This window comes from Gasterosteus aculeatus, chromosome 1 (assembly GCF_964276395.1).
Source record: "Gasterosteus aculeatus chromosome 1, fGasAcu3.hap1.1, whole genome shotgun sequence".
NCBI classification, from domain to species: domain Eukaryota; kingdom Metazoa; phylum Chordata; class Actinopteri; order Perciformes; family Gasterosteidae; genus Gasterosteus; species Gasterosteus aculeatus.
The window spans coordinates 29,898,835-29,956,445 of NC_135688.1; the positions used below are offsets into that span (position 1 = coordinate 29,898,835).

At 45.3% G+C, this 57,611-nt stretch overlaps 4 protein-coding genes and 1 long non-coding RNA gene across 12 annotated transcripts; 2 read left to right on the forward strand and 3 right to left on the reverse strand.

Moving 5' to 3' along the window:
• The first annotated feature begins 2,067 nt into the window (after nt 1-2,067).
• On the forward strand, nt 2,068-16,621 carry LOC120821977 (fibronectin type III domain-containing protein 4-like). The gene is made up of 9 exons (XM_040181162.2): nt 2,068-2,658; nt 6,839-6,954; nt 9,247-9,348; nt 9,895-9,997; nt 10,477-10,566; nt 10,845-10,996; nt 12,029-14,025; nt 15,335-15,404; nt 16,497-16,621. The coding sequence occupies exons 1-7, from the start codon at nt 2,571-2,573 to the stop codon at nt 12,068-12,070; spliced, it is 693 nt and encodes a 230-aa protein (XP_040037096.2). The 5' UTR covers nt 2,068-2,570; the 3' UTR covers nt 12,071-14,025; nt 15,335-15,404; nt 16,497-16,621.
• Nucleotides 13,307-19,588, reverse strand: LOC144407193 (uncharacterized). Of its 3 annotated transcripts, none has more exons than XR_013467640.1 (4): nt 19,464-19,588; nt 18,932-19,004; nt 18,487-18,557; nt 13,307-14,049 (listed from the first exon to the last, which is right to left on the reverse strand). It is a non-coding gene; the product is annotated as an uncharacterized LOC144407193 (long non-coding RNA). The 3 variants fall into 3 exon arrangements; XR_013467641.1 differs by lacking the exon at nt 13,307-14,049 and adding an exon at nt 15,297-15,365; XR_013467642.1 differs by lacking the exon at nt 13,307-14,049 and adding an exon at nt 17,874-18,009.
• A 628-nt stretch (nt 19,589-20,216) lies between these two features.
• LOC120824944 (uncharacterized) lies at nt 20,217-28,708 on the reverse strand. The gene is given in 20 exon segments (XM_078102403.1): nt 20,217-20,716; nt 21,096-21,220; nt 21,515-21,677; nt 21,754-21,999; nt 22,102-22,256; nt 22,424-22,611; nt 22,776-22,907; nt 23,321-23,520; nt 23,674-23,736; nt 23,836-23,926; nt 24,027-24,171; nt 24,507-24,736; nt 24,739-24,749; nt 24,941-25,070; nt 25,211-25,316; nt 25,860-25,934; nt 26,098-26,313; nt 27,478-27,599; nt 27,747-27,813; nt 28,247-28,708. Coding segments are annotated over 18 exon segments (2,403 nt in total). The 5' UTR covers nt 27,781-27,813; nt 28,247-28,708; the 3' UTR covers nt 20,217-20,716; nt 21,096-21,124.
• An 8,937-nt stretch (nt 28,709-37,645) lies between these two features.
• Nucleotides 37,646-50,840, reverse strand: gpd2 (glycerol-3-phosphate dehydrogenase 2 (mitochondrial)). 5 transcript variants are annotated; one of them, XR_013467638.1, is made up of 18 exons: nt 50,547-50,681; nt 48,890-48,996; nt 47,739-47,753; nt 46,259-46,430; nt 46,034-46,158; nt 45,845-45,942; nt 45,570-45,733; nt 44,500-44,664; nt 44,277-44,421; nt 43,531-43,724; nt 43,127-43,261; nt 42,868-43,043; nt 41,843-41,974; nt 41,600-41,758; nt 41,261-41,373; nt 41,101-41,179; nt 40,905-41,019; nt 37,646-39,345 (listed from the first exon to the last, which is right to left on the reverse strand). XR_013467638.1 is itself a non-coding variant. In XM_040181091.2 (18 exons), exons 2-18 carry the CDS (start codon nt 48,989-48,991, stop codon nt 39,220-39,222), a joined length of 2,193 nt encoding a protein of 730 aa, XP_040037025.1. In that variant the 5' UTR covers nt 48,992-48,996; nt 50,547-50,681; the 3' UTR covers nt 37,646-39,219. The 5 variants fall into 5 exon arrangements, 3 of the variants coding, with proteins under 3 accessions (XP_040037025.1, XP_077958528.1, XP_040037033.1); XM_040181091.2 differs by having other exon boundaries at nt 40,905-41,003; nt 47,739-47,747; XM_078102402.1 differs by having other exon boundaries at nt 40,905-41,003.
• A 410-nt stretch (nt 50,841-51,250) lies between these two features.
• On the forward strand, nt 51,251-55,230 carry LOC120821992 (nuclear receptor subfamily 4 group A member 2). Of its 2 annotated transcripts, XM_040181207.2 has the most exons (8): nt 51,253-51,415; nt 51,519-51,568; nt 51,801-52,614; nt 53,340-53,469; nt 53,546-53,703; nt 53,802-54,001; nt 54,191-54,369; nt 54,466-55,230. In XM_040181207.2, exons 3-8 carry the CDS (start codon nt 51,805-51,807, stop codon nt 54,714-54,716), a joined length of 1,728 nt encoding a protein of 575 aa, XP_040037141.2. In that variant the 5' UTR covers nt 51,253-51,415; nt 51,519-51,568; nt 51,801-51,804; the 3' UTR covers nt 54,717-55,230. The 2 variants fall into 2 exon arrangements, with proteins under 2 accessions (XP_040037148.2, XP_040037141.2); XM_040181214.2 differs by lacking the exon at nt 51,519-51,568 and having other exon boundaries at nt 51,251-51,415.
• The last annotated feature ends 2,381 nt before the right edge of the window (nt 55,231-57,611 follow it).

Here is a 57,611-nt window from a genome sequence, read left to right on the forward strand (position 1 = left end):
CGCCTCCGTTCCTGTAGGCGGTTGTCGGTGCGGATGGCGAGGGCGATGAGGGAATCGAGGTCCAGAGGCAGGTCCAATGGGACCAAGAGGTCCTGGATCTGGTCGGAGAGCCCTCTCAGAAAAACATCGTAGAGGGACGTGGTGTTCCACCCACTCTCCATCGCCAGGGTGCGAAAACGTATGGCGTATTCACAAACGGACTGTCCACCTTGCTTTATCTGACTGAGCTCACGAGCCCTTTCTCGGTCTGTTGCCACAGGGTCAAAAACAAGTCTGAGAGCGTCGGCAAACTTCTTTGGTGATGAGCAAACTGCCGAACTCCTAGCCCACTCAGCGGTGGCCCATGCCTTGGCCCGTCCCGTGAGATGGGACATCATGAAGGCAACCTTGGACCGTTCTGTGGGAAAGTGCATCGGAGAGTGCTCGAAGTGCATTTCACATTCAATGCTGAAGGACCTACTTTGTCCGATGGTTCCGGAGTATCGTTCCGGAGGTGCCAGCCTCGTGCACGCATCTGCTGGTGTGGCTACGGGAGGGGGCTCAGACGGCGTGGGGGGTTGTTCGGGAGAAGCCGCGGGGTTCCTGGAGAGCAAGGTGAGAATTTGTTCTACCTGACTGTTTAGGAGTCCCACCTGCGTGGTCATGGCAGTCTTAAACCCCTCCTGGCTTTGAGCAAGTCCCCGAACCCCTCGATCGAGGTCAGCAACAAGGTCTTCATGCTGCGCCAGTCTTGATGCTTGAGCGCGCAGCGCCTCCGTCAGCTGGTCCTTCTCTGCCGAGTCCATTCTGGCCAGTGTGTACTGTCAGGCAGGAAGGAGGAGGACTCGGACGCAGAGGGTTCAGCTGATATTGCTTTTTTAATTAATAACAAGAAAAAACTGAAAATCTCTCTTAACGAGGAAACAAAGGTCGCGATCAAAGTTCAAAAGGAAAAAACTCAAAATCTCTCTTAATGAGGAAAAAGGTTGAGATCAAAATTCAAAAGGCAAAAACTCAAAATCTCTCTTAAACGAGGAAATGTAACAGGGATCAAAAGGACGTGACAAACGTTATCGGACTTGACTTGACTCGTGACGTGAGGGCTGGTGTGCAGGGCAAAACAACGAGACACACTGGCACAGGACAAGGGGCGACGCAGACTATAAGTACCCATGAGGGAGTTGTGGGAACAGGTGGACACAATCAGGAATCAGGGGAGACAATCAGACTGGTGACACATGAGGAAGGGCAAGGGACCTGAAACGAGAGGGAGTTAGTTTCCAAAATAAAACAGGAAGTCAAAAAACAACTGGAGACAGGACAAAAACGCAACTTGACATACAGGTGTGACAATTTCAGCGCTTTCACTGCCCTTCATCTCAAATCGATACGGAACGTTGGAAATGTCAAACTGTGACTTTGCAGAAAAATAACTAAAACAAATTGGAGGCAAAGAGGCAAAGAAGCTTCAACCCTCCAAGATGAAGGATGCTTGAGGACTGTCGCTGGGTAACTGTCGCCCCACAGCCTTTGAACGAGGTATTTCATGTCTGGGATAGGTGCCAGTTTTGTGGAGAGTAAACTCTCTGTAGGCCGGGAGCAAGTTCTTAGTTGAGACAGTCAATTTCTAAATCAAATAGATGATGACTAAAAGTAAGAATATAACCTGCAGAAAATCTCTGAATAACCCTTCTGGAAATATTACTTGGTCTCTTTTACTTATGTCTTATTCTTCTAACACTTCAATGAGACGATAATGAACAGATTTACAGTGACATCAATAAAGAATATAAATTGTGAATTTCATGTCTCCTCCGGTTGTTGTTTCCCGGCAGAATGCCACAACCCCGAGGTGGTCACAAGATACATTTACAAGTACCAGTGGTTCTGAGGTCAAGCTCCTTTAAGATAAACGATTATAACCAACAGCAGCGAAGCATGTTGGTCCCTGACGGCAGGTAATTACAGGTGATGAAATCCTCACTTCCACCTCTTCCTCCTCCTCCGCTTCCTCCCCCCTCGGTGTAGTGACTGAATGTGGAACGTCAGTGTCTGGCGTGCCTGCAGTGTGCGTGTGTGTGTGCGTGTGTGTGTGTGTGTGTGTGTGTATGTGCGCGCGCGCGCGCAGGAGGCACCGCCGGCAGACATTTTCTGCTCCTCCAGGCGTCCAATAATCCATCAGATTAAACCTCCGCTGAATGAGAAGCACCACCTTTCATTTTGCTGCTGCTTCTCTCACCAACACATTCCTTCTAATGCCTCCAAACCCCGAAATGAGATAACATGACGGCCGATCTGCCGGAGCGCTGTCCGCGGTGCTGACCGCCCCGCGACCCTCCACCTGCCGCGGAGAACGCAAAAAAAAACAAGCCCGCCAGATGCACGCGGAGACGGGCACGAACTACCTGTTAGCCGCCGCGGGCTGCGGGGCTCCGCCGCCTCTTTTCATTCATCGCATCTGACTTTGTGCAACTTGTGAACAGAAGCCGAGACGCAAGAGGAGAAGCTGAGGATGAAGACGCAGGAGGGTTGAAGGAGGAGAAGAGGAGCGTGCAGAAGAGCCGGACGGCTGCGGGAGGACAGAGGAGGTTATGACCGCGTTCCTCCACCTGGACCTTCACCTGGGGCTGCTGCTGCAGCTGCTGACCTGCTGGCAAACGCCAGGGATGGTCCGAGCCAGTGAGTCTCTGTTCACTCCTTTGCATGCTTTCTTCTTCTCGTCTTCAGCGTCAGGGTGGCATCAAAGCGAAGTCCAGATGCAAACATCTGGTTGAATTTGTGATAGGGGATTTTGGGAGGTTTTAAATGTAAGAAATAAAACGTTTTGAAAAGGGAAGATAAGTTACAAAAGTGTATATTTCCAATCAATAGAAGAATCCAGCACTCTTTTTTTCAGGTGTTTCAGAAGAATTACATCATGTTCCTTTGTATTAGTAACTGATGTATTTAGACAGTTGTTATTAAACTCACATCCTTGATTGATTGTCCTTTGGGTGATTGGTTCTCTGGCACCTTTTAATTCTTCCCTTCCCGTTATCGTCATATAAAGTTTTATGAAAAGCAGCTTCTCTTTGGCTGATGACCAAGAAGTGGCTTATCGTTTACGAGGCGCCGTATGGATTCAGCCAATGAAGTGTGAAGTGTCTTTCAGATTTCCACAAACATCTCATGTTAACTCGTCACTCTGTTGCTTTTCTTTATGAAAAATGTCCTTTTCCTTCTTTGGTAGAAATGGTACCATAGTTGTCTGTGCTGTGATCTTTGCGGTGTTTTGTTGTGCATCAGCTTTCTACGTGAACAATATTCATCCAGAGAGTCAAGAATCATTGTCGAGTCTGCAAAACGTTGTCTCCTCTTACTGTTCGCATTGAAGTTGAGATGTAGCAACTTTAGTTGATCGTCACAGAGAAGAACTACTCCCACAGTGGGACATGGGGTTGCTTTGTAAATCCTTCAAGGGGACATTATTCTGCATCAGCAGCATAATCCAGCGGAGAGGAAAACCTGGGAATGAGACAAGAAGTCACTTCTCAGAACCAATGTTGTCCAATGTTTTCCAGAGAGGAAGCAGCATGAAATGCCCCCAATGCACCACAGGAGGTCTTCTCTGAGAGAGAGCATGGCAAAGAGCTTCTTTCTTGGCATGGGGGGGTCGCCTCCTGCTGCTCGTATTGCAGATCCAATGAACCCTGATCTCCCTGACGTGCAGCTTTGCCATGTGTCTCATGTTCATGCCGTATCTAAATCAGCATGCACATGTAGTTTCTGCATCGCAGGCATCCATCATCATATAGAAGTGGAGGGGGGGGGGGGGGGGGGGGCAGCCATTAGCCAGATTGGACTGCCTGCTTCCATCAGCGAGCTGCATCCCGGCTGTGATTTACAGTCAGAGACGTCGCACCGTGTCACAACATCCAACGTTCCGGGGGGGTGGTGGTTGTTGTTGTTGTTGTGGTTTTAGTCGCCGTGGGTGACGCCGCCGGTGTTGTGTTGCTAGGAGCTGCATAGAAACGAGAGCTGGATGTGAGGATGACATGTCTCATAGAATAAGTATATTATATTATATAATATTTTTTGGGAACAAGGGAGTCTTCGGCTGGACTTCTTACCAAAACCAGTGTGTGGACGACAGATGATGCCTATTAAGACATCACTGATGCCTCAGCTGTCAATTAAGGTTATGGTGGTCCAATTCAGGAGTCCTGAAAAAGCTTTGAAAACGTTTTATGGTTTTGTGGAAAATAAAGACCTAAATGTTTCAATGGAAATATTGTAGAGGTTTGTTCAAAATTAGCGGATACAAATACCTCCTTATTATCCATTATAACAAAAGTTTAACATGTGGATTAGATCTGTAATGTGGGGTTTCGTTTGGAATATTTCATATCGCATCACTTGATTTAAGGGAAGAATCACAAATTAAACTTAAAATAACACAATCGTAAGAATGTGGCTAAATGCATCCTGAAATAGTATACAAAATAATTATTGAGCATTCAAAAATCTCCTCCTGTTTCCCTCCTTCTCTTGCTACTGCCTCCATCATTGATCCCCATCCTCCCGCTCCGTCTATCCGTCTCACTTTGCCCTTCACTATCCTGTCTCGGAAAAACCGAAAGCTTGAAAATGCCCTCGCAATCTCTGGATGTGTGCCGAGATAATTGCTCCCTCTCCCTCCATTGTTCTGTCATATTCCTGTCGTCTTTCATCCTGCTCTTCCTCCCATCATTTCCATCTCCTCCTCTGCCTTCCCGACTGCGTCCTCTCCTCCTCTCTCCTTTCCTCTCTCCTCTCCTCCTCTCCTGGTAGGTCACATTCCCTGTGTGTGCACTTTGCAGGCAGATGAAAGCGCTTGTTGATTTAGCGGCCGTAACTTGATGGGAGTTGGAGGAGGGGTGAGGGGGTCTCAGATGTCACTGGCACATACGGGGGAACGTGCCGATGAATGTTTGTGTAGGTGGAGGGTGTTTTATTTGTATTTATATTTACATTGAGCTCCGAGCATCATGTTTCAAAGCCGTTTCAAGGGATCAAGGAACCTCTTTCTGCAGCCGGCATTCAGCACACGCCTTCAATGAGCGTGTACGGAGGAATTTATCGGCAACAAACGGAGCCCAATCCTCCCACTTTATTTCCCTCCACCTACACTTGCTGAGTGCAACAGGTTCATGTGCCTTCCTCTGGGTTTCTGGGAATTGTGGGAAATCACAGACAATTTAGGAAAACATTCCTGCTCTCTTTCACAGGGTATTGATCATTTTGCACAGCGGTATCAGGAAGCATGATAGATGGCTTTGAGCGGTGTGGCCTGCAGGGAGCGGCGGTGGGGGGGGCTCGCATAATGAGCCGCGGTTAGCTTGTTAGCCTGAAATGAGCTTGACATTCACGGTCATCCTCCGCCGAGCCGGATCGGATGCTTTATTCTGCATGTGGGGAGAGCCGGCGTCAGTGCTGCTTCCTCCTGCACCCTCGTCTTCGGTATTCTCGTTGTCGTTTCTGGTTTTGACGGTTTCGACGGATTCAGGAGTTCATCCACCCCATGAGCCTGAAACCATGGCAACAACAAGCGTGTCCCAGCCGTGTGCATCACCCCTTACGTGCCGTGAAAAACAGCTGCTGCATCCCATGTTTATTCCAACATGGAAAGGTGAAGAGAGTTCAGATTTCAGACGTCACTCATAATGTGAAACCGCAGAGTTTTAACATTCTTTTTTTTAGCCTTGACGCCCTAATGGGCAGCTGCGCCTTCTTTCTTCTGATGGTGTGTGTGTGTGTGTGTTGCTTGTAGAACACACACACACACACACACACACTCGCTTCCGGTTGACACTGAATTGCTTTCTGCAGCCAGAGAAATGGATCAGTAGCATGAAGTTGTGTGAGTTGATCTGATCAATAGCCGCTGACACAAAAAAGCATTATTAATGTTATTATTATTGTTATTGATTCCATTTTATATGGTCGCATTCCTCCTTTCTGTCTTTCCCTTTATCTTCAAGTTCTTTGTCTTGCCTTATTTCTTCTTTTGAATATTTTACGTTTTCTGTGTTTCTTTGTCTCTTTATTTCTTTTTAGTTTCATTTCTGTCTTTATTGCTTCCTTTATTTGTTTACTTTATGGTTATAGATGGAAGACAGATGTGTCTTCCATCCATAACCGTTAATAACCCTTTTTTCCCCTCTTTTTTTCCCTCATAACTACTAAATATTTCCGCGTGACAAACTGGTACAAAAAAAGGTTATAGCATGTTATTGGCTAATATTTACACGACGTCTCTCTCCCTTCCTCTCCGCAAAGGTCACAACGTCTACTGATGATTTAAATCTCCCAGCGAGCAGTTTGTGTTACCCGTCCGTCCTCCAGAGGACCAGTTACATGAACCTGTGTGTGTGGGCGGGCTTTTGCCCATGATCACACATCTCAGGACACTTTAATCTTCAGGGAGCGAGGAGATGGGGCAGCCGTCCCCACAAGCGTCCCACTCAAGGACACGGATGGAGACACGATGGACTTTCAGTGTAGTTTGTTTGCGAGAGAGGAGACAGGGGGACATCTGAACATTCACCCACCCACGTCTTTTCTAGATTGTTAGTTTGACATTTTGCGAAAATCAGAATTTAATTTGCCATCTTTTGCAGCTGCAACATCTGTTTGGAGCCTTCAACCGGAAGCGATGGGGCCGTTACAGCTGCAGATCTTTGTCCTTATGGGTCTGACGTTGGCACGGGGAGTTTTCTTCTCCGCAGCAGGACACCAACTCTCTGCAAACTCCACGTGTAAGCTCTAAAAGCTGCCGAAGACCCTCCTTAAAAACTCATGTCGTGTGCGTGTGTGTGCGTGTGTGCGTGTGTGTTCACAGCTGTGCCAGCAGCCCCGGTCAACGTGTCGGTGACTCAGCTGAGGGCGCACTCGGCCACGGTGACCTGGAACGTCCCTCAGGGAGACACCGTGATCGGCTACTCCATCTCACAGCAGGTACGGTGGCCTTTTAGCATCACTTTAGCAGAAGAGGGTGGGGGCGGGGGGGCATTTTACCACACGGGGTAATGAGCTCACCAATAGACTTAGACAAAGTAATTAGTAATGAATAATTCAATCTGTCTCCCGTCCGATTGTCCCTTCGCTCTCTCCTCGTTGGCGGCCGATTACATTTGCAGGGAAACAAACGGAGGCCGTGTCTTTTGTGAACGGATCCCTCAGACAACGCGTATCGCTCTCACGGGGAGAAGACTGCTTTCTCTCAGTTGAATTATGCGTCGCTTTTTATCCTGAGCAACGTGTCTCCTTAAAACACGGCGTAATGCATGAGGCCAGAACCTTTGAGCCGCCTCCTGTAAAAGAGTCAATAACGTCATAACCTTTGAACTTGTTAATGTCCAGGTCGACTGCAGGTTGACGTCGGGTTTCTTTTTTGTAGTGATGACAAACCAAATAAAGACCTGAAACCTTCTAACTATCCAAGCAAGGAAGAGTTGGAACAAATATTCAGCGGAATTGGTGATTTAGAAATATTAAACTGTCTTTAACTACTGTTTTTTTCCTTATTTTGGTGGTCTGGTAACCTTTGATCGGTCAGTGTTTTCACCTGGTTTTGAATCACCGCCCAGCCTGTAATTAAACACCTCGAGCTTACTTTCATTCTCTTCCACGGCTGAAGTACATCTGGCTGGGAAACGTTTCTCATACATCGCCACATTTTCGTCTGACTCACTCGGCTCGGTTCGTTCTCGTCCGTTTGTGCCGCCCACACGTTGGCAGAAAGAGAACCCGACGTTGGCTCGGCTCTGAGTGGGAGTCGTCTCCATTAGTGGAGATGGTTTGGCTGGGACTCGCCTCGCGGGAGGAGCGTCCTTGGTGGCGGCGACGCCAAGGACGCTCTTCTTCTTTTAAGTCGTCTGGCCTCTGACTCAGAATCCATCAACCTCGTGGCATTTGCTAAGAAAACAGGATAAAACATCTCCGCCTACAACCTCGGGAAGCTCTCGTGTAAATTCCTTACTCAAATAACACCGAGGGGGGGGTGAAGGCGCAGGTTTCCATGCAGGATGTTAGTCATCAGAAGGGACTCAGGGGGTGATGGTGAAAGGTGGCTGTCAATCATGCGTATCTTCCGGATTCTGCTTTTAAGCACTGATCTGGTGTCAGTCTCCTGACATTGTTTCACACGTTCTCTCGGTAACCAGCGGAGACGTCTGTTGGTGACGGAGAAGCAGCACGAGGGAAGCTGCTCCACTTATCTGAACTTGATTAAATAACTCCACGCCTGAAGATTCATTTGTCGTCATCTGTTTAATAAATCTTTTATATGCCGCTACAAAGACTTTTTCTTTGTATTTACTTTGTAAAGTTGTCATGGGGTGATAGCCAGAACGAAGGTTGAACTCAAAAGCAGGATTCCGAGGATAAAAAAAGATTTTATTTTGGCAGCAGAGGGATTTAAATAGTTAGTTCGGGATCCGTGGCCGGGGAAGACGCTGGAGAGGCAGACAGGCACAGGGGTTACTTTGAGGGCGAGAGGGGAAGCCGGGGAATCCGTCAGGTTCCGGGGAGGCAGGCTGGGACGAGACTGAAACACGAAAAAAGGTCTGTGCAACAAAAAAACTCTTCCTTTTGAAAATCTATCTCGGGTGAGAGCTGGCCAAGTTACCACTAGGAGGGCAAAACGATCTGGCGAAGACTGGTGCTCCTGCTGCTCCTTAAGAGCCAAGTCAGATCATGACAAAAATATTTAAAGAGCAGACGTTGTCTTGCACAGGAACACTTGAGTTATGTTGAAGGAGCATGATGGGTTGGTGGAAGTGCAAAAAAATCTGCATTTATCAATTGTCTACTAATGGAGCAGAGGTCAAATTGAATTACTGGCAGGCATTAAGGGGGATGCGTCATAAAGAGCAGCAGCGAGGACCCTGCAGTCTCTGAATCCTCCCCTCACATCTCTATCCTATAAAAGATGTTTTGCAGGTTAAGTAAGTTTATCCATGCACTACAAAAAGCACAAGAAACTCCAGGCCTCCTTCTGTGTCTTCATGATTGCCGGTGTCACCTTGCCTTCAGACATAATCATCCCCAGTGGGACAGCAACTACATGAATACGGGTGAAGCGACGCGGCTCGTCACAGGCGGTGGATGTCATTTGGATTCATGCCGTCTGTCTGGAAATAATGATAATGTTTTTTATTACGTGTGCTTTGTGTGTGTGTGTGTGTGTGTGTGTGTGTGTGTGTGTGTGTGTGTGTGTGTGTGTGTGTGTGTGTGTGTCGTCTCCAGAGGCAGGACGGCTTGATGCAGCGCTCCATCAGGGAGGTGAACACGTCCAGCCACAGGTGTGTGCTGTGGGACCTGGACGAGGACACACACTACAGCGTCCAGGTACACACACACACACACACACACACACACACACACACATCTCTTCAGAAAGACTCAGTTAGATGTCCTGAAGAAGAGTCAGTGAGCAACTCACTGGTGAAAGGACGATAAAACAAGTTCATGATGAATTGTTCTTCCAATGGACGGTTGGCCGTCTTTTTTATAAATTTAAATTTATAAAATAAATGATATATTTTAATGTTAAGTCAAGGGTTTTATTATGTTATCAGATGAAAAAAAAAATAGTATAGCTTGTTAAATATAGTGGTAGTACAGTTTGGTATAGCATGTTGAAAAACAGATTTTAAAATTGATGGCATAAAAAAGTCATGGTATATAAAAAAAGTAAAAGAAATGTCATAGCATGTTGAAAAAAGCCCCCAAAATTCGTAATATTGTCTGTCTAAAAAGGTTTTTGAAAAAGGTTTTAAAACGCAGCATTGCTCGTCCTCCAACGACACCCAACTAACCGCCCTCCGACTACGCTTCCTTAAATGTATGAGCAGTGCTGAAGGAACCGTCTCTTTCTTTGGGGGGGGGGGTTAGGTCCAGTCCGTCGGGCCGCATGGTGACAGCCCGCCGAGCCGCGCCGTCCACTTCAGGACTCTGGAGAGGAGTGATCATTATCCAGCCGGAGTCCTGGACCACCGTAAATAAACACACACACACCTACAGACAGATGTTTCACTTCTTATTTCATTTTCAAAGAAAGTTTTCTCTTAAGTGGAAAATGAAGTTAAATCACTTAAAAACTTCACCCTCATCAATCTCTACAAGACTAAAAAGACTACTAAAGTATTTCAATCCTCCTCTTGACACCAGGTGAGAAGCTGAAGCTCATTGGCCCTCTCGCTGTAGCTACGGTCAGTTAGCTTAGCATGAAGACTGGAAACCGGGCAAGCATTTTCTCACATGAACTGCTTGTCGTGTTTTTTATTTGCACCACTTCCTTCACACGTGATTGGTTCTTTCGTATTTAATGACGTCTGTATACGAACATTTTCATCCTTTTTATTTATAAAAATGTGCGCGTTCTGTGCCTCACATTTATATCCAAGCACTTTCTTTTGTTTGCTCATTGAAAAAGATGAAAGGAAAATGAATGAAGTCGTCTTTATTTGCGCTCAGATGAGCCGGCGATGGAAGGTTTGGACATGACTCCTCACCTACAGACCGGAGAGCTCCTCATCATCACCACCGTGCTGCTGCTGTGGGCAGGTCAGCCCAGATGTGTGTGTGTGTGTTGTCATCATGTGTGGAGGAAGTATCATCATTACTTTGAAGCCACGTGAAAGCTGGATTTCACTGATGTGACCGGTCGAAGTGGAGCTCAACTATTCTCATAATGGGTTAATGTGCTGATCGTCATCTCAATCAATGAATTGTCCCCAAGTGTTCTGAAGTGCTGCTGTTATAGATTCTTTTCACCTTGTCCTGCCCTTCACATCTTCACCCCCCCCCCTGCCCCCCCCCTTCCCCTCCACCCCCCCCCCCAGCCGTCATCGCCCTCTTCTGTCGACAGTATGACATCATCAAAGACAACGACTCCAGCAGCTGCAAGGAGAAAGCCAAGAGGCCGCTGGTCCGAGCCGCCCCCCCCCACTACACCGCCTCAGCCGGCAGCTCGCCGCTCTGCCACGACGGAGATGTACGCAGCAGCAGGGCGACTGGTTCATTATCCTCCCGAGCCTTCATCTTGTTGCGGCCCCGCTGTTCAGTACACAAGCCTTCGAAGGCTGCCCGGAGCAGTCTTTATTTATTTATTTGCCCCCCCGAAAAGCCTCCGTAGTTCCATCAAAGATCTCCTAGCAACCAGCGCTGCTGCCATGATGGCTAAATATAACACTGGGAACCGAGAGCGCTGGTTTGGGTCGCTGCTCTGGATCCAATCAGTGGCACCAAGTTGAAGCCTAAAGTTACAAATTGCACATTTTAAAAGAATTATTGTCCATTGTCATGTTATATTTTACTTGTATATATGCAGATGACACAGATTAAACAATGTAATTGTTTTAATGTACCTGAACTGTATACGTTGCAAAACTTAGTGAGGTTTAATAACCAAATATAATCCATTACTTAAACGATGAATCACTTACTGCTGACTAATTGTCCCTTCATCCTCATCTTTTAATCACTGCAGCTCTAATGAGCTGCAGGAGACAAGAGATAATTAACCGTTTAATGTCTGTATTTTTCCCCTTAAGTGGCTCGAAGATGGGAAGAAAATTAGTTTTTATGATTCCCTTTATGATTTCTATATATCTCAATGTCATTTTATTTTTATTTTTTATTCATTGTAAAGTTAGGGTTAAGTTTGAGCTTAAACTAGGCATTGATTAATTACATCAAATGCTTTGTACAAAGTCCGATTTTGAGCAAGAATACCTTTAAAAAGGAAAAGACATGTGCAAAACAACAGAACTAGATTTGCCAAATTTAATTTAATGTCTGTGTGCCCTGATAACAAGAAATGCCACATCATCCTGCCCAAACTAAGAATCCTTTCTTATTTTCCAGTCTGAATACAAATCAAGGGAGTGCGATTTTAATCGATCAGCTGATAAATCTTTAATAAATGAATAAGGCCCACGCATTTCCCTCCTGAGGTTTATGAGTCATGTTCATACATGTGGCCCTCTCTGTTCGTGACGCATGTGCTCATCTCTCTCTCCTTTAGCTGCACAGAGCCTCCTCCTCCGTCAGCATCATTAGAGTCTGAGTTCGGCAGCATCTCGCCGTGCCGGACGGACGGATTCGGTGAAGTGCCGCTTTAGACCCGAAGAACTTCAGTGCAGCGGATGGAGCATCTGCAGACTCGACCGAGAGTCGAAGCTATTGTAAAATATGGGGAAGCCAAGAAGCGTCCATGCAAATGGGACTGTGGAGTAAGTGGATGAGTACTGCCCTCTAGCGGCGGACGAGGAAACATTCAGGCCATTGAAACTTTCAGGCAAAGGACGCAGGAGTTTGACAAGATGCAAAAAGTCGGATTCATGTAGTTTCTTCTCTCGGATTTTGAAGACTGTGAATATTTGCATGTCGTCATCAAATTAATGGAAAAGTCAGGTTTGACTTTGTTTTTTTTACGTAGAGATGCAAGTGTGTGTCTAAAATCAACTCAACTGTGTTTTTCATTTCCTAATGCGGTAGATGTACAGCACGAACATAGAACATGTATTATTTGTAAATAGAATATGTACATAGTTCAAATTTAAATGATTGTGCAGTTAAGTTTGATGACAACTAATATTTCATATGAATTTACACTTTATTTTCAGAATCCAGATTTTACAGTTAAATCAAATTTTTGCATTCAGTTAAATTAATCACATTCTATCATGACTAAATGACGGAATAAGAAATGTAGAAGAGTTGACATATTCCAGGATGTAAAATCAAGCTTCTTGATATATATTTTTTCTCAGTATATACGTATATACTTAAATATTTAGTTGGTTAACTTTTCTTGTGGTGGAATTGTTGAATGGCGTAAAATACAGGTCCAGATTATGATAAACAAAGCTGCTGTGGTCGACATTGATTTGGCTTCAGCGACGTTGCTGCAACATCTCAGGCCACAAAAATTCAAGGTGTAAAATAATATAAACTGGAATTATCCAAATAAAACCGTGAAGAGCATTCTGAGTATTTAAAAAAACTCATCTCTCCTACAACCGGCTGCCTGATAAATCAACCCTAGACTGCAAAAATCCCCATTTACTGGACGTGACGACAAGTCAGTGAACTCTCACCGGTCCTACAAAGATCTCCTCTGCCTCCGTTCTTCTGAATGGGAGTGAATGTTGGCCTTAGGATGAAGCCCTTAGTTCCCATGCAGTATACGGTGGTATTTATGGGTGATGTCACTGATAGCGCTTTCTTGAATGTACAACAACACAACCAGTGGATTAGAAATTGCAAAGAAATCTTCAATATATAATCTCCAATGACATAATTAGATACTTTATATTTTTATTTGGTTGCTCCAGAATACATGATAGTAACTTGAAGCTAAACAAAGAGGTCATGTTTGTGGATGTAGTGTGGTATTTTAATTTGTGACTCTATATTGTCCAGTTTCAACACAAATGAAAATAAATTAGGTTTTAGTAGATTATTCCATCCAGGATTAATGGGTAAATATAGTCCGTTTCTAGCCATCGACGAGTCAGTAACAGTTAACAGTTAAAATGGCGTTATGAATGCCTTCAATGACGTCACACTTAATGGTTATTCCCTATGATAATGAAATTATTGTCAGTAGTTTAAAGAAGATAATGAGGGACATTGTTCATACTCATACTCATAAACATGCATACTTATATATAATTAAATAATAAGACGTGATCGACACACAATAAATATTCTCACAGGATATTATTCCCAATTACATCATATCATGTGACATGTTATACCTTTTGCTGTTTAATAATGTGATGGAGGATAGAATAAATCTCCCATCAAACTAATACATACAAATTGACCATCGGTACATTTTACGTGAAGGTGTTTCCCCATTGGGCCCCTGGTGCTGTGATGACGTCACTATTTAGCGCAGGTTGACGAGCGGCGCTGATGACGCGTCCAAGATGGCCGACAAGCACCGCAGCTGCTGCTCCGCAAAGACGATGGAGGAGCCGATGCGAGAAACGAGACTGACGGCGAACGCTGCTGGTGAGTTATGGTGTCAACCGGGGGCTGAACAGTGAAAACAACAACAACACAAAATAAATAAATATAAACGCTTGTCGCGGCGTCCATCGCTAAGTGGGGTAAGATTAGCTTACGGCTAACTCGTGCTAACGTCGGTTGCCTTTTCTTTCGCTGTTTGAATAAACAAACTATCTAGTGGTGAAATGAACCTGATTCATAAGAGACACGATTTGTGTTTGGAACACAGCGTTCTATTTGTCTTTGGTTCTAGTTATTCGATTGTTAGTGTCAATCAGTTGTTGTTAAACGTGACGACCAACAGGAGGATGGATATGTTGGCGGACTATCTTGCCATGTGATGTTGTACTTTGTATTCACATTGGTGCTAAGTTCATGTTTTATCATCAAATTTTGAACTGATTGTTAGTTATATCTTTCCATTTATTTCAAACAATACACGTTTTACCTCATTTGGAGTTGGCGTTTCTATCCATCCTTAAAGAGATGCATTTCCTATTGGCAGGTCACGTGATCTATCGCCACCTTCCTTTCATATTGTAGGAACATGGCGATATGCAGAGAGGCATGGCAACGCTAAAACAATATTGGGACATATGTATCGACCGCGCATTCTGTATAACTTAAACAAATAAAACGTTGGTTATCAAAACTTTGGCCAAATGATCCGTTTTAGGCTTCATGAGCAAATACAGAATCCCTTTGTGTTCATTTCATTAAGACACACATCACTTTGTTTAAGACGCTGCGCTACTCGCAAGTTGTTTTGCTAGATTGTCAATAAAGTTAGAAATAAACATGTACGGCAAACCCATGGTCGTGAACAGGCACGTGGACAGATAGACCCCTAGTCATGCTCAACCACCTGCCCTTTTGCCCTGGATGAGAAAAGTGCCCCTTCTGCTGGAGCCCAACTTTTTCTTCATTCATCAATATTTAACAACATTGATTTATCTCATTTACAAAATTTGCAGCACAACGCCAAGAAAAGAAAGACACCAAAAGCAGAAGGACAGGAAATATATCCTACTGTGCTTATTTATTTGATTATTTATACTTTTAATTTCACATTTAATTTCAATCATTTTGGCTATGGATGCCCTTTTGTTTTGGTTTGAGCACTTGCCTCCCAAAATGTCTGTGCACCTGCCTGGTCATGAAGATAATTTTAACGTTGCGTGGAATTTGCATGTCGCTAAATACCCAACTGCGATCGGCTTGTGCCGTTCTGAAAAAGGAACCTGCCACCGACCACTTTTCGCACTCTGCACAACTGAAAGTCTTGTCTAAATGTCTCCTGTTTTCTGTGCAGACTGCTGAATGTTTAGAGACACTTGAAGGTCCTGGAGGAGACGAGAACGGGAGCAAGGAGCAAACATTTGGTGAGTGTCAACTAAATTATTACTAGTAGCTATTAAAGTGGTAGCAGGAACGTTTTAATTATCTTGTCAGCTTTATTTGCTGTGGTCCTAAAAAAAGATCTAAAAAGGTTGTGCGATAGGTCCTCAAATATTAAAAAAAGAACAGTAATTTATATCGCGTGATAACAATGATAGTATTAGTAAGAACTTTAAAGTTATAAAATCATTGGTCATCATTGGTACAAAATATAATACATCTTAAATAAGTCTAGGAAACTATCATAGTATAAAAAGCGTGTACAAACATCCTAAAAGACAGCATAGTATGTCGTAAAAAGTCATAGTAAAAAATATTATATTATGCCATAACATCGTAGTATATTTACTGCTGTATATACTGCTGTTAAAAATCTGATATTATGTCATAAAAATTCAAAAGAATATTATAGTATATTATGTCATAGGAATGTAGCTAATTGTTATAGTCTATGGTAACAAAATCATAACATGTCATAATAAATCATACAATGTTTCATAAAAAGTATTTAAAATATCATATATTGTATCTGTATAAGTCTTAAAGTCAAGTTATGGTGTGTCATAAATAAGTATACAAATATATGATTGTGTAGTAAACCATACAAACATCATAGTACATTATGTAATAACACATTTGGTTTAGAAACATCTCAATGTAGAGTGTCATTAAATGTATATATCGTATGATGTCATTAAAAAGTAATCAAATATGATAGCGTGTTGTTTAGAGTATATATATATAGAATATATAGAAATTAGAATACAGTATGCTATAAAAAGGTTAAGTACGTCATAATATGACGTACTTGTATGTTATACAAAAATAAGTGCATAGTGTGCTAACTAGTTATATAGTATGTCTCAAGTCTGAAGTAAAGAAAATAGTATAGTATGCCAAATGTTCTAATATGTCATTAATAGTCCTAAAAGCTCCATGTAAAGTTTAATAGATTGTTTATTTAAAATGCTTTTGATCAGTCATAATATAATTTGATATGTAGTTTGTGTTCAGTCATCAGAACTTTGACAACTAGTTGTATTTTCTAATGTGCTTCTCTTTTCTCTCCACACGAGGGCGCAGTTTCCAGCCCTGAGGACGACGGGTTTCTTCCTCTGCGGTTACTCTGACAGTGGCGGTGGTTTGACTTTTTTTTTATGTGCTGTGCAGCTGAATTTGAATAAAGAAAAATTTTATATAACCTCCTGCGTGTGTCTCATTGAAAGCCCGGGAGGAGACAGACGTCTCTACTCTACCGAGGCGACGCACACTGATGTCCTCACTGCAGTGGGGATTGAACCCGGGTCTGACGCCACCCAAACCGGGGACAGCGTAACCACGCCACCATGTCATTCACCCTCACACATGTTCCTTTGTTGAATTTGACTTCTTTGAGAGGCTGAACAGCCTAAAAAATCACCGCCTCCCAAAAGACTAGAACCCATAACCTCACGTCTACCAAGCAGTCATCTTCTCCTGGAGCTATCTGCTGTGCCGCTGGGCACCGCTTCATTGCGTACTTGTCTTCTTCACTTTGGGTGTTGGATCTTATAAGTCACCACAGCACATAAGGAATGAACCCACAACCTCCTGAAGAAGGAGACGTTGTTCTGCGCGTTTCAAGTTAAACAATAAACAAAGAGTGCACTTTGTGAATCATCTTGAGTTCTGGTGTCTCTAATGGAATCAAAGCGGACCTTCCTGAGCCACATTTGCGATTTGATCCTTTCTCCTTAGGGTGCCGTGTGTCAGACTTCAGAAGATACTTATAGTGTGTTCATGTCAGAGGTTTTATGTGTTAGAGCTACATGAAGGCGGTATGAACAAATAGCTCAGTCAGTTAGCAGCCTGCTCACAAGTCCTGAGATGGTAGATTGTGAGGTAGATTGACAATATGTTCTAAAACACTGTTAGCTGGAACAAATTTGGTAGCTCAGAGTGATCAATTACTAGTTTGGAGTCCAGAAGTTATGGGTTCAGGGCCCAGAGAAAGACAAGTATAGAATGAAACCAGAAGCGTCAGATCAGTTAGCTCCCAGAGATAAGAGAAAACGTATGATGCAGGAGGTTGTGGGTTCATTCCTTATGTGCTGTGGTGACTTTTAAGATCCAACACCCAAAGTGAAGAAGACAAGTACGCAATGAAGCGGTGCCCAGCGGCACAGCAGATAGCTCCAGGAGAAGATGACTGCTTGGTAGACGTGAGGTTATGGGTTCTAGTCTTTTGGGAGGCGGTGATTTTTGAGGCTGTTCAGCCTCTCAAAGAAGTCAAATTCAACAAAGGAACACGTGTGAGGGTGAATGACATGGTGGCGTGGTTACGCTGTCCCCGGTTTGGGTGGCGTCAGACCCGGGTTCAATCCCCACTGCAGTGAGGACATCAGTGTGCGTCGCCTCGGTAGAGTAGAGACGTCTGTCTCCTCCCGGGCTTTCAATGAGACACACGCAGGAGGTTATATAAAATTATTCTTTATTCGAATTCAGCGGCACATAAAAAAAGTCGAACCACTGCCACTGTCAGAGTAACCGCAGAGGAAGAAACCCGTTGTCCTCACGGCTGGAAACTGCGCCCTCAAGAGAAGCACAACACTAGAAAATGCATCAAATTCACACTCTTGAATGAATACTACATTAAGTACAAGTTGTTGTTTTTTTTACTTGAGACATACTCTTCAATTAATTTAATTAGCACAAAATGCAATTTGTTTTTCCATGACGTATTCAAAAATGTGTTCATTTTAATAACTTTTGTGACATACTATATTATTTCTAATCCTGATTACTGATATATATATATATATATATATATATATATATATATATATATATATATATATATGTATATATATCATCGTCATCAATCTTTTTTTAATGAAATACCATATTGTAACGTTTCTAAAAAAAGTTTTATTAGATAATTTAATATGATTTCTTTATGTCACACTATACTTAATAACTTTTTTTGCTACACTATCACAAAAATACAAGAACTCCAACTTACACATTCATTAAAATGTTTCTGCTACCACTTTAACAGCTACTAGTAAGAATTTAGTTGACACTCACGAAATGTTTTGCTCCGTGCTCCCGTTCTCGTCTCATCCAGGACCTTCAAGCGTCTCTGATCATTCAGCAGTCTGCACAAAAAACAGGAAACTTTTAGACACAAGCTTCAAGAGGCTCGGATTCCTATTTCAAAAGAGACTTACATCAGCTTTCATGGAAGACCGATCAAAACCTTGTACTACCCAACGCACAGGTAGGGATATTGGATCTTACACCAACAATCCGATCATGTCATTACGATGTGTCGATATACACGATGACAACGAGTTAAAAGTGACCACGTTCAATTACATTTTAGGTCCTTTACGTCAAGTTTTCACGAGGCCCCATACTGTAATTATATGTATGGTGTAACTCCTCTGGTGTAACTTTGAACCATTCTAGTGTAAATAAAAATCAGAAAACAATCATCGTCGATACTTTCGATTCACTTAGGTTTCCGTACTCTTGTTAATTTTGTCCTCCATCCTCCGCTTGTCTTGAGCCTTGTCATTCTCCAGCTGCTCCTCCAACATTTTCTGGAGGAATCAGAAAGAAAAAATAAACACTTTAAAGTCGCAGCATCATTCAAATGCAAAAACACCGTATTTTCTCTGAGAATAAAGAAGACGAATTATTTAAATGCGCTGTAATGTTGCGTGGTGGAGAGACTTTCTGCAGGTGCAGAGTTCACCGACTTGTGTTGCATCCCCATGATTCCGTTTAGATCTTTTAACCATAGAAATCCAACCAGTTTATAATTCGATGAAATAACAGGAAATTAGCACCACATGTGAATATAAAGTACAACATCACTAATTTGACCACTACATGGTTTGTTTATTCAATCAGCGAAAGAACCGAGCGCACAGACGTTAGCACAAGTTAGCCGTAAGCTAATGTTAGCTCACTTAGCAATGGACGCCGCGACAAGTGTTTATATGTGTTCGTTTGTGGTGGTTTTGTTGTTATTTTCACCAGTCCACATCATAACTCACCAGTCAGTCTCACTTTGGTCATCTAACTCTGTTCTCTATTCGTCTTTACGGAGCAGCTTCAGGAACAGTCGGGCAGCGGAAGTTACAGCTCAGGTGCTTGTCGGCCATCTTGGACGCGTCATCAGTGACGCCCGTCAACCTGAGCTAAATAGTGACGTCATTACAGCGCCATGGCCCATCTCGGAAGTATCTTTATGTGTAGTGTAACCATATCACTTCCATCTGGTCAATGGATATTTAATAGTTTGATGGAAGATTTATTCAATCCTCCATCACATTATTAAAGAGCATCAATTATAACATGTCACATGATATGATTTTATTGGGAAAAAAATGCTTTGATTTGAATATTCATTGCTATTCCTTCACAAACTCCAAGGGACTTTTTGGATTCACTTTAATAAAAGTGGGTTCATTCATAGTGAAACTTTTGATCAGGGAACATCAGTCCAAACTAAACGAATTACAACAATTCCATAATTAAATGTTGTATGATGCACATTATATCGCCCGAAGTTGGCGGGGATGGACTCCAGCGCCCCCCCACCCCCACCCTGTGTGCAGGATAAGCGGTTTGATGATGGATGGATGGATGGATGGATAATGCACATTATGGCTGACTGGTTTCAGCTACACAGTTCTAACCATCTGGATGTTACCAATGCTTCCAATGTAATATTTACATTGATAACTTTGGATTTAGAGGCAACAAAGTTTAAGAACAAACGATTAAATAATCATTGACACATGTTGGTTTTCCCACTCCCTTTATTATATTTTTTGTGTTTCCTTTTGCTCATAGTAGTAATATAATAGTACAACAGCGTGTCTTCGTGTAAGGACAGTCACAGTTTGCACGGACACTGAAAAATTCAGAGTAACTTCACATTCACATCAGTATTTTGCTTCCACTTGTTCTGCAAATTGTTGCTGCTTCCATCAGGTATCATTCAGACTTTGCACGTTTAAAGTAGTGATTCAATATACATTTAAAGTACCAGACCCTTAAAACCCGCTTTGATTAGTTTTTCATTCTATTTTCTATCATTTATTTCCCTAGAGATTATGATACATTTCTAAATCTCAGAATAATTAGCAAGAATCATTGGATATATAAAGAAGTAATAAATGCTTCACCCCAGGTGACCAAATGAAGACCTGCCAGCATTGTTTCACAGCAGCAACATCTCCAAACATCTGTTGAAGAGTCGTGAGGTTCGAGGCTGGTTGTTGGAGCTTCAATGAGGAATCAGCTGAGAAGACAAGCGGACGTCACTGATGAGTCATGACTTCTACTTTGTCTCTGATGAAGGGCAACTATGAAATACCTAAGAGTCAGATGACATTCCTGCTCCTGAGAGGATGAACCCTCTGACCTTTCCTCTGGAGCTTCCCCCACAACTTACTTACATCATTTATTCGCTTGTGGAGGACTTTAGTTGATGATGAAATAACATTTAACTTGTAGTTAAAGAGTCACAGTAGAAACATGTCAATAACCCGCAGACACCTGCACGTTGTTACGATTTATAATATAATAATATAATATAATACTACTGTAGTTCTGATGCTCAGGCTCGAGGCATTCCTGTAGTAATTTATGAATTCAATCCAAATGAACGTCATACATACCAGGTCAAAGGTCAGAAGGGGAGCGGTCTTTAATTACTCCAGGCCATAGTGATGAGGGCTGGGTTTCCCTCTGCAGTCTTGGACCTGGAGGATCTGCGCCTCCTCTTACTGCTTCCAGGGCAGGTCTGTGGGACAGGCAGCATGTTCAGGGTTAGACTGCAGCCTGTGTGGGCTCCACGGAGGTCCACACTACAGAAGCCCTTTGTCTGCTCATGTTGTTAAAGTAGACATTTGTTCAGGAGGGAGAGACTGTGAGCAGGTTCAATTATGCCAAACGTGATGTGAAGAACTCAGCTCAGCCGACTATAACAGAGCTGCTGACATATTAATGCATGAGTGATAACTCTCCTTCACCAGGAGAGGAACCACACAGGAGCATCACTAGTTGGTGAAGCAGGCTCTTCTCTGCTCCTGCTTACCGGAGCACAGCTTTTGCCCTCTTTGGGGCACAGCTCCACTTTGCAGTGCAGGTAGATTGCAGATGTTTCTCCAGAGAACTCGAACGCGTTGAAAGAGAAGACGTTGGAGGTTCCCAGTCCGTTTCCCTCCACCATCACCGTCTGGTCGGCCTTGTTGGGGCATCTGCTCAGAAACAGGTAATCAGGTGAGTTCACCTGCTGCGGATCCTTGAAGCCGCAGACAAAGAATTCTTTCTCACCCGGCGATGACGAGGTCGTATCGCGGGCTGCTGTCGGTGGACGGCTGGGTGGTGGCCCAGCAGGAGTCGGTCACTATGGCGACCAGGTCGCCGTCCAGCCCCTCCGTCTTCAGCTGCAGCCACACCTTCTGGTTCAGCTGGATCTCGGTGCTCGACTCCACGCGGTTCTGGAGTCCGCCGTCGGTGTAGGCGGCCATCGTCAGAGTGTAGTTCCAAGCTCCGGATACGATCTGCAGTACCACAGAGCTGCAGAGCGTACGCACACACACACACACAAACTTCAGCTTCCTCAAACAACAACAGGCTGCAGGCTGACGAGCAGGTGGAGCTCAGCCCTCCTCCACTCACCTGTCTTTGATCCTGAAGGACAGGCTCTGGACGTCTGGCTTTGCGTAGAAGCAGGAGAAGTCGATCTGGACTTGGTCTTGGCGGGTGATGACGCCGTTCTGAGAGCCGTTCCCCGTCGTGATGGTGTTCTTGTAGAGGATTTGGCTGTTGTTCATCTATGTTGAGACGGGAACACGAGGCACCGTCACCTCAGAGGGAGTAACTTGTTCACCTGTTTGTGTGCTGGTTGTGTAAACACAGTCTGCCACACATTCATGGCAACAACACACTTGGTGAAGGAGACCAACTAGAGGAGGGCAACCAACTAGAGGAGGGCACCCACCGAAACCTCCGCCCCACAGGTGTCGCTGCTGTCGAAGCTGAACTCCACCATGTGGGTGCGTTGGTCCACGTGACCTTTGCAGTCGGGGTCAATGAGGTGGAGGGCGGAGGAGTCGATGCCTCGGTCCTGCAGCAGACATCCGGCCAGAGTCACAGTGGCAGAGTTCTGCGTGCAGACTGTCGGCTCGCCTGAAAGCCCAACAGCACAATCCCGTAAAGTACCAACACCTCAGTGGGGAGGGGTCAGCAGTGGAGGAGTTGGACTAATAAGAGCTAGTTTTATCTATCACAGAGGTAGAGACACGTCCACTTTAAATCCTCCACTTGCTGCAGCGTGTGATGTTTGACTGTACCTAAAGCGTTGGTCGGGTTGAACTTGGAGGCAAACAAGGCCCGACAGAAGCAGCTGGCTTCACCGAGGCGCTCTCCACAGAACTCGTGCTCACTGCAGTACTGGTCCAGACAGGAGGGCTGAGGGACAGCAGCTACACAGACACATGGACACATGAGCTCAGATCAGACCAAACAGCAGCAAATAACATCCTCCAAGATGTAGTCTCCACAAATACTCCACTGCTCCTGGAACAGTTCTACATTTTCAGGTACCTTCGTAAAGCTGCTTTCATGTACTCGCCTCACTTTTATTCTGCAGTATTTATTTAGAAAGACTGTTACTTCTCAGACAGAGATGATACACAAGTTAACAATACTACTGATCAAATAGATCTAAATGTAAAGAATACTTTGCATATACATTAGTTGTACTTGAGGTATCTTTGAGTACTCATCTACAGAAGTACCATTTTATTATTATTGTTATTAAAAGGAAGAAGCCTCAAACGTGTAACTGAAGGAGCTAAACCTCCACCAAGCAGCAGAAAGTGGAGGAGCATCTTACGGCATTGGACCGTTGACCTCCAGTCGCCCAGTGGGATGTCTCTCAGGCTGCAGGACTCGGCGTAGGCCTCCAGAAACTGGCAGTCGAGACCGTCCACCGCCGGGTAGTTGCACAAAGAGTTGTTGCAGGCGGCCACGTAGGAGTCCGTGTCCACGTGTTGGTGACAAGCATCGAAGGGGGGCTGATTCAGGAGCTCACAGCTGATCCAGCCATGCAGAGAGGAGGAACCAGAGGACAGTCCCATGAAACCCTCCCTGGTCACATGACAGCGTGGTGGCACATAGAAAGGTACCATGCAGAGGACTCCATGCTGTCTGAAGGGGGGTCTGCTGGTTAGAAGGGTCACTTCTTACCGGTCAGCTGAGCGGCTGCAGGTGATGGAACTGTCGGTGGTGTCGGTGTGCAGAGTGTCGCAGCTAGGGGGGGGACAAGCAGCCCGTCACACGAGATCCAGACACCACATCAGCCAATAAGAAGGACCATCAGTCAGCGCATCAAGTTAAGACTGTACGTACCCAGCCGAGGAGATCCGTTCAGCATCCAAGGTGGTGGTCCAGCTTTCATCAGTGGGGTTACCACACAAACCCTCTAAGGAGACCTTTGGTCCTGTTTGATATCAGGAGACAATTGGAGGCAAACCAATGACCTTTGACTCTAACAAGCACAGATTTATTCTGACACTGGGTCCAGATTGAGGGTCCTGTACCTGACACGTGTGCCGTGTTGCCATCAAACACGACCGTCATCTTGGAGGAGGGCAGCTTGGCGGTCACTCCAGTCTGGTCCTTGGAGAGCTCCACGCCGTGGACCAGCTGAGCCGTGGTGTTGAGATCCAGGATCTGGTCACCGACCTACATCCCAGCAGAGAGGAAGCATGAAGGAACCACAGGCTTAAAGGTCCCATCTAATATTCTCTCTGCATATGAGAGGGGCTGAAGTCAGGACCACGTGACAGCTTTCATAACCAGTTACTTCAGATGGAGATTATGGGATCCAATTAAACATGATGAGTTACTATGGATCCAGTGAGAAGAAGTCAGTGTCTGACCCCTGAAAGCTGTGGAATCTAATGAGGGAACTTTAACCTGGTTCCATAGAAGTAAATATGATCAGAAATAGATTCTGAGATAATACACTGATCACCCCCCATGAACACACGGTGTTCAGATGGATCGTAGCAGCTCACCCGGACTCTTCCACCTTGTTCCAGGTGAATGTCTCCAGCTGTCTGACCTATTGTCAAGTAGTCCAAGAAGGACACATCTGTACGGCGTCGCTCACGGAACCCGCCGATGAGTTGCACACCAGGTCCTTCTTGAGGCTTCATCAGAGCGTATTCACAGCGATCCTCCACCGAGTGGACCTCGCCGTGGAAGTCGATGAGGGTGGAGCCAGTCACAGTGCACACAGAGGGGGGGGGGGTTTACACCTGATGGAGATGCAGAGACACAGGTTGAACCGTCAAAGACAAAGACAGAGAGACAATTTAACCAGGACGTCTTCATCTCCTCCACAAAGTCTGAGAGGCTTCAGGTGTCTTTCAGTCCACGTGGAGCACTTCATTTAAATCAGTCAAACCTTCATTCACACTTCATACAAATATAAAAAGAACATATTTACGTGTTGTTGCCGAGGCAAACGTCTCCGGGTTCACATGAACTGACAGAACTGAGAACTGCAGACGTACTACAGAGTAAAGTGGAACAGTTCTCTGGGTCCGATATCTTCTCACCGTATCGTAAAGGGACACCTGGGAGGGGACAGGAGGTTTGAGATGGAGTTTGATACGAGCTTTAAGAGACAGAAATAACTGACATGTTAAGAGATCACATTTATCAGAGGAGCTCTGAAGAGCCCCCCTCCCTTTATATGGAGACCTGATTGGCTCACCTGAGTGCCTGCAGGAGCTCACATCCGTAAAATATCCGTTAAACAATTCATCGGCACCAATGGTCCGAGAATCCACAGTCAGGGTCCCGACCTTCGCAGTCAGCAACTAGAAGGACGTTAGACACACGTCAAGGTTAAATTGCGTGACTGAGGGACCAGTCTAGAACATGGACCTCAGCATCACATGACCAGAAGTCAACCTTTGACCTCCACAAGAACTACTAAAGATCATTATTCTAATAAGCTGTGCTCATAGTGACCCAGTTTGTCCCTCTAATGAAATACTAATACATTCAAAAAAATAGAAAATACGTTTTAACAATTCACAAGTAGCTAGAAGACGTTTCAGTTAAACACAAGCGAATACCTTAATACGTTTCAGTAAAACCGATCAGAACATTCACAAGTTTGTACAAACTGAGTAGATTTCTGACAGCCTTCGTTTGAAGAGGAAAAGAATCAAATGTTTGAACTCCAGATGGTTAGAAGAGTCTTTGAGGACTCTTCCGTCTCAACGGAACTAAAACATGAAGGAACCGCCGGATCGACTCTTCTGGCTGAAGATCAGCTTCAGCTTCCCCTGCTAGGGACCATTGGTTTGAGGTCAGATGTTGTCGTGGTAACAAAGGTACAGCTGGTATATACTTACAGCATCTGAGTCAGTTTTAGAATCAGTCTCAAACAACACAGCTGTTTGTGGTCCAAAGCTGATGAAAATAACCCTCTAAACAAAGAGGAGAAACAGAGAATATGAGCAAACGTCTCCAAAACGTTTCAGAACTTAACCTTAATTTCTCTTTTTAACCTCCACGTTCTCTCATCAAACGATGTATGAAAATGTTCAAGCTTAGAAAATACTATCAGAGTAAAACATGGAGATGACTCACCTCTATGGTGGAATCTTCTACGAAAACAAGTGCCAAAGAGCATTTTGATGACCCCTTTATGTTGCGCAGATTTACAGAAGATGCATCTGTTGCAGCTGATGACAGCGTCACAAAAACCTCTTCTGATCCAAACGCTTGATTCAGCGTCAGACAGTCTTGAGGTGGATCGTTGGCGCCGTCCATGAAACAAATTACCAAAAAATCCTTCACCCTCACCTGAAGACACAGAGACAGGTTCATCTGTTAAAGCATCATATAGAGAAACATGATGAACCGTTAGAAGAAGAAACAAATGAAGTCCTCAGTGAACCGGTTGTTTATCTGGAGGTTTCTGGGTGACACTTGTTGACACAAGCAAAGAGAAATGTGAGGAGATGAAGACCAGTAGATCAACGGTTAATAAGCTCTGAATGATGAATGATGCTCATTGTGTTTTTCTATGATAATTTCACACAAGAGTCTTTTACTCTTTAGAGCCTGATAATAATACTCTGTTTAATAATCACTTCTTTATTTGATATTAATCACACAACAGACTGTTTTATTACAAATAAACATCTGATTCTTTAAACAACTGCACATCCTCATCAGGGTCACAAGTGTGATGACGAGCGGTGTCATGTGACCTGTGTCATGTGACAAGTGGTCAACAACGAAAAAAAACAATAACTAAAGGGAGCCAGCTGTAATATTCACAATGATGAAGCTCAAATGAGACACATGACTAAAAACAGAGGAACAGCTGGATGAGGGAATGAGATGCAGGTGAGATCCTGTTCTCACCTTTCAGCTCCTTGTACAGTATTGTCAGATACTTTGTAGTAATACTTGTAAAGGACATCTGAGATGGTGGATCGTTTTATTATATTGTTACTTTTTGGTGTTTTATTTTGGATATTTTGTGACTGCAAGTGGCGTATTTCCGGTTGCGCTTTTATTTTGACGGTTGGAATACCGGAAGTAAGCGGTTAGGAGCGGGAGCAGAACAAAAATATGTTAAAAAGACGGAAAAGGACGGGAAACAATTATTAAAGAACGGAAAGGGTTACCTTTTATTAGTTTAGCACCCGGTGACATGGGCACAAGGTTAGTATCTGTTCAAGTTTGTAAAATATTGTTGACGGGTTTTTTTGTTCTGTGTAAGATGCTAATCAGTGTTTATATTTATTTTCCTCTTAGTTCTTACGGCGTTCATTAAAAAATCATCAGTTTAAGACTCCAGATCATGATTCAGGGGATGCTACAGTACTCCACTACAGGCAAATGTGTTTTACTATTTCTATGTTATAGTCCAGAATGTAATGAGATGTAATAACCGAATGTTGTAGGTAAAGGAATGTCTGTTAGATAACAGCAGTAAGAGGCTTTAGTTTTACTCACGTCCACCCATGAGAATGAGCGTCCATAGAAGGTGATGGGACACAAGCTGATGTTCACCACTCCATCAGAAAGATCAAATGTTACTGATTGAGACATGGAGACGTCCACCTGGCTGGCAGCAACTACAGCGGGAATGTGAAAGAACATCACATGTGAATTAATACGCTTCTCTCCTCACTCACTTCAGTCTGCAAAGATCAGTTTACTCTGAAATGGACTTCAAGTCGTTAAGATAAAGGTTGTAAAGTCCACTTCCAACGGCTGCTCACCTGCCAGCAGGAGGAGCAGAGCACCTGTCTTCATGGTGGAGAAGAGGCAGGAACAGGTGGAGAGACTCTTCATGTAGAGACAGGAGAAACACTCTTTAGTCCCTCCATGCACACAGTGTGAGGGACAGTGTGGAGGATCCTGCTTCTCAAAAGGCTCCTTGTTGTCTCTAAAGCCACCACATGGAGCCTGAGTGGACTCCTTAGAGGGAAGCTCCTTCACCGAGTTAGTACGAGTACAAAAGGCTCCATGTGAGCTGTTAGATGAGGCCCAGGACGGGATGAGGAAACACAAAGTATTACTGGTGCTGAAGGGTTCCTTCTATTTGGAGAGGAACACTCAAAGCTTCTGAGATCATACTGACTGGAGTTTACTCCACACGGGTGGAGCTAAACCACGGAACATTTGGTGCAGAATCAAGGAATTAAAAGATCCTAAATAATAACAGCGATGAGCATTTGGTCGATATGAAGTCGGGCAAAGAGGATGCAGCTGCTCTTACCTTGTGGAGGTCGGGTGGAGCAGCAGGGAGACGGAGCTCTGAAGATGGAGATCAGTGAAGTCTCTCAGGAAGATGTGCCTGCTGCGTCTCCGTCTCCGTCCTTTATACTGCTGCTTCTCTTCACGCCCAGAAGACTGATGTAACTTTGACATGGTCAGAGCAGAGACGTGGGGTTACGGAGGTAAACCTGGATTCTATAGAACTGGTTCCTCAGCATTCTGTCCTGGTGGCCTTGAACCTGAGAGCATCAGGTGATTTATAACAAACGACCTGTCACAATGTTCCAGAAAACCCACATGAAGGGCACGCAAGGAGAAAAGCACATAGGTAAATGTGTGGTGATCAGGGTGTGTCGGTGTGATTGGTCTTCTTTTGGCATGATCAGTCTTCCCACATCGATAAATCTTCCTCCACCAGATTCTTTCACACTGAGCAGCTTCGTTTCCTTCCTTTCATTTCATTCTGTTTTAGTAGTTAAGAAAAAGAAAAGATCATGTGTGACATGCTGACGATGAGTTACACAAAAAAGATGAACAAAAGAAAGAGCAGACAAAAAAGACAGTAGGGCTTTCAATGAGACATTTTATTAAGTTCATAATAGCACATTGCAATTTATTTTTTTCTGATAATATGATGCATTTAAAACCCTTTTTATAACACCATGTATTCTAAATTATATATATATGTATACTCGAAATTATTTTGACTTTTACGAAAATATTTTTAATATAATTATTTTTTGATTATTTTTTAACAACCTCAGCCGATGGAAAATTTATATTCTTTTAATAAATGCCATGTGTAAATGTGTGGTGATCAGTGTGTGTCGGTGTGATTGGTCTTTTGCCATCATCAGTCTTCCCACATCAATAAATCTTCCTCCACCAGATTCTTTCACACTGAGCAGCTTTGTTTCCTTCCTTTCATTTCATTCTGTTTTAGTAGTTGGTCTGATTCATTTTTTTGAAAGAACTCAATTATTTTATGCTATTTGTAAATGAAATGATGTGTTCCTGTACACCAGAATGAGTACTAATGTCAAGGATGGCGTGGTGGAGGAGGCAGGACTCAAATGCAGACTTCACGAAAAACAAAAGACTTTAATAGTCAAAATCGCACAGGAACCAGGGGGAAAAACAGCAGGCATGAAACTATGAACATCCACGACGATAGACAATGACGCGACAAGTGACACACGGCTTAAATACACAAGGGAGGTGCAGGTGATTGGACACAGGTGGAAACTATTAGACGATCACAGGGGATGACGGGACAAGGCAGGAAGTGAAGTTACCCGGGGACACGAGTGGCAGAAAACTGCAAAATACAACAGGAAGTGAACCACACCGTGACAGTACCCCCCCCCTTAAGGGCCGAATTCCAGACGGCTCACACTAGAGCGGACAAGGGGTGGGAGGGAGGGAAACCCGAGACGTTGGTCGGACCACCCGGGAAACTCTGGCGGGCGGCCCGGCGGGCGGCCAGACGACCGGGGAGCCTCTGGCGGGCGGCCAGACGGCCTGGGAGCCTCCGGGGGTGGGCCTGGCGGACAGGCACACGGCCTGGGAGCCTCCGGGGGTCGGCCTGGCGGACGATCATTTGGCCGGCTCCGGAGCGGCGACTGCAGGGCACGGAACGTCTCTGGAATGGCTGGCTCTGAGACACGGGAAACCTCCGGGGTCGGCGGCGGCGGCTCGGGGACACGGGAAACCTCCGGGGTCGTCGTCGGCAGCTCGGGGACACGGAACACGTCCGCAGTAGTCGGCGGCGGCTCCAGCTCGGGGACACGGAACACCTCCGCAGTCGCCGTCGGCTCGGGGACACGGAACACCTCCGCAGTCGGCGGCTCAGCCCCCCCCATAACCCACCCCATAGCCCCCCCCTCAAGGGCCGGATCCCAGACGGCCCTCAAATCACCAACGGGACGGTGGGAGAGGACCATGGGATGGGAGGGAGGGAGTCTGAGTCTCGGAGCGGGGACTGGCCGAGTCGGGGCTGAGAGTCTCGGAGCGGGGAACGGGAGATCGCTGCGGCGGCCCAGCGGGAACGGGAGAGCGCTGCGGCGGCCCAGCGGGAACGGGAGAGCGCTCCGGCGGCCCAGCGGGAAGTCGGTGATTCCTCTGGCCAGGGCTCCTCTTGGGATTTATAAGATCCCGGAGCTCGAGGCAGGCGAGCTGATAGCCCCTGGGACCGAAGATGAAATCGGTCTTACGCCGCCAGAAGGGACTCCAAGTACTCAGGTCCGTAATCTGGCAGCGGGTCTGCTGAGCCCTTCTTTGGTCGCGTCATTCTGTCAAGGATGGCGTGGTGGAGGAGGCAGGACTCAAATGCAGACTTCGCGGAAAACAAAAGACTTTAATAGTCAAAATCGCAAAATCGCACAGGAACCAGGGGGAAAAACAGACGATAGACAATAACGCAACAAGTGACACAAGAGACACACGGCTTAAATACACAAGGGAGGTGCAGGCGATTGGACACAGGTGGAAACTATTAAGACGATCACAGGGGATGACGGGACAAGGCAGGAAGTGAAGTTACCCGGGGACACGAGTGGCAGAAAACTGCAAAATACAACAGGAAGTGAACCACACCGTGGCAACTAATTAGAAAGATCAATTCAATTCAATTCAATTAATAGTTTCATATTTTATTTTTTAAAGATTGGGTTGCGTAACAATATGTTTTAAATTATGTAAGTCAAATTTACTTATGTAAAGTATCTGAGATTATATTTAAAAGCAGTGGGAGGATTTATAAAGACCCTCACCACAGCCTGGCCTCCTCCACCTGCTCCACCTCTAGTGACTGTGGGGCGGCCTTCTGGAGAAGACACACACTATATTCATCTGAACTAGTCTGTTCAGCTCCACGGCCACATGACGTCACACCTAGTGGGGGGAGGAGGGGTTCTGTCAGACGATCCCATGCTAAATCCCCTGTGTAGACTAAGTAACTATTTCATATTATTATTATCTATCTATTATTTATTCTGTGCTTCAGATCACATTCCTGTAAAGTGGTTGAAGTTCAAAACCCGTGTCGGGTGCCGCTGTGCCTCGTTTTCATGGAGGTTCCTCGCGTGCAGCCAAGCAATGAGCCACGTCTGCAGTGCTAAGGACAATCCTGCTAAATGGGAGACGGATCTGGAGCATTTGTCGGAGAACACCACCCTACCATGTCAGAGCTGCAGCGTCTGATGAGCAGACATCTGTCAAATCAATATCTCAAAGTTCAAAGTGTGTTCCCCACTGCAGGAATGACTTCTCGCCTGAAAGGTCCTGATTATGAGCACGGCACAAATGAGAGGAGGGAGGAAAGAAACGGTGTTGGGAGGGTGGGGTTGGAATGCGTCCACAGGACGGGAAGAGGGTTGGGGAGCTAGGCGTGGCTAGGTGTGGTCCTGCTCTTGAAATTACACCAATTAGCTCATACTCCTCTTAGACTGAACCTTTCCACCATCACCTGTGTGACACAAGGGCCACGAGAAACATGCAGCTAGTTCCTCCTGGCACGCCCGACGGCATCGCTCAGAGCGGCCTCAGCGACCCGACGGGGTCACAGCCTCTAAAGCCAGATGAGGACCATCTGAATAAATATTATATAAGCAGAACGAGACCTGAACTCATACAGATGGAGAAAAGGTCATGTGTGACATGCTGACGATGAGTTACACAAAAAAGATGAACAAAAGAAAGAGAGCAGACAAAAAAGACAGGGCTTTCAATGAGACAATGCATTTTATTAAGTTCATAATAGCACATTGCAATTGATTTTTTTCTGATAATATGATGTATTTAAAACCCTTTTTATAACACCATGTACTCTAAATGTTTTTGAATTTTACGGAAATATTTTTAATATAATTATTATAATTAATTTTTTATTATTTTTTAACAACCTCAGCCGATGGAAAATTTATATTCTTTTAATAAATGCCATGTGTGAATGTGTGGTAATTAGGGTGTGTCGGTGTAATTGGTCTTCTTTTGGCATCATCAGTCTTCCCACATCAATAAATCTTCCTCCACCAGATTCTTTCACACTGAGCAGCTTTGTTTCTTTGGTGGAAATTTGTGGATTTAGCCCATGTGAGAAATCAAAAGTATCTTGAGCTTGCTTGTGATTAAGTATTTATTACTAACTAGAATATAGAAAAAAGATAAAGAATACAGAAATCATCAGCACAAGTCGTAAGCACAGACAGAAGTCAAATGACTACAATTCAGCTGAAAAGGGACAGATGTTCCTTCCCCCAAAAGGAGCAGGAAGATCTGACAAAGTTGAAGAGGAGAACAGGAGCTTATATACACTTCAGGGAGGTTTGTGCTGCCTCAGGACAGGACAGCCCACCCCTCAAAGAGGAGTGTTGGAAAAGTACCAGATGATGTAGGGGTGACCCCGTGACCCTCCCTTTATGGACCCAGACAATCAACAACATCTAAAAGGTCAGTCAGGGCACGTATGGTTTCATCTGTGTCTTATCTCACCCTGGACTGCCTTAAGTCACCGGCTCACATCAAAGGTCACATTCCTGAGAGCCTCACCCCACGCAGGCTCAACAATTTTCCCCCAACAGTTTCCTTCCTTTCATTTCATTCTGTTTTAGTAGTTGGTCTGATTCATTTTCGCTTTTTTGAAAGAACTCAATTATTTTATGCTATTTGTAAATGAAATGATGTGTGAGTACTAATTAGAAAGATCAATTCAATTCAATTCAAATCAATTAATAATTTCATATTTTATTTTTTATTTTTTAAAGATTGGGTTGCGTAACAATATGTTTTAAATTATGTAAGTCAAATTGACTTATGTAAAGTATCTGAGATTATATTTAAAAGCAGTGGGAGGATTTATAAAGACCCTCACCACAGCCTGGCCTCCTCCACCTGCTCCACCTCTAGTGACTGTGGGGCGGCCTTCTGGAGAAGGGGACCCCGCCCCCCTTTACCACCTCCCCCCCCACTCTCTTTCACATTTAGTCTCACTGGCCGAGTCTCTTAGAAACATCACCTCCATCTTCTTCACTTTCATCCGCTCACATAGTAGTCCAGTCCATAAGGGGCCTATGATGTATTTAAAACCCTTTTTATAACACCATGTACTCTAAATTATATATATATGTACACTCTAAATGTTTTTGACTTTTACGGAAATATTTTTAATATAATTATTATAATTAATTTTTGATTATTTTTTAACAACCTCAGCCGATGGAAAATTTATATTCTTTTAATAAATACCATGTGTTGTTTCTAAAACGAATGTTTTATTACATCATTTTAATTTTTACTACACAATCATATATTGTTATACTTATTTAAGACACAGTATAATGTGACTTTTTTAAGACTTAAGATCTACAATTACTAATTACTAGATTACTAATATTTTAAATACTTTTTTATGAAACATTGTATGATTCATTTTATGATTTTGTCACCACCTAACAATTACTTACATTTTTAACACAATATACTATAATATTTGTTGATACTTTTGACATTTTACAGTATAACTTCAAGAAAATACTACTACTTATGTTTTTGGATTACTTTTCAAAGACGTATTATACTTAAGCCTATCTGTGTGAAAAAATATTTATATTATTTTTCCATTTGATTACTTTTTAACGGTATACCAGACCAGGGTTTGTTTCTTGAGGCTTTCAGGAGTTTTTTTTACAACATACTGTACTATATGATTCAGTAAAAGACTAAATTATATAAAACTTATTTCAGACATACTGTTAAATTACTTTGTATAACAAACTATAGCATGATATTTTTTAACTTGGTCATGACATAATAAACCATGACTATTTTACAACATCCTACACTGTGACCTTTTTTCCCTAAACCATATTCTGTTTTTTATACATCACTATATTTTTGATGTCCTTATTGCACACTATACTGACCTGGATTTTCATACTATACTATTTCAATATTATACTATGACCGATGATTTTATTACATATTTTACTATAATTTTAAAGTTCTCACTAATACTCTGACAAAGGAATTATTGAATCGGGCTGTACTGTTAACTTACATTACATGTCATTTAACTTCAGAGAGGACGTCTGGTACACGAGCCATCGATAATGGTCATGTTTAATGATTGACAGCTACGGAGCCTTCCTGCTGGTGCAGACCAGAGTTCACTGTGTTCATGTGTTGTTTTCCCATGATGCAGTTCAGATCTCCTCTTTAACCACAAAAATACGTCATCCCCGCACAGCAGCATTATTCCACGTGATAGATGGAGGGCGCCCCCTAGTGTTCAGCACAAAGAACTGCATCTCTTTAAGGATGGATAGAAACGCCAACTCCAAATTAGGGAAAAAAATGTATTGTTTGATTTATGAAATATTTTGTTGTAAAGCAAGTGAACCACAATGCGTCCAGCAACCCAACATGCAAACATGAGAGTAACATAAGAGTCCAACTTTAGGAATGGAAATAAATGGAAATATATAACTAATCAGATAATTTTTCGATGATATAACAGAAAATTAGCACTAATGTGAATACAAAGTACGCCGTGTTCCAAACACAAATCATGTCTAATATCCACCTCGTATGAATCGGGTTAATTTGACCACTTAAGAAAGAAAAGTCAACGGACGTTAGCACAAGTTAGCCGTAAGCTAATGAGAACTGTTGATATTTATTTGGTTGTGTGTTGTTGTTGTTGTTTTCGCTGTTCAGCCCCCCGGTTGACATCATAACTCACCAGCAGCGTTAGCCATCAGCCTCCTTTCTTGCATCGACTCCTCCATCGTCTTTACGGAGCGGCTTCACGAACAATCGGGCGGCGGAAGTTACAGCTCAGGTGCTTGTCGGCCATCTTGGACGCGTCATCATGGCCGCTCATCAGCGCATTCATAACATTCATTGGAACGGTTACTGACTATTTGACGGATAGATTGTTAACAGTATTAACTTATTCAGATATTCCAGAAATATTCTGATATGCTTTATATTTATTTTACATTTGGACAAAGAAGATATTATTTGACGGACACATTACCTTTAAAGGGAACTCAGGTTCAACCGTTGGCCCTCTGACAAAAAAGTTCATATACGTCTTTGAACTTTGTAAGTAAAGACAAAAGGACCGTGACATGTTTGCAGGGATTTTTTTTATGAATTTGAGATAGAAATCTCTTACGTTTCTTTGTGTTATAAAGAAGAGGACTAATGTGTGCTTTTTATTCAGAATACACTGAATACTTGAGGATGACGCTTTCTTCACCCACTTCACACGTCTTTTTCTCTTACCAAGTGAATACACGTTTGAGGTTCTTCTTCTCTCAGGACACACCATGTCACGGGAAATTTGTGTACATGTATTTAACATTAAGGCTTTTGAAAATGTATAGTTTAAGGCTGAAATTAGTAAAGGAATTGAATAGTATAATATATCATTTATATAAAAAAATCCAGTACCACTAAAGTCAACAATGATGGATTTAAAATCAAAATATGTGCAATAAAAAGATGAAGAAATTCCCCTTGTTCTGTTTGACTGGCAGGTGTCCATTGAAATGCAGCTGAAAGAGCTTCCGGTCCTCATTCTGACGGGCACGGAGCAAGTGAATGACCCAGGTAAATGTCAGGGACCTTTGCAAAATGGCTTTTTGTTCCACCGGGGGAGGTTCAGAAAGGTTTCAACCATTATTTCATCCCATGAAGTGGAGATTCTCAGGCATTCCGGTTCTCTTTATGCATCTCAAAGTCTTGGACAGAACCCCGGAGAATACATTTACACTTTCAAAAACAACCTTTTTATTTAACGAGCCGCACTTCCAATTAGTCTTAAGGGCACAAATGACACCCAATACTGATATATTAATTTACTGCGCTCTCTCTCATATCAATATTTGAACTTTTCTTGCAACGGATCGATGTGATTCATTTCTCAGTTCATCATCACCTTATTTACCATGAAGATCATCTGAATAAGTGAGGGTTTGCCGAGCTGCCGTGGGGCCGTCTGCTCCCAGTGCCCTTACACACACTTCCAATTACATCCCATCAGAACATTTTTCAACGACTTGTTTATGTAAACCTGGAAAATTACATTTTTTAATTACTGACACTAGCATTTCAGCTAATGCACTCGACCAGTCAGCCGACCAAAAGACCACGACAAATGGTTTATAAAATGAAATAACTACTGAAAAGCTTCCCTCTGTTTTTCTTTAGAAAACACACAAATAATTCCAGATATTTATTCAGGCTGAATTCTTTCAAAGATTTGAAGCAACACTGTGCAGGGAGACACATGAAAAAAAAAAGAAATGTATCATTTTGTAGACCAGTTGTTCAGATGTTGAAGCCAAACAACAAGGTAAATTTGATGTGAGGGTTATCAATTCTATGTGAATAAGAGAAAGAATGAAAGGAAGAAGACAGAAAGCATCATCCTCACACTTCTCAGTGCAGAAGCAGATGCGTCCGCGTGGCAGCATCGCCGGCCTGAATCCTCCAGAGGAGGAAACAAAAAAGGAGCATTAGCAGTCATATGCCAACCAGATTTGTCCCATTATTCATTACAATTAATTGCTTCCCGGCACTCCCGGCCTTCCCCATGCAGGGCGCCCTCTCCTCGGCTGCAGATTGTAATATGAGCGAAGGACTTAAAGCTGTCATTCAAATTGCACCGTGACCTTTCGCGAGAGAGAGACGCTTTTTTCTCGCAGTTTGCAGCAAGCGGACTGGATGCAGTTCAGTGTGCGTGCGTGTGTGAATTCTATACTTGTGAGAAACAATCTCAGTGAGGATATTTGTACCAAGTGTAACCCGACCCAACAGGTAACACTTCGGATGACACCGAATCCCTGTGAACGCTGCATTTTTATCCATAAATAATAAACTGTTACCGCGCTCATTTTCAGGAGCTGTTGGTTTTAACTCTAAACAATCGAGGTCAGCAGTGCGGGAGAAGTTCTCAGATTAGGTTTAAATTTAGGTTGTATAAGAGAAATAAGTACTGATATTCAGTGATTTCTCGTCAAAGGACCTTCTAAATAAAATCAGATGAAGTCAATAAAGACCCTCTTGAACAGCAAACACGACGTGTCCCATCACTTCTCTCTGCTCTCATGATGCAGGCCACACACACAGACCCCAGCAAAGAAAGCAACCAGATACATTTAATTAGATAATTGCTTTTTCCCTTCTTTTCAGCTGAAGACAGGCTCACTGTATTCTTACAGTGTACGCAACATGATTCTCTTTGAGTCGGGATAAAGCTGTAATTTCATCCGGACGACACAATCTAACATGGAGACCTGAAATCAAGCCCTGCGGCAAGCGGTCTGCAGTTTGGACTGTGCTCAGTGTGTAGACACACACACACACACACAATAATGGTTCATGGGAGGAAACGTAGTGGAATGATTGTTTACTGCATATCAATTAGTCCAAGTAGATAAATCGGTTACTGATGATTATAAAGCATAATAAAAAGGCAATCGGGACATTGTACAGTATAAAACCTCTTAACAGGAGACCTGAAATGATGACGGACTCACCCCCACGTTGGAGGAATGAAGACATGTTTGTTTTCGTTTTCAGAGGTGGGAGCTCCTTGACATAAATATCCAAACTGTGCGCAATACTTTAACCCTCGTTTAAGACTCTGGAAAATGATCATAAGAACTTTTGTCTCCTCCCTTGTGCAGCACGAGTTGATGGTTTAACTGCTAGGGTGAATCTAAATTTGACCCTTGACCTACTGTCGACCCCTCCAACATGGCAGCACGTCAAGACATCTGTTCAGAAACCCCCCAAAATCCCATACAGCTTAGACACTGTTGTTTGTATAAAAGCCGTACATTCTTTACCATCGTGTGCTGCATTTGTTGACATGGAGTGTGGCATTATGGAACCGGGGGCTCATTTATCTCAGGCACATCGAGGCAAACATCACACAGTGAACTTGTTGTTTCTAAACTAAAATAAAATCCCAAACAAATACAACATTTGTGTCCCACAAACGATGAAATAATCTGCGAACAGCATGCAGGAATACTTTTTGGCTGCAAACAGCCACAAGTAATACAAGAATAAACTCCACTTCAAATGCACTTTGTAAAAATAAATATTTTGCTTTATAAAGCATGCAAATCATAAAAAAAAAAAAAATGTAATCGATGAAAGCGTGATTTGCTCATGCAACTTATTTCCATCTGTCTCTATTTGGCTGCAGTTACAAAAGGGAAAATAATAAATTTATATATATTTTATAGAAATAGCTATATTAAAACACACAACCTCACTAGCGCTAAAACTAGAAACCTCAGCATCAGTAGTTTGCTGGTTGTGCAATAAAAGCTAAATTAGACAGGAGGAAGTCACTTCAGTACTTCGGAAAGTGCTTTTAGAACCATTAAATAGTACTTGTAACACGCTAACATCAGAAACAACACAGTGCAAAGCTCTGCTGGGCTTTATTTTAAGAGTCAGTATTATTCTTTGTTTCCCTTGAAAGAATTAGTGATCCATTACTCGTTTCTATTCAATTCAACGTTGCAACGCTTGTCTCTATTTTGCCTCCGATTAGTGCTGAGTCACATATTTCTTGCCAGTAGAATTATTAAGAATTATTGGAGCCGTAAGATAAAGCACAACCGAATCGACAGCGTCCACATGCAAAAGCTGCATCACACCGAGGAAAGTGCTTCCCCAACAAGCAGTGTTAAAAAATGGAGTTTAAAAAGGAGCTTTGCAGAAGATACAAAGACAATGCAGACGCTCACGCCGCCGACGTTTAAAAGACCGTTGAAAACAGACGTGCTGTGGAGCATCAGAGGCACCAGATGCTGAGAAAACAGACAACAAACCTCAGCCTCACTCTTTTCCGGAGGAGGGGCGCTTGATTCGGCCGAATGATTGCATCATTGTCATTCAAATGGCGCCATTTGCATGAGGCCGTCTCTGCGCTGGCTGGATTCTTTTGGCTCAGAATCCGCCGCCGCTCCGGTCCACCGTCACCGGCCCCCTCGTGTCCAGCGTCTCCTCCGCCGTCTTCATCAGGATGGCCAGGCGGCTGTCGGACACTTGTCCCTTCTTCACCGCGCTCATCAGCTGCGCGGGGGAAAGGTTAAAGGTCAGCGGGGATCGACCCGATCGGAGGTAGAAAAGGAACGCCAGCTGCCTGAGAGCTGAGAGCTGCTTGTGCTTAAAAAGGCTCGATTGAAGCAGAGCATCCGTGTTCTGCGTCTGTATTTCAGTTTTTTAAAAAGGACCAGGAAGGAATTATTCTACATTCTTAATGTCAACAAATCCAATGTTTTTCAAGCCACGAACCTTTTCTCTCTTCCTGAAGCTCAATAAACAAATGCATTTTTACGGCGGCGAGAAAGCTTCAAACGGGAGTTCATCCGAGAGGAAATCCTTCCATGGTTCAACTACTGACTATAGAAACAAGTGATTTTAAAAAAGCTCAACGCCGCAGGAAGAAACAGCCAGGAAGGACTCTTATTCTTTTTCTATTATTCCACTACGCCTTTGTTTAATGTCCTTAACATGAAAATGTGTTTGCTTTGGAAGAGTTATTTCATGAATGTATTGGATTATTTATGTATTTCTAGGATTCTTTGTTGATCTTGATCTTTTCGTGGCATTTGTTGACAATAAGATCAGAACCGCCTCGAGGACGATGCACACGACCACAACGCATGTCCACACGAGCAGGAGCAGACATTGAGGGGGGGGCGGGGGTTTACCCATCAGCTCGCCTCCGGCCCCCTAATGAAGTCTAACTCACAGAGCTTTAATGACTCTCACCCTGGACCTGGTTGTCATGTGAGGAACTCGTTTATTTAGCGGCGGGTCGAGACGACACAAAGAAGGCTTCATTAGACGAGCAGCTGGCAGAGATCCTGCTTTCTAATTAGCTGCATCTCGTCGCGCTGCACACCTTCTGTTCCGATGGATGTCCTCACGTCACAGCCGGACAATGGTCTTTCTTTTAATGACATCGTATGGAACGCATGAGGATCATGCAAGGTGCAAATGACTATATACACTGTAAACATGTGCATAACCTGCTCAAAACTACATAAACGTCATCTAGTGATGTACATTTTAGGAGAAAATATATATTGAGGGATTGAGAAGATAATAAAATATGGCTGCAAACATGAAATGTCAAAAAAAGGAGGTGGTGTGTTTAATGGTTTTAGTGGGTTTCTTTTGTGGTTGTTTGTTCTGGTACTGAGGTGTTCGGCACGGATGGATCCTCTCGTCACACACAGCAGTGCGCGTGTGCATTTCCACACCATTTTCAGCTTTCAGATTTTCAAGAAACGTCCCTAAAAGTCCCGGTTTGCTGTAAAAGTGAGCCAAGACAATTTGTCTATTTCCAAAGAAAAGCAACACGTTTCAGGCTTTCACATCTTTTACATCATATTTGATCATTCAACCTGAAATCTGTGCATGAAATAGTTATATTTTCACCTCCATTCGGGTATCAATAAAAATGTGGGGACTGAAAAGTAAAAGGAATAAGCTGACTATTAAACTGGAGTGAATCTGCACCCAGCGACGCGCTTTCTAGTACGAATGATTCGATGAGTTCAACGTGCGCTGAAACGAGTCATCAGCCGCTTCCTCTGGGCTCTCACCGTCGGCCTGTCACGTACCTGCATGAACTCATCAATCTCCACTTGTCCGTTCTTGTTGAGGTCGACCTCGTTAAGGATTTCATGAAGCGCATTTTCATCAATGTGGACGTTGATGCTCTGCAGAGAAGAACAGCTGATCAATGCGTGAGTAAAGGTGAGAGGCGGACGCAGAGAGAACGGTAGAGGACAGAGGAGGAGATGAAATGAGACTCACTTCCAAAACCTGCTGCACGTCGACAGTCGTGATGAATCCTTTGCTCTCTTTGTCAAACTTATGGAACCGCTTCTTGTACCTGCCACACAGGATCCAGCGCGTTTAACCCCCCATGAGCCTTCCTCGGACAACGAGCCGCGATTGAGAGGTGGGTGATTACCTGACCACCTCCTGGTTGTCCAGGTTGATCTCCGATGTCTTGGTCAGCTGCTCAGAGCGAGACCTGTAGCCCATCTCCAGGTACAAGAACTTCCTGGCTGCTTCCAGCTCCGTCTGGAGAGAAAGGGTCATTTCATATGGTCGAGATGAGACACGAGTTTCCCTGTCTGAGAGCCTGCATATGTATCTTCAGTGGAAGGTCCATAACTCCTCTCATATCACTTCGTATCTTTTTCTCACACACAGCACTTGCGCCTCTCCAGGGACCACAGGGTGCGGACCTCTTCTATTGTGTGCCGATTGAAAAGGGACATTTTGGTGTGTCTGCGTGCCTGCGTACCGTCTTCTGCTCCTCGCTCCAGCCCAGCTCCTTCCCCATGATCTGCACGATGCGCGGCAGCGCCTCGTCGGCCGCCTGCACGTTCAGGAAGCCCAGGCGCGTCCGCCGGGCGATGACGTCGATGGCCGTGCAGGCGTACTCCTTAATGGCGTACAGCACCTTGGGAGGAGGGGGGGGAGAAATCACGTGAGGCGGGAGCACTACAAACTATAACATCGGGCGTAACTACGGCCCCCGCGTTACCTCGCCCTCGATGTAGGGGAACTCGGACACCAATCGTTTGCCCACGATGGGCCACCTCTGCCCGGTGACCTTGGCCATCTTGGCCACGTCGAAGGCCTTTCCCCCGTACGTGGAGGCCAGGTGCTGAGCGACCTGCGCAGAGAGAGAGCCCCAGTCAGCAGAACTCACAGTTGGAAAATAAGACCAAACACAACGTTTATTCCTTGCGGACGAAACATTTCATTCGGAGTCTTTTTTATGCTAATATCAATAAAAGACACTTTTATTAGGCTCGCTGCAAAAAAACTATTATCCTTAGGTCGTTGTGTTAGAAAAGCTCCTACTGTAGTGACTGAAGTGACTAATTGAAACTTCGAAGCTGCCGATCGTCTCATAATATTCGCGCGCGATCGATTTCACCTCTTCAGAGTTCGGCGACGAGCGTTAACGGCACTTTGCCGATGGGGCTCCACGTGTTTGCGCCACACGGGGGGGTGGAGGGGCGGGCTATTTGCTATTCAGATCGCTGGCCTGCCGATCACGAGAGAAAGGGCAAACGCTGTCCAAATATCAACGATGACCTTTGAGGAATATTGGAGCGAGCAGCCGAGCCGCCGCAGAACGCCTCTAATGAGAAGTGTGCAGAAGGCTTTTTCTTCATGAAACAGTGTTCTACCGGGTTTAATGAAAAGGCACAGCCTAATTATTGGAAGGAGGGATGTAGTTGATGTAAATCAATGCGCCCTTACTTAAAGCCATTGATAAACGGTGCGGCGTACGGTGCATTTCAACGCGCGTCCGGCCTTTTGTGTAGCTGAAATGTCAGTGCGGTTACGGCAGCAGCTGTAATGTCACAGCTGAAGAGTGGGAGCTTTTCACAGCTTCGTTTTCCTCTGGAGCTGTTTGAGGGCCGCGCGTTCTCCGCCGCGCGCCGCGACGCAGAAGCGGTTCCGGATTTAACGCGCAGTTCCCGAAAATTCCCGTTTCGCGGTTATGTTTCCGATTGACGGAACGCCGGCACGCCGGGAGCGAGCGTTCTCCCCGACCTCGTTCTCCAGCCCGTAGTCCTGCACCAGGCGGATGTAGAGCGTCGGCGTCCAGCCCTTGGCTCCCTCCAGCATCAGACCCACGGTCTTGCAGGGCTGCGCCGAGAGGCCGTGCGTCTTGACGGCAGCATCCAGAGTCTCCTCGGCCATGGATCTGTAGGTGGTCCACTTCCCACCTTGGAGAGACACACGCACACATGTGACCGTCGCCGCGCAGACACCGCGCTAAGCGAAAGGGGAAGGCGACGCGGGGACGTACCGGCGATGGTGACCAGTCCGCTGGGGCTGATGCTGACGATGTGGTTCCTGCAGATGGACTGGGTGTCCTTGGAGTTGGGGTCGGTCACCAGCGGGCGGATGCCGCTCCACGCCGCCAACACGTCTCCCCGGCGCACTGCGGGGGAGGGGACACAAAGGCGGTTACGTCTCCAGTGAGGAACTTCACTGTGAACCAGAGCGTTCGGACCGAGGGCCTCGAAGGAAAGGAGATCCGTGCTGGACTTTCTGCGTGAGTGAATCCACGCGTTTAGGATCTTCCTCGTGACGCGGCTCCTCTTTCTATTCTTTTCTCCACCGAGACAAAAATCAAACGACAGCTCTGAAGACTCAGAAGAGCGTAAGATGAGCATGAGATCCCAGAACCCTTTGTTAGCCCTTGGGTACCTTCTACGTCGGGGCTGAGGTAGTTGCGGATCTCCCTCAGGATGAAGTTGATGTCGTCCTCCCCCGGGATGGGGTGGGCCGTCACGCTGGTGGGCGAGTCGGTCGTCCCGGCGATGGTCATCTTCTCCCAGGGCAGGAAGAAGATGACGCGTCCATCACTTGTGGACGGGTCGAGCAGGCCCATGTTGTCGGGGCTGAGGGACGAAAAAAGCCAAGGGGAGCGGTTGTTATTTTAACAAGGAGCAAGACGGTGAGGTCAGATCAACGTATTGATTTGAATTGACCATCTTTAGTTTGCGGATAAGTGCGAGAAAGAAGGTGCGGCCACGAGAAGAGGAAGGACAAATTGGAGACTGAAATGGAAGAAAAAAAAAAACACACACACACATGTGGGGGAGGAAGAGGAGGTGAGGCGGGAGCAGATAGCGGCGGCAGGAGGAAGACGAGAGGAGAATTAGGTGTCTGGCATTTGTGGTGCTGTTCAAAGGGCTCGCGCTCCCTCAGGTTTCGCTCAATAAGCTTCGCTGAACTTTAAAAAATGCCCTACTTCAACAAAACCACTCTATTGCTCTGCTGTATCTTACCCAGAGAAGATTGTCCTATGCATGTTAGCATAGGTCAGATAACAGAGCAGTATTTACGCATTAAAATGAGACGAGACTGAGGATTAACTGCATTACTTTGAAAAAAAACTAAAAAAAACAGCTCGCCAACTCGGATAGAAGCCTTGAGAGAGGACACGCTACCTGTAGTAGCCGGGGATGACGATGTGAACGCCTGCGCTGGGCTGGCAGATGTTTTTGGTCTCCTGGTTGTCCATCTTCCTCAGGGAGTCCGTGAAGGGTCCCGTGGCGTTGATCACGCACTTAGCCTTCACGTCAAACTCTTGTCCTGTGAGGAGAGGCCGGTGGTATCTAAAGGACTTATGGATCTCGGTATGCGCTGTGCTGCCTGGTCAAGAATCCTCACCGGTGATGACGTCCCGGCAGCGGGCGCCACACACCTTCTCCTCGCCGCCCTGCGGGTCCTTCGTCTTCAGCAGGCGCACCACCTCGGTGTAGTTGGCGACGGCGGCGCCGTGGCGGGCGGAGCTGATGGCGATGGCCAGGTTCATACGGGCGTCATTGTGCTGCCCTGGAGGAAGAGGAGGAGGAGAAGAAGAGAAATGGAGGATGATTTCTGATATTTGGATGAAAATCAGCTGCTGGTTGAGAACAAAATGTGTCTTTCATCTAAATCATCACCTTGTGATACGTTTGTATTTTATAGATTTGATGATTCCGTTTTGTCTCTGGTCTGCCGCGCTTCAACATTCACACACAGCTTATTTTTCCCGAGATTTCAGCGCGTACGCATTCCGCCGTGCCGGTTCAAAATAAAAGCTTCGGGCCCCAAACGGCAGCAGCGGTAACCGAGACAGCCGCAGAAATGTCTGCTGCTCAGACGCTCCTCTGCGCCGCACACCGCCGGGAGAGAAGGTCAGACTTTCAAATGTCAGCGGCGTGATTGTTCCAGACGGCATAATTGGAGAGAAGAACCCCCACCCCCACCTCCCCATACACACACACACACACACACACACACACACACACACACACCCTCAGAGAGGATGATGGGAGGGGGAGTCAAACATATGCAGCTTTGCTCTTCTTTTCTTCTCTCTGCAGTAAACCAGGTTCTATCTGTACACTTTTACTTTGCATTGGTTTTATAGCCGTGATTAGCGCGCATACATAATGACATGTAAATCAAGCTGCTCCCAAAAACAAGTCCCATTGATCAAACTGCAGACTTTCATTTCTGCTATTAATCAAGACGATTAATAGCAGAACAAAACTCAACCAAAGTCCATTTCCATTCTCAAATTGTTTCATGTAATCTCTTTTTAGTGTCCTAAAATGCTTCATCTCTGACTCATCTCCATCAGCAAATCCGTACCGTCGGAAGGAAACCGGACGGAAGACCGTGGAAAAGGGCAACGGGTCTGACTCAGCTGCTCTGCTGGCGTTGATAGAACGCCGTCCGCACATTTCACCCACCGTCATAGTAGACGATGGCGCCCACCAGCTTGTCCTTGTTCAGCATGGGGAAGCGCTCCAAGGCCGAGGCCTTGCTGAGGACGTAGCTGCTCTTCAGGTTCTGGATCCCGGCCACCAAGTCGTACATCTTGATGCCCGCCCAGTAGTAAGGCAGCTGCCACCATCTTGGAAATGCACACACGTCGTTAAAGATTAAAATTTCGCACTGTCCGTACGTCTCGGCGTAGTTCAGGGGACGGAAAGCAACATTAACATACGAAACTCCCGGCACTTACTTGTACACGGGGAGCATGATGGGCAGCGGCGCGGACAGGTGAGGTGCGATCTCCAGGAGGTTGGCTCGCTCGTGAAGGGCCTCCTTCACCATCATGTACTGGTTCCCGCAAAACAAACGAGCAGAGCATGTCAAAGGAGGAGCCGCTGGAATGGGATGAAATCGAAGGAGGTCAAAGCGCGAAAGGAACCTGTTCGTAGTCCAACTGCATGATGGCCTTCTGCAGGTAGCGGACTCCGCCGTGCAGCAGCTTGGTGCTCCGGCTGCTCGTCCCCGAAGAGAAGTCGCTTCTCTCAACCAGAGCCGTCTTCAGGTCTGCAGAGAAATGAGCAAAGATGTGTGAAGAAAAACAAGCCGAAAGGACCAAAAAAAAAAGAAAAAAAAGAAACGGTTTTGGGGTTAACAATAGACTTACTGCGCGTGACCGCGTCTAAGGCACACCCCGCCCCCGTGGCCCCGCCTCCGACCACCAGGACGTCAAACTCCTCGGTGCTCTGCAGCGCGGCGAGCTGGGCCTGCCGAGAGGGGAGGTCGTCGGCGAAGGGAACCCTGAGATCCGCTTCGGCAGCCACGCGGGCCAGCTGGGCCTGGGGGAGGAGAGGGGGGGGGTCAGGCACAGACGCACACAGCAGCAGCAGCAGCACCTTCAACGTGACTTCAAGAGGACGCCAACGAGCCCCGAAGCGTGCAAAGCCGCAGGGTTGATTCCTACTGCCGCTCTGTGTTAATGCCCCACGCAAAGCCGAAGGAACGCAGGAAACACTTTCCTGCAGGTGCAGTTTGAAACATTATAAGCTCACCGCCATCACGGCCAGTTCAATGTGTTAATGCGTTATAATCGCCTCGTGGGGTTACATGTGAAATAATGCATTATGACGTGCACTCACTTACACAATACACTATGGCGTTCACCGTATCATGATCCCTGCACTGTGCTCACAGTATGCATTACTGTGCGGGATGGATGGAGGATTGCGTGGTACTGTGATCACATTCCAAAGCTAATAATAATTCAGAGAGATCACTTTTCTTCGCCGGCGGAAACAAACGTTTTCTATGATAATCTTTTAATTTTCTTTTTTGTGTCTTTAATGGATAGTGGGACAGGTGAAATGTGGTTAAATATCACCAGTATTTTTTTATTTCATTGTACTACTATTTTTACCTGAGCACTCTACCAAATGTAGAACATTTAGTTTAAAAAAAAGTTTATTTATCCAATAAACCTTTTATTCTTAAATCCAAGTGCTTATGATGTCTCATTTTCACCTTTAGTTTCCAAGTGGTGTATGTAAAAAAAAAAGTGCATAAATATATACGGGATTAGTAGAAACATGCAACATGCTGCACAACATTGCAAAAACAACAATATAAAAATGATTAATTTAAAAGAATAATCACATACAACACAATAAAAGCAAAAACACAGCTCCCCTCTGATAGGAAGAGGTGTAATTTCACTGCTAATGAAATATTCATTTTTTTTTCTATTTAGCAGTTCAAGCTAAATGATTGCATCAAGCTGCTTTGAAGCAAACGTGGCATTTGACTTGCAAATAGTCGCAGGCGTTTGTAATTTAGGTCTGCACCCGCAAATGAGAAGATGATATAATCATTGTCTATTTTTGATGATGCATACAGACAAACGCCGCCACGGAATTAAGTGCCGGCGTGCCCCCCGTAATCAAGTTAAGTCACTGAATGGCACAGCGAGGCCCGTGCTAACAGCCAATCGGACGCTCCCTTGAAAACTTCTCCAAGCCATATGCCCTTGCTAAAGGAGACGAGACGGACATTCATCTCATCAGCCTTGCAATTACTGGGATTAGAGGCATGCATGATTACAAACTATTGTGAAAATAATTAGATTTCATCAGGTTGGGCTTCTTGCTTACCAATCCATGCTTGGTCGAGAGGACGACGGTGGGCAACAGAAGACATTATCGCGTCAGGACAAAAAACAAAGTTCACATTAGGTTGCACATTCACATAAAGCCTGGTATGTAGTGGTGTGGCATTGCTTAAAATAGGCCAAGGTCGGGGAAACAGCTGCTTGTCCACTTCGAACACCATCAGTGGCTCAAGCGTCTTATTTCCCTTCTTGCGGAGGGTTAAAAATCCCTTCTTTAACCGTACGGCTAACTTAGCTTAGCATAAAAACTGAAGTCTGCCCTGTAAAGGGAACAAATACTGCACAACTGCAGCCCTACAGCTAACTGTTATTAAATTATTATTATTATAATAATATAGTATAATTATATAATTATAATATAATTATATAATAATTATTATATAATTATATAATTATAATAATTATTATTCAATTATTAACTGCATTCTCTCTGGACTGGCACCAGTAACATCCTTTCTGGCAACATTTTACAGTATGTATGCTAAGCTAAGTTAGCGAGCATGGCTCCATGTAAAGCGTACACCCAGTAAAGACATTGATATTAATCCCTCAGCAGGAGAGAGAACAAACTAATTACCCAGAATATCCAACACAAGGTTTATTTTGAGTACATATAGAAAGAGCCAAACCCCTACGGGCTCATAAAAAGTTTTCCGCAAATCCACAATTACAATTCATGAGCACGACACACTTTATTGGAAGTGGAGGGATAACGACCGGAGGCGGCTGGTTCAATGAACATTTTAAACAAGGATGTAAAAATATAGAAAACAATCATTTAATAATCTTTCTAAGCAGGTTTCTGAGTTACTTGACGCTCTCAGCAGCTGAAAAGCATCCAGTAAAACACAAAGGAAACAAAGCGAGTGCATTCCAACATCTAGAGCGGACATGCCCCGAAGGAGGTCCCTCCCTGCTGGGGGGGGGGGGGGGCTCCTTTAAAGGAACACCTTTCACATTATTGTTCGGAACAACACTAAAGTTTTTCCTCCTTTAATTTCACACCTGTCGGGGTGTAAAAGCAGGCGATGCGGCAAACACAACACAGCCAATAAAAAGCAAAAACATAAACACGTCTCATTCCCCGGGGTCCGTGCACAGCGGCCTGCGGGGCGGCCCCTCCCATCGGCTCACCTGTGTCTTCTTGTACTCGATGAGCTGCGACAAGCCGAACACCCCGGCGACCGCCCCCCCGCCGACGACGGCCGTGTGTTTCAGAGCCCTCCTGAACGCCATCGTTCCTGAGGGAGCACAGGTAAAGGTGCAGTGAGGAGGCGGAGCCAGGACGGCGGACAGGGAGGGGGGCGTGGAGGGGGGGGGGGGGGTGCAGAGGAACGCCTCCGGGACTGAGAGAGACGTGAGGGTTTGGGGAATAGCCTTGTCCGTATGAAGAAAAGTTCAGTTGTAACGTTAGTTTATCCACCATTAACGTACAAAACCTCAAAGACATTCAGTTCACAACGACATCAAAGAGCAAAGGAGCAGAAAATGAACCCATTTCAGAAGCTACCATCACTCAATGTTTTGCTTGGAAAATATTCTTTGAGGATACACATTTGCTCTGTGATGTGTGTTTGTAATTAATTTTGACATTTAAAACCCCCCATGATCAGACAGATTGATCAGTTTAAAAGAAAATCTCAATAATCAACAATAATAACCAGTTGGATCAATAACAGAAACGATTTTTAACAACAACAATCATTAAAAATGACTAAATTATCCACTAATTACATTCCATTTGTAGAGGTTTCCAGGTGAAGGTTTAATGTTAACTGGTTTAATCTCTCATGTCACATGACTCAAGCCGGCACGGGCACACTGGGAGCGTTATAGGATATGAACACACAATATATTAGTAGTTAAGCATTAACAGCAGATAGACACGGTTTCCTGTTGCAATGAGTAGAACATGATACCAGTAAGATAAGGGCCTCCGTTCCCACCAGGGTCGGTACCAAGAAAGTATTTCCATTCCCAGTTTAACTCGCTTAGACTAGAAATACTCAAAGGGTTTGCCACCAAAAATGGCAACTGATAAATTCACTCATTCCCTCAAATTATTCCTAATTTCCATCAAACTCCTGCCAGTGATGAACGTGAACGTCAGAGAAGATCTCACCGGCGCCCTCTGGCGGGCGAATGGCGAATAGCGAGATAGCTTTTAAAAATCACTTCGATCCAAAGTGTCTTTATCAACATCCACCAACATCCCCAGATGTTCAGCGCAGCTTCTGTGCGCCTCATCACTGGAGCCTTTAAAGGCCAAACGGGACCATCATGGGCCCCGAGGGAAGGCCTGGCGGTGCTGGACGTTGACCACCAGCGGCCAGGTCCACAGCTCCACGGGGACATTGCTTCATTAGTCTATTGGGTAGAATAGACTCTATTCTATGTGTTTCCCGGGCAGGAGACCAACGCCCCCTGACGCAGCAGGTGGTGGCACCTTGTTACGCGACGTCCTGGCGCGAGAGGAAGTGACTGCTGAAGGAAACCACCGTGATCTTTGAGGGGGGCGGCGTTAAGCTGCGTCTTAAGCCCCTCGCGGTGCCGCACACACACACACAGAAAGAGCAAACACCGCGCCGTTTCAGGGGTGTCAATAACTGGAACACACGCGGGATTGAGGGCGACGCGGGCGGGGAGGAGGTCGTCTCCCCCCCCCTTCCCGCCCCCCGCAGATGTTTCGCTGCTTTCATTTATTTTGGCCGCGCGCCAGCAAAACGACGAGTTCGACATTCGTCGGAAATATTTCAAAAACGTCCCCAGAACGACGGGAGTCCCCACTTACGGCACTCCTGGTTCTGTGGCCGACTGAAACTCGCTCGCGGCGACGCAGGGCGGACACCGAGGACCGTCGGCCGCTGTCCGGACCGTCGCTTGGGTTTGACGGGCGGCAACCAGGAAGCCCGCAGTTGCCCCGAGCGACGCCGCGGAGAGCCAATCGGGAACGCGGCGCCGGGCCGCGCTCGTCCAACGGCGTCGGGGAGGAGGCGGTCCCACGGCGTTGACGCGATAGGGCGGGCGGAGATTGCGCAACGCTGGTCTCCCCTTCACCCTCCTCCTCCTCCTCCTCCTGCTCCTCCTGGATAATAATAAAGAGTGAGAGGAGGGCCGCCAGCTGTCGTTTTCTTTCTGTTCCAGCACACGAGGCGTGACACAGGAGATGAAGCCTGCAACACACACAAAGACTGCATGTCTTATTTTACACGTGGTTTAATCAACGAGAGATTACGCACGAGCCGTTCGTGGTTATCCCGGTTTTAAACGACTCTGCAATATTAACGCCACGTGTTGCAGCCCCCCCGTTCAATAGTTTGGATTACAAAATTACAATATATTCCCCCATAGAAAAAAAGTGCACCCATTACTTGCGGATTACATAAACTCCCTGTGCCACACAGCAGTCCAGCCCACCGTGGTTCGTGCGTAACAGGGTTTGGCACAGGGGCGCGCACCACGTAAACAAAAACACATTGTCGGTGTCCCTGGCAGCCAGTATTCACGACAAGAGGGAGGAGGAACAGTCTTTACCTTTGCTGTGCAGACAGCGACCGGACCTGTCTGGTCTCAGGCAGCTGACGCGTTAATAGACAAGAAACGGCACGGCGGAGATGGGATTACTCGTCACGGACCTCCACCACTGCACGGAGCTTTAAGGTATTGTATGGTCTTACTCTTCTACACGGATTGATGGATAAATCAATCATGCGGGGAAGTATACACCTTGCAGTTAATGCTGTTTTAGTTTTTTTTGTCTCAGGCCATCAGAAAATAACCTCATCTGGAAAATAGAACAACTTAAATCTTCAGGTAATTAACACTCAACTAAAGATCTGAACTTTGCTGTTGTACTGGAGATGTTGAGGTTATTTAAGTTTTATTTAAAGTAGGCTTACGGTCGTCTCTGACTTTCAACCAAGCAGTTTGTTTCCATTGTAAAAATAAGAAAAAATACAACAGCAAAAAAATGTGTTTAATATCAGACATAAGCGCAACAGTTTGGTCTCCGGTGACGTTCCGCCTTATGCGTCCATGTTTGCAGGGCGATGCCGTGCGTCCCGACCCAGAGCGGCTCCTCTCCACAAGGAGCCAGTCCGGCCTCTCAGAGCGCCAGCGGGGAGCGCAGCTGCGACTTCCTCACCCCGGAGTTTGTCAAGTTCAGCATGGACCTCACTAACAGCGAACTCTCGGCTGCAACCTCGGGTCCCACGTTTAGCCCTTCGGGTGACACGTACAGCGCCGCGTACGACGCGAAGCCCCCGTGTCTCTTCCAGATGCCGGTGCAGGGAGAGCTCCCGTGCGTCAAGGTGGAGGATGCGCACGGGTGTCCGCGCTATCAGCAGAATCAGCATCATCCGCACCAGTCCAACGAGCTGCTCTCCTCCCCGGGTTCCGTCTACTATTACCGCTCCCCGTCGCCGCACACCGCCTTCCAAACTCCACCCGGACACGTATGGGAGGACTCCGGCTCTCTCTACAGTTTCCGACAAGACTATTTGGCGGCGGCGCACAAGAAAAACACGCTATCCAGACTCTCGCTGTTTTCACTCAGACACGCGCAACACGGCGGCCAGAGCATGTCCACCTGCCGGGTGAAATTTGACGCCGCCGGTGCGCATCGGCCGCTGGACAGCGCCGGGGTTTTGGGCTGCGCTTCCCACGGAAAGCAGCCCGGGGTGGGGTTTCCTCACCCGCTTCAGTTCGCCCACGCTCACCACTTCATGGACTACCAGACCTCTTGCGCCCCCGACCGAGGACCGCTGAGCACGGAGGGGCTGTGCGCGGTGTGCGGTGACAATGCCGCCTGCCAGCACTACGGAGTGCGCACATGCGAGGGCTGCAAGGGGTTCTTCAAGGTTTGTTTTACAGCTTCGGGGGGTGGAAATATGGATATTAACTTAGATCATTTCTGGACAAAATAAAACGTTTTAAATTAAAAATACTGGAAATGTCAAAATGAGAAGACACTATTTAAACCCTTTAATACAACCCGGGAGCCCTGACTGAACTCCCAAATTGCACATTGTGCTTGAGACGCACGTTTTGATCTCTTGACACGCGCGTATTAGGGGCAAACGTCCTGTTTTAAAATGCCCCCCAACGTGCCACGAATAAAAACCTTCACCTTCCCCTCTCAAAAGCGAGACTCCCCGGGGCAATTCTCCAAATTATGAATGGCCACGACTCGGTATTTACCCAGACTGCCCTGTCCGCCTGCTGAATGCCTTACGCTGCATCAGACGGCCCACGGGGGCCAGAGGGCTAATATTAATTCTCAAAAGGACCATTGAACGCTTTGTACTTCAGTCTTGACCAAAATGGCTCTGGGATCTACTAAAAAAGATCCTCCTGAAAAGATTAGATCACCTCGAGTAAAGCCCACTGCCGACCTGGAAACTGGGCTACACACCATGGTTCAACATCGCATTCCCAAACGATGCTTTTCAAACAGGTGCTAATGGATGAAAATAAAGTTGAGGATTGGACTCCAATGTCTGTCACTCAAAGTAACCTCTGTGCATCAACCTTGCATTGCACCTTGTTTACACTTAAATATATACACTTTTCTTCTTCCACTCAGCGCACAGTACAGAAAAACGCCAAGTACGTGTGTTTGGCTGCCAAAAGCTGCCCGGTGGACAAACGCAGGAGGAATCGCTGCCAATACTGTCGCTTCCAGAAGTGCCTCGCGGTGGGAATGGTCAAAGAAGGTAACCCCATCAAACCGCGTTTCATGCCTGACCCTCGGGGGTTCGGATTGAGATTCCCACGGTGTTTCTCTTGCAGTGGTGAGGACGGCCGGGCTGAAAGGCCGACGGGGTCGGCTCCCGTCCAAACCCAAAACACCCCCGGATTCGTACCCCGCCGTCAGCACCCTCCTGGGCGCACTGGTCAGGGCGCACGTGGAATCGAACCCTCCTCCTTCTCGCGTCGACTACTTCAGGGTAAGCAGTGTGCCGTTGCTCCGCGGGTGAGTTGTAGCAAATGAAAGGCCTGGCAGAGCTGTTATTTTCCACCTCTTCCCCCGGTGACCCTCCGCCAGCTGAAGGAGACCCCAGGAAGTCCACCGGGGGACGACGTTCAACACGTGCGGCAGTTCTATGACCTCCTGACCCGATCGATGGAGGTGATTCGAGGTTGGGCGCACAAGATCCCGGGCTTTACGTCTCTCCCCAAACACGACCAAGACCTCCTCTTCTACTCGGCTTTCCTGGAGCTCTTTGTTTTGCGATTGTCGTACAGGTAACAAACCAGAGCCGTAGGGGGAATATGTTGGTTGTTGGATTGGCCAGTAAAGTAGGGGATTGTTTAAAAGCATTTTTGGCACAAATCAAAGATGTGTAAACAGTTGCAAAGGCCCCCAAACGGTTGTTCGTGGAGGGAGGGATCGTCACCGTCTGAGGGCCTAGAATCTGAGCTGTGCTGTTTCAGATCCAGCCCCGAGGAAGGGAAGCTGGTCTTCTGCGACGGGTCGGTGTGGCACCGGCTCCAGTGCCTGCGGGGCTTCGGGGAGTGGATCGACAGCATCGTGGAATTCTCCGCCAACCTGCAGCGGATGAACCTGGACGTGTCCACCTTCTCCTGCGTGTGCACCCTCGCCCTGGTCACCGGTGAGATGCTCAGAGACGAAGTGGGGCACGAAGCTATCAATGTTTCACCGTTTCATGTCTAATATGTCTGTTGGAAATGTGTTTCTGGGAACGCAGCAGAGCGACACGGACTGAAGGAGCAGAAGAAGGTGGAGGAGCTGCAGAACAACATCGTCAGGTGCTTGAAGGACGCAGACGGACCCTCGGACTGTTGGTCCAACCAATTGTCCAGACTTTTGGAAAAACTGCGCGAAGTTCGCACTCTGTGCATCCAAGGGCTGCAGAGGATTTTCTATTTGAAGCTGGAGGATCTGGTGCCGCCGCCTGCAGTGATAGATAAGTTATTCCTCGACACGCTGCCATTTTAGAGACCATCGAGGACAGGCTTCCGCCGGACGCCGTTGGATTTAACTCAGTCGCTCCTGACCGTTGGACATCTGTACTCCGAAGAAAAGGACATTTTGAAAAATAATATCAGGTCAAAAAACATCTTTTTCATTAAAAGTAAATGAGAATAAAAACCTAATTTCTTTGAATAATTGTGAACATGATTATCGTCATGATGACAAGCAAACCGCTTTGAGAAATTCAAACAAGGTTAAAAGGCCCAATCTTTCTACTGTCTGCAAGAAAGGGTACATACATTTAAAGTCAGTCATTTGTTGTGGTGTTTTTAAAATATGAACTACCTGTCAGGCCAAAACGATGACTGTAAGCGACTGATGTGTTTACTCCATTTGACTATTAGCGGCAGTTTTGATACGAGATGTTTCTCATCAATTTTAGTATTTCTATGTCACGTAATGATTAACATAATATTATTAATATTGACGTCTGTAACGTTGTCCATGTTTTAATAAATAAATGACTTCTTGCTGGACTGTTTAATTTCTTTATTTTATTCGTAAAAATTTAGAGGAACATTTGAAATCACATGACTTTCAGGGAGGGATTCCACAAATATTTATCTCTATGTATACATATTCCCCTTTATTTAATCCCTCCCTCATAAAGCTCTCATTTTGAGTTCTAGTGTCTACAATAACACTTTATGCGTAAAATGCTGCAAATCTGGTCAGAAGGCCAGTTTGGAGGTTAATTAACAAACTCTGCTATAAGAAGGACAATATATAAATATTTGTGCATGTGTGTGCGCGCATGCGTCTGTGTGTGTCAAAGTCAAAGGTCAACCCTCAATATCTCAGAGGTCTTCCGGTTGGGCAGCTGACAGATTTCATACATCATTTTGAAAGACGTTGGGGCAGTGTGTGTGTGTGTGTGCGTGTGTATGTGTGTGTGTGTGCGTGCGTGCGTGTGTGTGTGTGCGTGTGCGTGTGTTTTATGGCTGCTGGCGACCTGACATTTCTGCAGCCCTTTGGTTACGTCTGGCATTAAAGAAGTCACTCTCTGCTGCCATTTAAGGTTCACGAATTCAGGGCTTGCGTCACGAAAAGTGCAAATGCATAAAGCGTACAGCTGCTGATCACAGCTTGGAAGAGAAGTGAAGAGTTCCGGTTGTTAAAGCTCTGTGAGTGCGATCAATCGGGAAATCAGTCTTTTTAAACAGAAGATATTTAATCAGCAGAAAATCCTCCCAGCTGATCTGTACTCTGCGTCCTCCTCGTCTGCCACAAGGTGACGTCTTCCATCTGGCGGGAACAATTGATTTTATGGTTTGAAAAAAAAGCTCTGCTATAAACATAGGAAGAAAAAAAGAAGGATGATGTTCCCAAAGAGGTTTTAACCGGCCTGCAGGTCAATAGTGCGGCGTGGCCGGCTGAGATAGAACAAATCGATATTTGCATCGGAGAAACGTCCAATGAATTCTGATAGTGGTGATTGACGGGTGGAGCGGGAGTTTAATACAATACCAAATATTCTTCAGCAACTATAATATTAGAGCCGGTGATACGAGAGGATTCCATGCAGCCTTCTAATATATAGACATATATAAAAACTCAATACATTAGTAGAGTGTAACCAAGAATCTAAAATGCAGTTTTCAGGTATTTACTTTTCTTGATTATTTCTTCTGGGTCAAGAACGTTTTATTCCACTTAATTTATGTGACTACTCTAATACAATCAGCCAATAAATGAATTAAACTAATGCAAATAAACTTCACCACCTGCAACATTAAAGCGTATTAAGGACTTTGACTTAAATATAACCCCTGATCCGAGATGCACCTTAGTGAGGGTGCTGAATGGGAGCAGCACCGTTGTAGAACATCTGGCTGGACGCTTGAAAGCAGTTAAAGCGGCGCTCAATAACTAACTTTTAGAGCGGCCGTGTCCACCGATGAGACGCCGCCGGTGGAAGCAACAACTTGGCCCAGAAACAGGCTGTTTTTTGGGGCCGGGAGGAGCAGCGGCATCGAGTGTCTTCATCTGCACAGCGCCACATTGGGGGATTTTCTTCTGAGGCTCGGACCACCGCCTCTGATCTCTGCATCCATCCGGCTTCAGTGCAGCTTAACCCTTATCACCGCCGGCCCAGAGACCGCCAGCACCAGCGGGGGGGGGGGAGGGGGTTACTTTCAACGTGTAATCCATTACAGAGCTTTACAGATTACTGATCAGATGCTTCAGTAGTTTGAGTTTGTTGGCAGTCACGCGTTCATACTGTTATTATTGTGACCACTCTTTGTATGAGGGCTTTGTTTGTTAAGAAAACGAGTGGTTGTTGCATGGAAACAGATTTAGCAGACTGAAGGGTCCACTTAGCAACTCTTTCTCTAAATCTTCCTGTCACGGAAACAACACACTCTAATAGGGAGGGATTACGCTTCTGTATTTCTGAGGGGAAAATCCTTCAGGGAGTCGCAGCGAAATTTGCTTTTCCAGCTAACAGCTAATAATCAGCTAAACACTTGAATCGTTGGACTGGATTATTCTATCACAGAGGATCCCAGGTGATGCTTTGAGAACCTGAAATTATCCCACTTCACAGTTTTAACCCCAATCCAGAGCTGATTTACAACTGTGAAAAGGGGATTTACAGTGTCACATCATTAGAGGAATAAGCGTCTTTGGTTTCACTATCTATACTAATTAAGTTTGGTTTGACATGTTTTACACACGTCGGCTCAGTCGGACTTTAGTGTTTACAGTCGGGTGAGAATGATTAGCAGCTCTAAACACTTATATCTCAAACTATCTCCTCTCATCCAAGTTCCATGAGACATTTAACTGAAGATTAAACAATGTCACCATCTTCTTAGGATTCGCTCTCTGTCTCAATGGATGTCTATTAAATCGAGT

Excerpts from the sequence above, each read along its gene's own strand:
- LOC120821977 (XM_040181162.2), top strand. The coding sequence starts at position 2,571 with ATGACCGCGTTCCTCCACCTGGACCTTCACCTGGGGCTGCTGCTGCAG. Across the intron at positions 6,955-9,246 it reads GCTACTCCATCTCACAGCAG|AGGCAGGACGGCTTGATGCA; the intron begins GTACGGTGGCCT and ends TGTCGTCTCCAG. Across the intron at positions 10,567-10,844 it reads CGTGCTGCTGCTGTGGGCAG|CCGTCATCGCCCTCTTCTGT; the intron begins GTCAGCCCAGAT and ends CCCCCCCCCCAG.
- gpd2 (XM_078102402.1), bottom strand. The coding sequence starts at position 48,991 with ATGGCGTTCAGGAGGGCTCTGAAACACACGGCCGTCGTCGGCGGGGGG. Across the intron at positions 41,004-41,100 it reads ACGTGCAGCAGGTTTTGGAA|AGCATCAACGTCCACATTGA; the intron begins GTGAGTCTCATT and ends TCTTCTCTGCAG. Across the intron at positions 39,346-40,904 it reads AGATTGATGAGTTCATGCAG|CTGATGAGCGCGGTGAAGAA; the intron begins GTACGTGACAGG and ends TCCCCCGCGCAG.
- LOC120821992 (XM_040181214.2), top strand. The coding sequence starts at position 51,805 with ATGCCGTGCGTCCCGACCCAGAGCGGCTCCTCTCCACAAGGAGCCAGT. Across the intron at positions 53,704-53,801 it reads CTCGCGTCGACTACTTCAGG|CTGAAGGAGACCCCAGGAAG; the intron begins GTAAGCAGTGTG and ends ACCCTCCGCCAG. Across the intron at positions 54,370-54,465 it reads CACCCTCGCCCTGGTCACCG|CAGAGCGACACGGACTGAAG; the intron begins GTGAGATGCTCA and ends CTGGGAACGCAG.